Here is a 72,089-nt window from a genome sequence, read left to right as displayed (position 1 = left end):
GCTGTTTAGTCTCCATGTATTTGGGTTCTTTTCAAACTTCCTTTTGTGGTTGAGTTCTAGCTTCAGAGCATTGTGGTCTGAAAATATGCAGGGAAAGATCCCAATCTTTTGATACCGGTTGAGTCCTGATTTAGGACCGAGGATGTGATCTATTCTGGAGAATGTTCCATGTGCACTAGAGAAAAATGTGTATTCTGTTGCTTTGGGATGAAATGTTCTGAATATATCTGTGATGTCCATCTGGTCCAGTGTGTTGTTTAAGGCCTTTATTTCCTTGCTGATCTTTTGCTTGGATGATCTGTCCATTTCAGTGAGGGGAGTGTTAAAGTCCCCTACTATTATTGTATTATTCTTGATGTGTTTCTTTGATTTTGTTATTAATTGGTTTATATAGTTAGCTGCTCCCACGTTGGGGGCATAGATATTTAAAATTGTTAGATCTTCTTGTTGGACAGACCCTTTGAGTATGATATAGTGTCCTTCCTCATCTCTTATTATAGTCTTTGGCTTAAAATCTAATTGATCTGATATAAGGATTGCCACCCCAGCCTTCTTCTGATGTCCATTAGCATGGTACATTGATTTCCACCCCCTCACTTTAAATCTGGAGGAGTCTTTGGGACTAAAATGAGTTTCTTGAAGGCAGCATATTGATGGGTTTTATTTTTTTATCCATTCTGATACCCTGTGTCTTTTGATTGGGGCATGTAGCCCATTAACAGTCAGGGTGACTATTGAGAGGTATGAATTTAGTGCCGTTGTATTGCCTGTAAGGTGACTGTTACTGTATATTGTCTCTGTTTCTTTCAATCTACTAACTTTAGGGTCTCTCTTTGCTTAGAGGACCCCTTTCAATATTTCCTGTAGAGCTGGTTTGGTGTTTGCAAATTCTTTCAGTTTTTGTTTGTCCTGGAAGCTTTTTATCTCTCCTTCTATTTTCAATGATAGCCTAGCTGGATATAGTATTCTTGGCTCCATGTTTTTCTAGTTTAATGCTCTGAATATATCATGCCAGTTCTTTCTGGCCTGCCAGGTCTTTGTGGATAGGTCCCGTGCCAATCTAATGTTCTTACCCTTGTATGTTACAGACTTCTTTTCCCGGGCTGCTTTCAGGATTTTCTCTTTGTCGCTAAGACTTGTAAGTTTTACTATCAGGTGACAGGGTATGGACCTATTTTTATTGATTTTGAGGGACGTTCTTTACATGTCCTGGATTTTGATGTTTGTTCCCTTTGCCAAATTAGGGAAATTCTCTACAAAAATTCTCTCCAATATAACTTCTATCCCCCTCTCTCTTTCTTCTTCTTCTGGAATCCCAATTATTCTAATGTTGTGTCGCCTTATGGTGTCACTTATCTCTCCAATTCTCTCCTCGTGCTCCAGTATTTGTCTGTCTCTCTTTTGATCAGCTTCTTTATTCTCTGTCATTTGGTCTTCTATGCCACTAATTCTTTCTTCTGCCTCATTTATCCTAGCAGTAAGAGCTTCCATTTTTTTATTGCACCTGATTAATAGCTTTTTTTTATTACAACTTCGTTAGACTTTAGTTCTTTTATTTCTCCAGAAAGGGCTTTTATCTCTCTGGAGAGGGTTTCTCTAATTTCTTCTATGCCTTTTTTGAGCCTGGCTAGAACCTTGAGAATCATCATTCTGAACTCTAAATCTGTCATATTATCAGTGTCTGTATTGATTAGGTCCCCAGCCTTCGGTACTGCCTCTTGCTCTTTTTTTTGTGGTGAGTTTTTCCGCCTTGTCATTTTGTCCAGATAAGATTTGCTTTCTCCTCCTCTGGAATTCCGATGCTCTCCTTGGTGAGTGAAGGTGGTCTTGGCTGGGTTTCTTGTTGATATTCTGGGGGAGGGGCCTGTTGTAGTGATTCTCAAGTGTCTTTGCCCCAGGCGGAATTGCACTGCCCTTACCAGGGGCCAGGCTAACTAATCCACTTGGGTTTGCTTTCAGGAGCTTTTGTTCCCTGAGCACTTTCCGTTGAGTTCCGGAGGACGGGAAGGAAGATGGCAGCCTCCCAATCTGGCCTGGAGGAGCCAAGAGCTCAGGGTCTGCTCCTCAGTGTGCCCTCAGAGAAAAGCGCCTAACGCCCCCATCTCCCTGGCCTCTGGTCGCGCTTGGAGGAAAGCTGAGCGGCAAATTCTCGATTTCAGCTCAGGTCATGGTAGTGTTGTGAGACTGAGCCACTTAACTCACAGAATTTAGAATCAGAATGAATTTCAGAAGGAAAACCACTGAGAGGGGGAAGAATCTTAAGATGTGGGCCCTGAGATTCCTGGGCTCTTGTGTATACACACAGGTCCCAAATCAACTGATCCTAAGATAGGGAGATTATCTGGGTAATCCTGACCTAATAAGAGGAGTTAAGAGGCTCTTCCTCTTTCTGTCTGATAATACCCATACCCATGTCTAGGGCTGTGCCCTCTGCCCTGTCCCTGTTCCCAAACCTCAGTATAGAACAAGGCAATTTCACAGTTCTTTGTGTCTGACCCAGCTGGGGCCACTTAAAGGACCAGAGACAGTGGAACGGCATGTCCCTCAGGGTGGGACAGCTTCAGATTCCGGTGGCCATCAGTTTTCTTTCTTGGATTCCAAAACTGGGTTTCTGGCAGGACTCCCTATATCCCCCCAAGAACCCTGAGTGTTCTCTTTTCTGTGCTGGTTTTCTTCATTGAGTTTAAGTTTCTACACTGGGATATCTGGTATCTTTTGCTGACAGATCAACTTCCAAGATCCCTACACATGACCTTTATGGCTTTAATCCTATGGAGCAGTTCATTAATCTCTCATTGTAAGAATACCATTAAACTCAGAAGGGCAGGTATCCTTACCTATTAGTGCTTTTTGTTCTTATTAGTGTCAGTTAGCACTCCAACATCATATCAGTCAGAATCAAGAATAAAAAACAAAATCATTTTAATTAAAATATAATTTTAGGGACGCCTGGGTGGCTCAGTTGGTTAAGCCGCTGCCTTTGGCTCAGGTCATGATCCCAGGGTCCCAGGATCAAGTCCCACATTGGAGTCCCCACTAGGTGGGGAGCCTGCTTCTCTGCCTTTGCCTGACACTCTGCCTGCTTGTGCTCTCTCTCTCTCTCTCTCTGACAAATAAATAAATAAATAAATAAAATCTTTAAAAATAAATAAATAAAATAAAATAAACTTTTACATTTGCCAAGGACAAAAAAAAAAAAAAAATCACAGAGCATCAGATCAAATTAAAAGTACCATTCTTAGTTATAATGCTAACAGCCACCAGCTACAAAACAGATTATGTCCTAGACTGAGGTTCAGTTCAGTTTAAGTACTGAAATACACATGCAAGCTCAAGTAAAAGGAGATTAAATTAATCTTATTTATCAAAACCCAAAGTTGTCCCATGCCTGAGAATTTTCAAGGCTTAAAAACAAGATTTTTAGAATGTCACATTACTAATATCCTTAAATTTTCTTAAGGGGTTTGAATTTCAGTTATGTTATTCATCTAAAAAACTTCCTTCAGTTGACTTTTACATGGTACTTGAATTAGATGATACTGAATCGTAGTGACATTTGTAAATATGTACACATAGTTTAGTGTTCTTTCCAAAGTTAGTAACATGCAGATCAGCCCATTGAAAAATCGCTAACTTGCTTTTATCAGCAAATTTTTAAATAACAGCTAATTCAAGAGCAGACCTTCATTTTCTCTGAACAAAAACCACTTGCTTCATTAAGCAATATGTTGACAGCTAATATGATAAATTTAAATAACAAATATGAATTTTATGAGCTCATTAACTGATAACAAAAGATGCAAAAGGGCATACTTTTGAAAAGGGTGATTACCTCATGTACATAATGTTTGTCAAATTTACTTGAAATACACATAATAGAGCATTGATGTTGCATAAATTATCATAGTAATCCACTTTTAATTTCTTTCTTTCTTTCTTTCTTTTTTTGAGAGAGAGAGAGCACAAGAGTGCAAGCTGGGGTTGGAGAAATAGGGGAGTAGGGACAGAGGGAGAGAGAGAATCTTAGACTCCACACAGAGCCTCATGTGGGGCTGTATCTCACAACTCTGAGGATAAAGACCTCAGTCAAAATCAAGAGTCAGACACTTAACCTACAAAGCCACCCAGGCACCCCTAGTTTCTATTATGATACTGCTGGTGACTACACTTCTCAAAAACAAAACAAAACTGAGCAGCAGATGAAGAATGGAAAAAATAGGTAAAGCAAATTGATGCTAAATGTATGGCCAAAGTATTCAAAGAAAATTTAATGCTAAAATAAACATGATAGGAATAAAGCATATACAGTAGTAACTCCTCCAGTGAAATCCAGACGACCTATTTTGCAGAGGTTTTACTCTGTTTCTCTACTACTTCTAGAATAAATTCCTCCGCTCGCAATATACAAACACTTTGCCTCCCAATAGGATTTCAGCAAAAGTTGTGCACAGTGTTTAATAACAGGGAAAGTTCTCGTTCCTGAGGCACCATCAACCCAGTAATAGATGAAGATACTCCAAACAAAATGTTTCACTTGTCAACATCCTCCTACTGGCTTTCTTACTTCTCTTTACCACCACTGACAAAATGTTGCTGGCACAGAGTATTCCCTGTGGTTCCTCAGTGAGGGGCCCAATCATTCAGTAGTTAATGTGTGGTAAAATTCTTACAGAAGATGATTTCATTTCTGTAATAATGCATGATACCAATCTCTGCATACATCTTCGCAATCTCAACAAGGCCAAGTAGGGGCGGGGTCTAAAGCTGCCCTTGCCTCAAGATACTTCCTTTACGGGGTGCCTTCTGTCCAGTGATGTCCCAGTGCACAATGGTGTTTAAGACTGATGCTGGGTCTCCTGGAGATGACATGAAAAGAGAAACTGATGCCAGTAAGGTGTTCCTCCAGATACCATCCAGCAGAATCTGACCACAGCAGGAGAGCAAAGTCCCAAAGAAAAAGAAACCCCTGAGAAGCACAGACCAGCTTCCTTGGGAAGAGTGAGACCCGCCAGGCATGTCAGACGGAGTTCCTCAAACAGTCCACCAAGAACACCTGCTCCAGAAGATTTCCATTTTTTCTTCTGGAGGGCACTCTGCCTGCCCTCCAGAAGAAAAACGTTGTCTTATAGGGCTACCCAGAAACCCCAAATGAGGATCAACCTGCATGCCACTCGACTTTACCCCAATTATACATCATTGCGCCTTTAGACAGAGATCACAAGTAGGCAGAGAAGCAGGCAGAGAGAGGTGAGGAAGCAGGCTCCCCATTGAGCAGAGAGCCTGATGTGGGGCTCAATCCCAGGACCCCGAGATCATGACCTGAGCCGAAGGCTGAGGCTTTAACCCACTGATCCACCCAGGTGCCCCAGAAGATTTCCATTTTAAAAAGTAAATCTAAATCCCTGAAAACAAGGCTATAGGACAGGAATCTATAATGGGTCAGTGCAAATGGCTTCTCCTGAGAACTGTTTGGTTCATCATGGCACTTACCATCTTGAATCTTCTATTGCAAATGTGTTACTATTAGATAACTTTAAGGGAAGTCCTTTTTTCATGATTCATTTTGTCTTCCCCATAATGCCTAACACAGTCTATTCCATGCAACACACGCTTGTTAATTTTTTAAGTAAGCTAACAAAGGACTCTCAATTTCTTAAGAATCCAAAGTCCAAATATAGACCATCATCATTGCCCCTTTAGGTCTACTCATCCAGATCCTAAGGTATTTTTAGTCAATTAGAAATAACCCCCCGTTAGGGCATACTAGGGTAGGAGGTGCCTTTCCCAGCACAGTCTCCTTATCAACCTCCAAGCAGAACATATTCTCTGTGACTCCTAATGTTTACTCAAAACAATGGAATTGAAATACCTATGGATTTTAGAGGTTTGGTAGAAAAAATTATTAAAAGAGCAGGAAAGAAATAGCATCACACATTTCAAGATAGCACATACGAAATAAACAATGCATGAAAAAGAGTATTTTCTTCTCTTTAGGTCTTGGAGAAGACATGTGGGGGGTGTTTTGGTTGGTGGGTAGCCAGGGAGGGCTCCTCAAGGTCTGGCAATTCAGCTGGAAGGAACATTCCCATCCCCTGGACCCCCTACACCGGCTAGAACTCTGCTCTAGGTTGCCCACCTGAGAAGGGACACTGAGATGTGTAGAATGACAAAGACTAGAAAGCAAACGAGTCTGGGGAACAGCCACACAACCACTGCCATCTAAATGATTCCCCGTCCTCCCTTATTCCACATTTTAACATCTCTGTCCCTGGTAAGGTCTCGTATTCCTTTTCCGAAGTAAATATGGGAGAACCCATATATGAATACAGCACAGAAATAATGTATTCTGTAGGAGATAAGCAGCTCACTTTTAAACTGTTTGACAATTCCTTTCTTCACACTTACTATTTTCTTGAAAAACTGGTGTTTTAAAGATTTATTTATTTGAGGGAAAGCAAGCAAGCACAGGGGAAGGAGTGGGGCGGGGGGTGGAGAATCCCAAGCAGACTCCCCACTGCGTATGGAGCCCAATGTGGGACTCGACCTCATGACCCCGAGATCACGACCTGAGCCAAACAAAGGCAGACACTTAATTGACAAGCCACCCAGGTGCCCCCAAACTGTCTTCTTGATTAACAGTCACAATCCTCTCTCATGAGAAAAAGTCTGCAGTTGCTGTCACTGATCGAGATTTCCTACAGATATAAATTTCTCCTTAGAAACAAAGAAATTTTTTTTCTGCAAATTCATTTGCTTGAAATACACCTTTGTTCTAACAACTACTCCCTCTTACCCCGCTGAACCAGGTCAACCTGCATCTAGGTCCCTTAGGACATCCAAGACTTTGAACAAACCCTCCCTATTCTTCTCAAGTCAGAATGACTTCAACCCAGGGTAGAGTCTCTCTTGCTGAATCATAAAGCTGTCCTCGACATAATTTAGGAGCCATCTGATAGCTGTATTTGTAACCCGACAGATGTCTAGGTAGTTAAAGCCCTCTGGAGGATGGTGCCATGCAGTTTGGAACTCTTTGAAAGTGGCCCGGTGTTTGTCATTGTTGCTACCACTCGGCCCCTAGGGACCCTGACAGATGCAGCAGATGCCCACTGGAGCTTCTTCTGTCTTGTTCATTCTTTACATCCTCTCCTAACACCCAATAATTTTTTTATTAACCAAAGTCCCTTGGCAATACCAGTTGAAACGACATCTTGCATAGAATTCCTTCTAAAGAGGTCAAAAGAATTCATGCGTGAGGCATTGTCAGTATGTTCCGAAGACACAAAAAAGGATATTGCTTCATTACAGTGAACCAGAATTTTGAGGATTCAGAGGGAAAATAGCACTATCACAGTCTAACTGTTAAAACTTAACACTATGTGATATTATGTTTGTACTAATGTGGGCTTTTATGTATGCCATTTCATTGCTCAAAATGAGAATTTATAGGAAAACGCCATTTAGCTTTGTAGCAGGGGCAACTGAAGTTTGCTGCTCCTCCAAATTCTTCATGAATTCTCCTCCACGTGCTCTTGCTTACACGTATGCCTCTGGTGCCCCGGGGGCTGTCAGTCATCCACTCAGAACACGGCATCCTGTCTTACCTCACTCCAAAACCCTCTCTTCCACTCTGTTCCTCATTGCCACTACACGCACCTGCCCACCCACTGCCCTCTCCAAGAGACACTCCCCAGAAATGCTGTGCAATTAAAACAAGGGCACAGATCAGATACCAAGAGCCCTATGCCAAATTCTGTGGCAGGACATTTTAGCCAATAATTTACTTGTGATGTGATTTGTACTTGTTGATTGGCCAAGATGAAACACTCCATCCAGAAATTACAATTTTTGAGTGAAATGAGAACCAGACAATACATTAACTATAACAGAAGGGTAAAAATTATTATAGGATCATAAAACCAACTATAGGAGTATCAACCTTTCAGAGAGGCCCAAAGTCCTTGGCTACCTTCAGTCACAGAACAAACACAATCTTTAGGATGAGAAGAGATGTGTTTCCTCCCACTGAGTAGTTGACAGACCCGGTTTATTTTGAGCTATTTTTCACATACACCCAGGAGATTTTCAAATTCATAGGTCATGTTCCCATGTAAACAAGCATCTAATTCAGCTGTTTAAGTGCAAAAACAACCTCAAAATAAGTAGTGCATATTAAATAGTATATTTGTCTCTGATCTCTAACTTACACTATAGTATATTTGTCTCTGATCTCTAACTTACACTAAACAGATTTTGAGATTTGGTAGATTTTTAGGACGCTTCTCCTCCATTGTTTCCTAACTCTCTCTGGCACTAAAATGCAGCCTTCCAGGAAAGGACTGTGCTGCGGTAGTGACGGTCTTTCACTCCTGCATCTCTGGGATCTAGAATAAGGCCTGGCATGTAGCAGATGCACAGCATGTTCCAGAGCCTTCCAATGAAGACCTTGAGGACACGATGCTGAGTGAAATGATACACACAAAGAAAGACAAACATTGCGTGGTCTCACTTACAAGTGGAATCTTAAACAAAACCAAAAACAAAAGCCAAACTCACAAAAACAGAGTAAAAAAGTGGTTGCCAGAAGATGAATAGATAAAGAAGATGTGGTATATATACACAATGGAATACTATGCAGCGATCAAAAGAAATGAAATCTTGCCATTTGCGGTGACGTGGCTGGAACTAGAGGGTATCACGCTTAGCGAAATAAGTCAAGCAGAGAAAGACAACTATCATATGATCTCCGTGACATGAGGAAGTGGAGATGCAATGTGGGGGCTTGGGGGGTAGGAAAAGAATCAATGAAACAAGATGGGATTGGGAGGGAGACAAACCATAAGTGACTCTTAATCTCACAAAACAAACTGAGGGTTGCTGGGGGGAGGGGGTTGGGAGAAGGGGGGTGGGATTATGGACATTGGGGAGGGTATGTGCTTTGGTGAGTGCTGTGAAGTGTGTAAACCTGGCGATTCACAAACCTGTGCCCCTGGGGCTAATAACACATTATATGTTTATTAAAAAAAAATTTAAAAATTTTTAAAAAATGCATTTTTCAAAAAAAAAAAAAAGTGGTTGCCAGAGCTGGTGGCAACTGGGAGGAGTCAGTAAAAGGAGACACAATTTCAGCTGCAAGTGGAATAAAGTCTGAAGGTCTAATGTGAAACATGTGTTACTGAGTAACACTGAGAGTGTTACTCTCAGTGAGTAACACTCTGTCATGTAATTAAAACTTGCTATGAGAGTATAACTTAAATGTTCTCTCTCTTGCTCTCTCTTTCTCTCTCTCTCTCTCTCTCACACACACACACACACACAGAAATTACAAATTTACTGTGAAGGGGGTTGGAAAGGCTCTGCTATTGTGAATGCTTGCTGTAGAATCTAATGGGAATTGCAAATATGTACGTACAGGTATTTGTAAATAGATTTTTTATCTTCTCATTTGATCAGATAAAATTCTTCCTCTTTATTTTTTTTTTATTTTATTGGGGCTATCATAGATATTTAACATAGGAAAATGTGTGGACTGAACTGACCTGTCCCTCCTAAGCCAGAAAACAGAAACAGCCAAGCATTACTTTCACCATGGGGGGGGGGTTCTTTCCTTGTTTTCTTGAATGGCTTTACACATGGACACCAAAAGGAACAAGGGGATCCACTAAAAATTATGCCATCCAGATCCTGGACTATAGTTCCTCCAAATGCCTGATGAAGAAAAAAACTACAAAGCTCGTGCCATGTATTTCTGGGCATTCCTCTTTACAGAGTTTTGTGTGATCCTTAAAACCACAATTTATGGTGGAATGTTAAAAATACATTTTTTTAATGGTATTTTTTCCAGTCTCCCAGACTTAGATGCACTATCGTTCTTACCAGGAGCTACCTTCCTTCCCTAACTCCTTCAGCACGGTTTCTAAATGTTAATCCTGTGTCTCATCATATGAATTTATACAATAAAGTAAGTTCAATAATATTAGGCCTCTATTTTGACCATGTCACTGCAGATGCAGTTGCTTTTTCTGAACCCAACTAAGGGAGGGTGAGTAGCCCCTGATGCTCAGAGCTTTGGGTCTTTGTACTCCAAGATACTTAGAGTACCTGCATTTCCAACACCCTCGCAAATAACACTGTTGAGAGAGAATTTCACACAATAGAACTTTTTTTCTTAGAATAGTCCAAATATTAAACTAATGAGAGTTAAATTCTCTTTCTTATGCCTTTGCAGGTTTTTGCCCACATTTTACATCAGGCAGCGGGACCCCAGGTGTGAGAAAAGGGGTGATTTCAAAGTCATTTTCCAGAGAGCTTCAAGTACCATCCCCGTCTTCTGCGGCGAAAAAGCTAGTGAAGAGGTATCACTCTTAGCGATGCTTTTTAGTTATAAATGTACATAAACCAAGATCAAAAGATTTATCACACTGCCCGCATGCTGCCTGGAATTTCTCCTTTCTCAAAAGCCTTTATGGCCACACTGAACACAAAGCCCTTTCCTATTTGTCTACCTGCAAATGCCTACTCAACCTTTCTAGGCTCAACAAGGCTTAGAAAACCCTATGGGCTGTTCCTGACCCGATTAGGGTCCAGGTAAACTTACCCACTCTTGTCTTGTATAGTACCTCCACTATGCCCCACACAGACCTTGATGAGAACATGGTAATACTCCAACAGATGCTGAGATTTTTTAAGGAAAAGGACCATCCTTGCATACACAAAGCGGAGCATCGTTTGAGCACATGATATATTTTCATTAAGTATTTGTTGAAAGAATCAGTAAATGGGTAACTCATGAAATTCAAATGATCCACCCACTTATCCAGTCCTCCAAAGACCTTCCTGAATCACTGGAAATGAGCCTAGAGAGCTCAGCGCAGTGCCCTTTCAATCTGCCAGTATCTTTTGGGATACTTGAACTGAAAACAGTAGAAACAAACTCTGGCCAAAAGTAAAAAAGCATACTAACTGGTAGGATAGGTCTAACTAAGAGAACCAAAGGAAGGCTGAAAAACTCTAGGATTCAGCAAATGTCAAACAAAGTCAAAGAGCTCTTGGGGTACATACTGGAAACCACCGTCAGGGTGAATAAGCTCCCCCAGTTTTCAGACCTTGTCATCCCACTCAAAATTTGAAATTCCAGAAGAACACCTGTCTTGGCCTGATTTGGAGCAGACAGCAATCCTCTACAAGGGAGAGTCAGTCAACTTTCTTGGCCGTGCCATCTGCGTTTTTATGATGGGGGAAGGATTTGCAGCAAAAGAAAAACTAGTCTGCTGTTATGAAAAGGCAGCAAAATAGATACTGGGCAAGAAAAAAATAGATGTCCTCTACGCTAATCATCTGGGCACGGGCCCTAGCCAGCTTTGACTGGCATCCTCTATCTTTATCTTTGCTCTGATAGAACTTATTGCTCATTCTTTCATTCAACAAAATCATATTAGGAAGCTGCTATGCCAGGAAACACTCAAGCAGCAAGGATATAGCAATGAATAAATCTGACACCTCCCCCTGCTCTCATATATCTTACATTAAAATCAAAGGAGACAGACAATAAACAAATATGCAATACGCCATGAGCCAATTAGTGAAATGGAGAAAAATGAGTCAGAAAAAGTAAATACTGCAGGTGCTGAGGGATGGATGTAATTGCCACTTCATAAAGGACGCTCAGGGAAGGAAGGCTTCTCCTATAAGGGGACATTTGAGCAAGAACCTCCAAGAACAGATGGTAAGCCACGCTGGTATCTGGGGAAACGGGAGGAGGAACATTTTAGGGAGAAATGGGGATATTATTGGGAATGTAAATTAAGGGTAAAGAGACCAGTGTACCCAAAATGGGGCAAGGAAACATTGTAGCAGAAGAACCACAGGGGTAAATAGCAAGACACATTATACATTTATAACCATAATAACGATAATAATTATAATTATAATCCTATTATAACCATTAATATACTACAATTATGCATATTATCTATAATTACAGTTTTATTAATAGATAACACTCATTTTTGATGACCTTGGTACAATACATTGATTTTATTTTGAATGAGATGGGATTTTTTTGGAGGTTTCTGAAACACATCTAATTTATATTTTAAAATGGTCCCCTTGATTTTTGTGGGCAAAACAGACAATGTGGGCAAGAAGAGAAACATGGAACCTTGTTATGTTGCTGTTATAATCCTGGTTAGTTATAATTTTTCCTTGGATTAGACTGAAGGATGTAAAGACAGATTCTGAGTGTGTTTGGGGGTGGGGTAGCACCAGCACAACGAGCGGTGAGTTACGGACTATGTGCACTAGGAAGGAAAGTATTGAGCCTGATCAAATGCAATGATGGAGTTTGTATTTATCGGACAAGAGAAGAATATGTAAGGTGGGCAGAAATTCGATGGCACAGTGTAAGCAGGTAGCAGGAATGCAGGTGTAGACATGCTAATTTATACGTACCTGTTGTAAATCCAAGGAAAGATGTCCAGCTCGAGTCAGATGTGGATGTTCATTTGGGAGGAAGATCGGACCTAAGAATATAAATTTAGAAATCATGTAGGTAAAGATTGTTTTTAGACATATTTTCATTTCTGTCTTTTGTTAACAATCAGTTATTTCATCCAGTCCTAGGCTTTAAAAACTAAGCGCGTGGCACTCCGATTTTAGAGGTTAAGAACCTGAGTAGGACCCATCAGAGGTGGTGAAGAGATAGGGCCAAAATTGTCACAAATTAAGACAGGGATGTTCCCGAAGTCAAATGATACAAGAAAGACTGAAAACTAGTGAGAACATACATATGGTCCAGCCACTGTGAAAACAGTTTGGCACTTTTAAAAATACTTTAGAAAAATTACAATTCTGAAATTCTACTCCTAGGTATCTACCCAAGAAATTAAAATCTGTGTTCACACAAAGACATAGGCACAAATGTTCGCCACAGCATTATACAGAATAGTCCAAAGAGGGAACAAAGTGCCATCAGCTAATGAGCTAATGAACACAACGTGGTCTATGCGACCATCGATGACTACATGGCAGTAATAAAGGGAAAAAAAAAAAAGAAGACATCCTATAGCATGGATGAACCGCTAACCCTATAGTAAATGAAAACTACTAACTGAAAGAAACAAGACAATAAAACCACATATTCTATGACTCCATGATATGAAATGTTGAAAGAAAGAAAGAAAGAAAACAAAGGAAAGAAAAAGAAAAGAAAGAAAAATTGAAAGGAAAGGAGAGGAGAGGAGAAGAAACGCGGGCAGGGGAGGGAGAAGAAGAAGAAGAAGAGAAGAGAAAAAGAAGAAAGCAAAGAAAGGCAGGCAAGTGCCCACAGAACGCTTCGTGGCTGCTGGGATCTAGCGGCTGGGATGGAGAACACGCGCTAAAAGGCACGATCACTGAATTGTACACTTAAAATGATTGTGGTTTACTGCATGCAGATAATACCTCAATCAAGTTGTTAAGAGAAAAAAAAAGTAATCCATCAAGTCGGATGACCTTAGGATTTTGTCACCCGGAGTTACAACTGCAATTGACAAGAGCTGCTCGTGCGGTCTAGTGGGGCCCCGGAAAGACAGTGGGAGGACAAGCATGGAACACTGAAATCATACTTCAATTCATCCAATTATTAGATAAAGATGGTTTCCCTATAACTGCTTAACAAAAGCTGAAGAAAATAAAGTTAGCAGTATCCACGGTCTCCCAATTTTTCACACACAATATTCAACAATTAACCTAAAATCACCAGGCATGCCAAGATGCAGTACCAGGGAAAAATGACCTATCAGAAACAGACTCAGGGTCTGGAGTTAAGGACATTTACTTCTACTTAAAATAGTGGTGATTAATATCATCAGAAAAATAAATGAAATCATGAATTCTGGTCATCTGGAATTTTATAAATTCCAGAGAACTAAAGATAGTGGGAATTATAGAATTGATTAAAAACTGAAATTAATAATTCACGTATTGTGTTAAATGGTAGATTAAACACACAGAGAATTAATAATGGTCAGCAGTCAATATCCAGATCCTTCAACATGAGGGGGAAAAAATATGGGAAATAAAGAAAATGTTGAGTTCTACTGGACTTGATAAAATGCTGTAACGTCTATGTATCTACTGGAATCCTAAGCAGAAGAGAGAAACAGGACAAAGGCGTTCTTTAAAAAGATCACTGAAGATAAACATGGAATCTCTCAGATTTAGGACTACCAGGGGGAAAAAAAAGGAAAAAAAAAAAAAAGAAATTCTCACCAAGAAATATTATAGCAAAACTGCTCTAATCTGAAGAAAAAGAAAATAATCTAAAGAATTCAGAGGGAAAGCAGCATATTGCCTCAAAAAAACCAAAAACAACAACAACAAAAAAACCACCAATGAGGTTTATAGCTGATTTCTTAACAGAAATTATAGAAACCAGATTTCAATGAAATGACATATTCAATTTCTGGAAGTAAATACTTGCCTACCAAAAAAAGGTATGTCAAGCAAAACTATTTGACAAAATAAGGGGAAAAAATTTTTAAACAAAGAACAATCACACAGCAGCACCAGACACCTCTTAAATGAAACACTGTCCACCAGTTTCCAGATGAATGCAAAAGGAAGCACCGAACTTTCAGAATGAATACAGAGCACTGCATGAGCAATGATAAAAGGAACTACGTGGATGAACCTAAATAAATATTGATGGTGTAACACAAAAAATGAAAATAGTAATGATGAATTCTAAATAAACATAAAATTTAAATATATAACAAACACTTAAGGCATATTTATTTGTCCAGGAATGGCAAGAGGTCACGTTTCTATTATGTAAGGCAAGGCTGAATGATGTAATCTGCAGGGTAGCCACTGAAATGACAAAGGAACAGCTCTTTACTCCCTCCGTCTGTTCGAGCTGACGTGACAAGATAATACTGCAGCCTGGGAGCCTCAAACAACAGAAATTTGTTTTCTCACAGTTCTAGAGGCTGGAAGCTCAACACCAAGGCTGGGCAGGGCTGGTGTCTGATGAGAACCGTCTACCTGTTTTGCAATAAGCTGTGTTCCTGCTGTGTCCTCAGAGAAAAGGTTCTGGTGTCTCTTTCTCTTCTTATGAGGACACTGATCCTATCAAAGTAAGTCCCCCTTTATGCCCTCAACTTACCTTAACTACCTCCTTAAAGTCTTTATCTCCAAACAGTCATGTTGGGGGTTAGGACTTCAATATTAAATTTTAACCAAGGGACATGACTGAGTCATTACAATTACTGAAGAAGATTAAATGGATTAAAAATATTTTATTACTGGGGGAGGAGTCAAGATGGCGGAGAAGTAGCAGGCTGAGACTGCTTCAGCTAGCCGGAGATCAGCTAGATAGCTTATCTAAAGATTGCAAACACCTGAAAATCCATCGGCAGATCGAAGAGAAGAAGAACAGCAATTCTGGAAACAGAAAAACAACCACTTTCTGAAAGGTAGGACCGGCGGAGAAGTGAATCCAAAGCGACGGGAAGATAGACCCCGGGGGGAGGGGCCGGCTCCCGGCAAGCGGCGGAGCAACGGCGCCAAAATCGGGACTTTTAAAAGTCTGTTCCGCTGAGGGACATCGCTCCAGAGGCTAAACCGGGGCGAAGCCCACGCGGGGTCAGCGTGGCCTCAGGTCCCGCAGGGTCACAGAAGGATCGGGGGTGTCTGAGTGTCGCAGAGCTTGCGGGTATTGGAACGGGAAAGCCGGCTACAGAGACAGAGCCGACAGTAAGCTCGCGGCTCGGGGTTACCTTGAACCGGTCGCAGGCTCGGTGAGCTCGGAGCGCGGCCGGAGGTCAGGCAGACGGGAGTGACTGGGCGCTATTCTCTGAGGGCGCACTGAGGAGTGGGGCCCTGGGCTCTCAGCTCCTCCGGGCCGGAGACCAGGAGGCCGCCATTTGTATTCCCGTCCTCCGGAACTCTACAAAAGCACTCAGGGAACAAAAGCTCCTGAAAGCAAACCCGAGGGGATTACTCACCCCGGCCCCTGCTAAGGGCGGTGCAATTCCGCCTGGGGCAAAGACACTTGAGAATCACTACAACAGGCCCCTCCCCGAGAAGATCCACAATAAATCCAGCCAAGACCAAGTTCACCTACCAAGGAGTGCGGTTTCAATACCAAGGAGAGCAGCAGAATTCCAGAGGAGGAGAAAGCAAAGCACGGAACTCATGGCTTTTTCCATGTGATTTTTTTTTAGTCTTGCAGTTAATTTAATTTTTTTCTTTTTCATTTTTTGTTTTTTTTTTTTTTTTTTCCTCGCCTTCGGGTAAATTTTTTTTTTTTAACTGTTACCTTTTTCTTTTTTAACGATTTTTTACTAGTTTATCTAATATATTTTTTCTTTTTTACATTTTTCTTAGGTGTTTTCCTTTTTTTTAATTCTTTTCTTTTCTTTTTTTTTTTTCTTTTTTCTTTTTTTTTCTTTCTTCCTTTTTGAACCTCTTTTTATCCCCTTTCTCCCCCCTCACGATTTTGGATCTCTTCTAATTTGGTTAAAGCATTTTTTCCTGGGGTTGTTGCCACCCTTTTAGTATTTTACTTGCCCCTTCATATACTCTTATCTGGACAAAATGACAAGACGGAAAAATTCAACACAAAAAAAAGAACAAGAGGCAGTACCGAAGGCTAGGGACCTAATCAATACAGACATTGGTAATATGTCAGATCTAGAGTTCAGAATGACAATTCTCAAGGTTCTAGCCGGGCTCGAAAAAGGCATGGAAGATATTAGAGAAACCCTCTCGAGAGATATAAAGCCCTTTCTGGAGAAATAAAAGAACTAAAATCTAACCAAGTTGAAATCAAAAAAGATATTAATGAGGTGCAATAAAAAATGGAGGCTCTCACTGCTAGGATAAATGAGGCAGAAGAAAGAATTAGTGATATAGAAGACCAAATGACAGAGAATAAAGAAGCTGAGCAAAAGAGGGACAAACAGCTACTGGACCACGAGGGGAGAATTCGAGAGATAAGTGACACCATAAGACGAAACAACATTAGAATAATTGGGATTCCAGAAGAAGAAGAAAGAGAGAGGGGAGCAGAAGGTATACTGGAGAGAATTATTGGGGAGAATTTCCCCAATATGGCAAAGGGAACGAGCATCAAAATTCAGGAGGTTCAGAGAACACCCCTCCAAATCACTAAGAATAGGCCCACACCCCGTCACCTAATAGTAAAATTTACAAGTCTCAGTGACAAAGAGAAAATCCTGAAAGCAGCCCGGGAAAAGAAGTCTGTAACATACAATGGTAAAAATATTAGATTGGCAGCTGACTTATCCACAGAGACCTGGCAGGCCAGAAAGAGCTGGCATGATATTTTCAGAGCACTAAACGAGAAAAACATGCAGCCAAGAATACTATATCCAGCTAGGCTATCATTGAAAATAGAAGGAGAGATTAAAAGCTTCCAGGACAAACAAAAACTGAAAGAATTTGCAAATACCAAACCAGCTCTACAGGAAATATTGAAAGGGGTCCTCTAAGCAAAGAGAGAGCCTACAAGTGGTAGATCAGAAAGGAACAGAGACCATATACAGTAACAGTCACCTTACAGGCAATACAATGGCACTAAATTCATATCTCTCAATAGTTACCCTGAATGTTAATGGCCTAATGCCCCTGTCAAAAGACACAGGGTATCAGAATGGATAAAAAAACAAAACCCATCTATATGTTGCCTCCAAGAAACTCATTTTAAGCCCGAAGACACCTCCAGATTTAAAGTGAGGGGGTGGAAAAGAATTTACCATGCTAATGGACATCAGAAGAAAGCAGGAGTGGCAATCCTTATATCAGATCAATTAGATTTTAAGCCAAAGACTATAATAAGAGATGAGGAAGGACACTATATCATACTCAAAGGGTCTGTCCAACAAGAAGATTTAACAATTTTAAATATCTATGCCCCCAACGTGGGAGCAGCCAACTATATAAACCAATTAATAACAAAATCAAAGAAACACATCAACAATAATACAATAATAGTAGGGGACTTTAACACTCCCCTCACTGAAATGGACAGATCATCCAAGCAAAAGATCAGCAAGGAAATAAAGGCCTTCAACGACACACTGGACCAGATGGACATCACAGATATATTCAGAATATTTCATCCCAAAGCAACAGAATACACATTCTTCTCTAGTGCACATGGAACATTCTCCAGAATAGATCACATCCTCGGTCCTAAATCAGGACTCAACCGGTATCAAAAGATTGGGATCATTCCCTGCATATTTTCAGACCACAATGCTCTAAAGCTAGAACTCAACCACAAAAGGAAGTTTGGAAAGAACCCAAATACATGGAGACTAAACAGCATCCTTCTAAAGAATGAATGGGTCAACCAGGAAATTAAAGAAGAATTGAAAAAAATCATGGAAACAAATGATAATGAAAATACAACGGTTCAAAATCTGTGGGACACAACAAAGGCAGTCCTGAGAGGAAAATATATAGCGGTACAAGCCTTTCTCAAGAAACAAGAAAGGTCTCAGGTACACAACCTAACCCTACACCTAAAGGAGCTGGAGAAAGAACAAGAAAGAAACCCTAAGCCCAGCAGGAGGAGAGAAATCATAAAGATCAGAGCAGAAATCAATGAAATAGAAACCAAAAAAACAATAGAACAAATCAACGAAACTAAGAGCTGGTTCTTTGAAAGAATTAATAAAATTGATAAACCCCTGGCCCGACTTATCAAAAAGAAAAGAGAAAGGACCCAAATAAATAAAATCATGAATGAAAGAAGAGAGATCACAACTAACACCAAAGAAATACAAACTATTATAAGAACATACCATGAGCAACTCTACGCCAATAAATTTGACAATCTGGAAGAAATGGATGCATTCCTAAAAACATATAAACTACCACAACTGAACCAGGAAGAAATAGAAAGCCTGAACAGACCCATAACCAGTAAGGAGATTGAAACAGTCATTAAAAATCTCCAAACAAACAAAAGCCCAGGGCCAGACGGCTTCCCGGGGGAATTCTACCAAACATTTAAAGAAGAACTAATTCCTATTCTCCTGAAACTGTTCCAAAAAATAGAAATGGAAGGAAAACTTGCAAACTCATTTTATGAGGCCAGCATGGCCTTGATCTCAAAACCAGACAAGGATCCCACCAAAAAAGAGAGCTATAGACCAATATCCTTGATGAACACAGATGCGAAAATACTCAACAAAATACTAGCCAATAGGATTCAACAGTACATTAAAAGGATTATTCACCACGACCAAGTGGGATTTATTCCAGGGCTGCAAGGTTGGTTCAACATCCGCAAATCAGTCAATGTGATACAACACATCAATAAAAGAAAGAACAAGAACCATATGATACTCTCAATAGATGCTGAAAAAGCATTTGACAAAGTACAGCATCCCTTCCTGATCAAAACTCTTCAAAGTGTAGGGATAGAGGGCACATACCTCAATATCATCAAAGCCATCTATGAAAAACCCACCGCAAATATCATTCTCAATGGAGAAAAACTGAAAGCTTTTCCGCTAAGGTCAGGAACACGGCAGGGATGTCCATTATCACCACTGCTATTCAACATAGTACTAGAGGTCCTAGCCTTAGCAATCAGACAACAAAAGGAAATTAAAGGCATCCAAATCGGCAAAGAAGAAGTCAAATTATCACTCTTCGCAGATGATATGATACTATATGTGGAAAACCCAAAAGACTCCACTCCAAAACTGCTAGAACTTATACAGGAATTCAGTAAAGTGTCAGGATATAAAATCAATGCACAGAAATCAGTTGCATTTCTCTACACCAACAGCAAGACAGAAGAAAGAGAAATTAAGGAGTCCATCCCATTTACAATTGCACCCAAAACCATAAGATACCTAGGAATAAACCTAACCAAAGAGACACAGAATCTATACTTAGAAAACTATAAAGTACTCATGAAAGAAATTGAGGAAGACACAAAGAAATGGAAAAATGTTCCATGCTCCTGGATTGGAAGAATAAATATTGTGAAAATGTCTATGCTACCTAAAGCAATCTACACATTTAATGCAATTCCTATCAAAGTACCATCCATCTTTTTCAAAGAAATGGAACAAATAATGCTAAAATTTATATGGAACCAGAAAAGACCTCGAATAGCCAAAGGGATATTGAAAAAGAAAGCCAACGTTGGTGGCATCACAATTCCGGACTTCAAGCTCTATTACAAAGCTGTCGTCATCAAGACAGCATGGTACTGGCACAAAAACAGACACATAGATCAATGGAACAGAATAGAGAGCCCAGAAATAGACCCTCAACTCTACGGTCAACTAATCTTCGACAAAGCAGGAAAGAATGTCCAATGGAAAAAAGACAGCCTCTTCAATAAATGGTGCTGGGAAAATTGGACAGCCACAAGCATAAAAATGAAATTGGACCATTTCCTTACACCACACACAAAAATAGACTCAAAATGGATGAAGGACCTCAATGTGCGAAAGGAATCCATCAAAATCCTTGAGGAGAACACAGGCAGCAACCTCTTCGACCTCTGCCACAGCAACATCTTTCTAGGAACAACGCAAAAGGCAAGGGAAGCAAGGGCAAAAATGAACTATTGGGATTTCATCAAGATCAAAAGCTTTTGCACAGCAAAGGAAACCGTTAACAAAATCAAAAGACAACTGACAGAATGGGAGAAGATATTTGCAAATGACATATCAGATAAAGGACTAGTGTCCAGAATCTATAAAGAACTTAGCAAACTCAACACCCAAAGAACAAATAATCCAATCAAGAAATGGGCAGAGGACATGAACAGACATTTCTGCAAAGAAGACATCCAGATGGCCAACAGACACATGAAAAAGTGCTCCATATCACTCGGCATCAGGGAAATACAAATCAAAACCACAATGAGATATCACCTCACACCAGTCAGAATGGCTAAAATCAACAAGTCAGGAAATGACAGATGCTGGCGAGGATGCGGAGAAAGGGGAACCCTCCTACACTGTTGGTGGGAATGCAAGCTGGTGCAGCCACTCTGGAAAACAGCATGGAGGTTCCTCAAAATGTTGAAAATAGAACTGCCCTATGACCCAGCAATTGCACTATTGGGTATTTACCCTAAGGATACAAACGTAGGGATCCAAAGGGGCACAAGCACCCGAATGTTTATAGCAGCAATGTCCACAATAGCCAAACTATGGAAAGAACCTAGATGTCCATCAACAGATGAATGGATCAAGAAGATGTGGTATATATACACAATGGAATACTATGCAGCCATCAAAAGAAATGAAATCTTGCCATTTGCGACAACATGGATGGAACTAGAGCGTATCATGCTTAGCGAAATAAGTCAAGCAGAGAAAGACAACTATCATATGATCTCCCTGATATGAGGAAGTGGTGATGCAACATGGGGGCTTAAGTGGGTAGGAGAAGAATAAATGAAACAAGATGGGATTGGGAGGGAGACAAACCATAAGTGACTTTTAATCTCACAAAACAAACTGAGGGTTGCTGGGGGGAGGGGGTTTGGGAGAAGGGGGTGGGATTATGGACATTGGGGAGGGTATGTGCTTTGGTGAGTGCTGTGAAGTGTGTAAACCTGGTGATTCACAGACCTGTACCCCTGGGGATAGAGTATTATGCCTCCATCAGAAAGGATGAATACCCAACTTTTGTAGCAACATGGACGGGACTGGAAGAGATTATGCTGAGTGAAATAAGTCAAGCAGAGAGAGTCAATTATCATATGGTTTCACTTATTTGTGGAGCATAACAAATAGCATGGAGGACATGGGGACTTAGAGTGGAGAAGGGAGTTGGGGGAAATTGGAAGGGGAGGTGAACCATGAGAGACTATGGACTCTGAAAAACAATCTGAGGGTTTTGAAGGGACGGGGGGTGGGAGGTTGGGGTACCAGGTGGTGGGTATTATAGAGGGCACGGATTGCATGGAGCACGGGGTGTGGTGCAAAAATAATGAATACTGTTATGCTGGAAATAAAAAATTAAAAATAAAAAAAAAATATTTTATTACTCCCAAAGAAGAAAAAAGAGAAGAACAAAAATATAGAAAGATTTGGTAAATAGAAAAATAATAGAATGACATTAGAAATTGAAATATATCACTCAAAATAAACCTAATCTCTCTATTCTAATTAAAAGACAAAGATTAAAAGAATTTTAGAAACAAATCCCAACTATGCTGAAAATACATAATTTAAAAGGATACAGAAAATTAAAAACAGGATGGAAATTTAGATCATAAAACAATAATTTAAAAAAATGATGGTATAGAAGATTGACCATACTGACCTCAAAACATTAAGAAGAGAACTACCCTATGATCCAGGAACCACACGACTGGGTATTGGCCAAAAAAACCCCACACACTAATTCAAAGGGATACATGCACCCCAATGTTTGTAGTAAACATTCTACTCTGGCTCCATCCATATCATTGCAAATGTCAAGGTTTCATTCTTTTTATGGCCGAGTCACATTCGATTGTGTGTAGTATCTTCTTTATCTATACATCAGGCGATGGGGACTTGGTCTGCTTTCATAACATAATAATGTAGATTTGACATATATAAAGTGAAATTTAAAATCTGCAATTTTTTTGTATATACATCTCACAGTGACTGATAGAACAGGTGACAGTCAGTAAGGTACCAGATAACTTGAAACACATAATAAATCTGTCTCAAGCAACATATAAAACACAGCCTCTAATAGCTACGTATACATGTGTCTTGGATGCACAGAAAAACATTAACTGGAAGTGCCGTTATGTAGGAACTAAAAGCAGATTCACAAAATGTCAAAGGCCTCTCGTGATACAAGGCGTGCTCTTTAATCAAGTGAAATTAGAAAATATATAAAAAGGGTATGTGCTTTAGTGAGTGCTGTAAAGTGTGTAAACCTGGAGATTCACAGACCTGTACCCCTGGGGATAAAAATATATGTTTATAAAAAATTAAAAATTTAAAAAGTAACTTAAAACATCTCAAGTATTTTGAAATATAGAAACGCACATTACGAAAACAACTGTTGTCAAAGAAGCCACGTAAATGGGAAGGTGAAAACACTAGGAAATGGTCATGACAGTGAGTCCTGCTGTGGGATGCAAGGAAAGCTACAGATTGGGAGTGAATGTATGCCCGGAAACCTGAGTGACGAAAGACCGAAGACCAATGCGAAAGAACCAACCCAAACAGGCAGAAGGTAGGAAATAATAAAGAGCGAGGTGTAATGACATAGACGAGAGAGAGTTGAGGAAGGCTTTATGCTCAGTGATTGATTTCTGAAAAACTAATTGATAAAATAACCTCTTAGTAAGAGCGGTAAGAATAAAAATGGAACATACAAAGTACCAACACCAGAAATGAAGACAAACACTCCCGGTACATGATAACCTTTTGTGAAAACATTTAGGAACAACTCTTTGTTGATAAGTAAAACATATGGGGGAAATTGACAACCACTATTTTAGAAGAACACAAATAACCAAACATTAGATGCTCTAACGAGGGGCACCTGGGTGGCTCAGTCATTAAGCATCTGCCTGCAGCTCAGGTTATGATCCCAGCTTCCCGGGATCGAGCCCCATATTGGGCTCTCTGCTAGGCAGGGAACCTGCTTCTCCCTCACCCACTCTCCCGCTTGTGTTCCCTCTCTCACTGTGTCTCTCTCTGTCGAATAAATAAAATCTTTGAAAAAAATAGAAAAATAATAAAAGTTCTCCAGTGAAATATTTTCTGTGTATTAAAAAGTGACAAACGTCTCAAAAAAAAAAAAAAAAACTATACAAAAAAGGTCTTCATCAGTGAATTCTTCCAAAGCTTCACAGAAGAAATAAAGCCAAATATTTACAGACCAAAAAGAAGGAATAATTCTGACTGTTAATTTGTTATGGGGTCAGAAAATCTTACTATTAATATCCCAAGAGAAGATTTCTTTCATAAACATTAGCAAATGTCCTCAACTGAATTAACAATTAAATCATTAACAATAAAATCAGGAGACACATTGTAATACAATGCATATCTGCTTCTGGGAAGAATGGAGTGGATTATGGCAAATCCAACGTCAGTATAAAATCATATAATATATGCCCCTATTTAAAGGCATAAGAGAAATACTGAAAAATGAGATCTACAAGCCTTTAGATCCTCACTCATATTACATAGTCCTATTTTTTGGGGATATCTGCCAGCTTCAGGTGCACAGCAAAAGGTATGAATCCAAAGCCACTGTTGCAGACTTGAGAAACCAGTTGAGGCTCTGGCCATCTTCCAGGGCTAGAAAGATCAACATGAACGTGCTGCAGGGACTGGAGAAGCACGGTTCCTTCCTCGGGTATGTAGTTTGATGTCTACTGTCTTTTGAAGCTGCATGGGAGGAAGGCTAAATTGGCAAGGAGTCAGCCTCTGACAAGCAAGGAGGCTTTTCCAGCTTCTATAATTTGGAGCCCACAAATATTCAAGCTCAGGAGAGAACCTACAAGTACACCAGGCTTCAGCTCGAGGGGGATCCCTGCCTGTGAGGACATAGCAGGGAGAGTCAGAAACAGGCCCCCCTTACCAAAATGGCAGCCCCCCCCCCTTAGGTCCAGCTCCTCATTTTGATCCATTCTCTCTCCCTGGCAGAGGAGAGCGCAAATCCTGCAGGGATCCTCTACATTATTTACAAAACCTTTCTCATTCAATAAAAATGAGTAAGCATGCCTAGAGAAAAGGGCATGACACCACCCAGACAACAAAAATGATGATGTAAGTAGATCCATATATCATGCAAATATCGAACTTAAAAGACATGATGAATATGTCAGCTGGAGGAAAAAATGAAACTTTGGAGCATCTCACAAGAAAATTAGTTGAAAAAGTTGGTCCTTGGGAAATACAAAACAAGTATAAGACCTGGCAAACATCAAGCAGGAACGATTTCAAAGAAAAGTGGGAAAAACCCAAAATACAATATCAGAAATGAAAAGAGTATGACTCAAAGTAATAGAAACATGAAAAATAGGGTAATTATATCATGAACAACTTTACACTTAGAATTTTGAAAAGTAACTTGAAATAACTAGATTCCATAAAAAGCTCCACTTAGGAAGGAAGACATCAAAATAGAAAATTTGGTTGGTTATAACATCTAAAAAGGAATTTGTAGTTACAAATATTTTCAAAAACAAAACTCTGGGCTCAGGTATCTTCACCAGTAAATTCTTCTACTGAGGAAATAATGTCAACCTAACCAAATTTGCTCAGTTAACTTGACAGAAAAAATTACTTCCCCACATTTTTCAAGGTCATTTGATTGTCACATAGTCACTTTGATAGCTGCAGATGACGCATTTGATAAAATTCAAAACCCAGTCTGGCTGAAAAAATGATCACACAAGGAATAAAAGACAATTTAATCTGTTAAAAGGACAATTTAATCTCTTAAAAAATACCCACAGAAATACCCAAAGAACACACCATTCTCGATCATAAATTACAGCAAATTTATGCGTGTTCTGTGCCTCCAACTTTCTGTAGAACAAGGATAGCAATGCATGCAGGTTAAGGAGGATTATATACGTGCTCACAAAGATGCATTATATGCACGTATTTGTGAAGCACTTTTAAGTAGAAAGATCTCCACAATTGTTCATTATTATTATTATTATTATTATTATATGAGCTTAATAAAATTGATGTTACTTGTCAATTAATTGCATACGACAGTTGAGATGGAAAAGGAAGCAAACATTAGCCCCGCGGCTTCAAATCTGGGTGATTTTTAAGTTGTGTGTGAAGAATTGTGAGGAACTGGTAGACAAAGCAGCTGGCCCCTGATAGTGTCACAGGCAGGGATGGGAGGCTGGGGACTCCTGGGTGAGCAGTGAGGGACAGCTCGTGCCGACAGCAACAGCAGTAGACAGAGGTGTGTCATATTCGTGATTCACATCCCTGGGTCACTAACGATGGGATTTTTTTTCATATAAATGGATTACTCAGAATCGGGATCATCTTGTGATGTTAAGGCCAGGAACTGTCTTGCCATGGTCTCAGATATATAATCACACACTTCTCTGTCCTCAAGAGCTATAAGGGACCAAACCTAGGCTGGGTTGAAGAATCACGATAATTTACTCTCCTAAGCAGGGATGGGTTTTCCTTTCCTCGCCTTACTGGGGATTTAATTTATTGTCTTATAGACACAGTAGCACAGAATTTGAAAATGGCTTTGTAGAGCCTTTATCTTCCTCTGCCCTGACCTAGGAATTTACTTTATAAAGAGTCCTACTAGGTAGAATTCTAAAGAGTCAGTTATAAGTATGTTTTAGGACGTTTATCATAGTCTTCTCATATCAGATGATAATCTAATTGTTTTTAAACTCCTGAAGCCATGTAAATATTATCTTTGCAAGTTCTTTAAAAAAGGAGAAATGCATTACTTTAAAAGAATTGCTTAATAGTCACATCACAGAATTGTGAGTACATTGTTGAGTAATAACTACTCCCCATAATATGCTGACAAAGACAGCCATAAGATGGACAGTAAATTCTATTTTACAGAAAACGGTTAGCTGCTACAGTTGATTGGGAGAATACGAAGTAACAAGGAACTTAAAGACACTGCTTTTGAAGGTGGATTATCCTAAACCAGTATACAGAAAAATTTACCGAGAACATTTTGATTTTGTACTTAGCGCAAAAAAATAGGAAGGGGTTTCTGGTAAAATTTAGCTCAAAGTGATGGCTGTCTTGGAAAAATGGGACCTTCAGGTTTCATGGTTGTGGAACTAAAATTATAAACAGGAGGAAGTACAAGAGAGCAACAATTTCAAATGATTACTCTAGTTCCAAACTCCTCTATCTGGAGACCCACGATCTTACGTGGGGAACACGAACTCCAGCTGACCTCCAGCTCTGCCATTTCTTTCCCATCACCTGAGCCCGTTCCCTCCACACGGGCAGACAGTTCTCCGGGGTCCCTTGCATGGCTGTGATGCTGTGTAACGTGACAGACTGAGGGTCCTGTGCCCCACGCCATCATTTTGGAAATGCCTGCTTAGTGAAGGCCCAGACCTTCTCTCCATCAGAGAGAAGAGGGAGCATGGCTACCGCCTACGGTAAGAGCTCTGGCTTCCTGAGCTCACGGTGTCCCTCCTGTAACAGCCCATCATGCCACCTGGCCCCTGTGTATCACCTGGTCGGAAGCAGGGCTTGGGGAGCTGGCCCCAAAACGAGGCTCCTTTGCCTATCGCTGTTGCTGTGGGCATGAGTCTACCCCTTACTGCTGGCCCAGGGGTCCCCAGCTTCCCATTCATGTGCAGGGCTTGCTGTCACTCTAGAACTTCCTCCCAGTTCTTCCCAAACCACAACTTCAAAACCACCCAGATGTGAAACCTCAGAGTTCATGTCTGCTTGCTTTTCCAACTCAACACTCATATGCAATTACGACAAGTGGTATCAATTTTTTAAGCCCATATAGTAATAATAATATTAATTACATTTATGGAGATCTTTCTCTAAGTGCCTTACAAATAGATGCATAGATGCATGTGTGTGTGTGAATATATCATCTTCATAAACCTGCATGCATTGCTATCCTTTTCTACAGGAAGTTGGAGGCACAGAAAGAACACATAACCTTTCCCAAACCACCAAACCCATAACTAACTGCCAGACCCAAGAGTCCAGAACATCCCCCTGTTCCCTCCACCTGAGCTCTCAGTCACTCTGCTATGTATCTCTGTAGTTAATTTCCTCCTTTGTCCCCCTCTTTCTTCTTTGCTGTAGTTTCTAAGCTCCTGGGGGGCCAAAGACCTCATAGTCTAACTTCATAGTCCAATTATAAAAAACTGATCTCTTTAGACAGTCCAAGAAAAAGTAAAAGGGAGGTGAGGATAAGAAGGGATTTGTCCTAGTTTCAAGCATCCAGGAAAGATTTCTAGAGAATAAAACACCAATCTGAGTGAAATCGTATCATTGAAAATTCAGCCCCGAATCTCAGCTAAGCTCTCGACCCCATGGAGAAAGTCTTCTTTCTGAGAAAGCTCTTCATGCCACCAGAAGTCAGTGGACTTCCAGACTTCACGACCCACTCCCAGACCCCACTGACCACTCCGCTCACTAGGTAAACACGTCGATGACTTCATTAAGATGACAGGGTACCACTCCCAAAAATAAGAAGCTAAAAATAAAGATCCTTAAAGAAGTTAGTCTGAAAAGGCTACATATTGTGACTCCAAATCTATGCCATTCTGACAAAGGCCAAACTTTGGAGGCAATAAAGAGAGCGTGGCTGCTGGGGGGGGACGGGGTAGGGAGGATGAACAGGTGGGGCACAGAGAACACTTGGGGCCATGAAAACCGTGATGCATGACGCTCTGATGATGGAAGCACGTCATTATGCATGTGTCCAACCCACTGGGCGTGCCACCAACAGTGAGCCCTAACACAAGCCATGGACTCTGGGTGATGATGTGTTGTGTAGGTCCATCAGCTGTGGCAAACGTACAGCTATAATAAAGGATGTCGGTCGTTGGCGGGGGGCGGGGGGAGGTGCTGTGCATGTGTTGGGGGCAGGGGTATATGGAAAATCTCTGTACCTTCCCCTCAATCCTATTCATCTAAACCTGCTCTAAATAATGGGATTAAAAATAAATAAATTTTTAAAGATACCTTGTGGCCCCTGCATCCCTACAAACAGACATCCATGATTACTCAGGACTCCAAGTACAGAGCTTCTCTCCCTTTCCTCTCTTCACCTATTTGAGTTCCCACTCCTTCACCGTCACTACACTTGTACTTGATTCCATTGTTTACAAATACTTATTTCATCAATTAATTCCCCTTAATTTTGTATCTTTAAATGTTCCTTTCCCATCTGTTCCTTCCCTTTCCCTATAAAATTTTCAATTGTTTACCACTTATTTTTAAAGACCTACTATGAGCTTCAACAGCTAAGCTTCTAGAAAGAAGCATCACACCACTGTCTTCACACTGTAACCTCCAATTCTTCCGTGTAGCCCATCATTTGCCACACTAGTTTTCTGAAGTCATTCTCTGAAATTGTCAATCTCTGATAGTGATTAATCACTATCAGTATTCCTGCTCCTTTTAGCACTGAAATCCAGTCTCCCCTTCGAGACTTTCTCTTGGTTTGGTTTCCACTGCACATTCACTTGTAATATTCCTCCTAAATTTGTGATAATTCCTTCTCATGCTCCTTCAAGGTCAGGTTAGCTGCTGCTTGCCTCTCAAATAGTGAAGTTGATCTAGATTATTTTCTGAACATTCTTCTCTTGGTACTCAAGGATCTCCCCCCAGGCAATCTTAACCAGACCCATTTTCCAGTACCTACAGATCAGGTACTGAATTTGACAGTGGCTTCCTAGAATCCTGAGTTAAGAATGATTCTACAATTAACCATGGGTTTAGAGAGAAGGACTATGAGTGACTGACTAGTGACATCTTCCATGGACACAGAAGATGCAAAGGCTGTGTAGACCCACATTTGCCATTCTGTGCATATATGCTGATAACTGCTGAATTCTTTTCTTCTATTCAGATGCATGCATCTATCTGGGACTTGGACAATGCTATGTAGACTTATCAAAAGACTACACACACAGTTTGCTAGAGCATCAAATGCCAAGTCTGAAGATAAACAAAATATTTTGCTTGCATGACTGACACAGGCTGTAAGTCAGAAAGTCTAAATTTATCACCTTCTGCCAAATCTCTTCTTCCTCATATCTTCCTTATTATGAATTGTGCCACTCAAAGTCAGGGCCACCATGCAGACAGCTGCATAGGTTGGATTCTTCAAACTCCAGGGGCTACTACTCACATAACAGACCATGTTTGTGGACCCCCTAGACTTGTGTGGTGCAGTAAACCTGTCAATTCCCTAACAATCCAAGCCAAAAATCTAGGTTCCACCACGTCCTGAAGTCCAGTAGATCAATACAGCCTCCCACTCCAACCCTCTTGCCAAACCGCCTTATCTTCATGCGCACTCCCAGTGCTTTGGTCACATGGTTGTCTTCTAGTGTAAGCCTTTGCCAAAATCTGTCTCCATTCATGGTCCCTTCTAATCAGTCCATCTGTACACTACATTAGGCAGAGTCAAGTGTTTGAAACACACTGGTTATGACATTTCATATTTAAAACACCAAAACCTCCACGTCAACCTGCAGCATGAAACCCAAAATCCCCCAGCCCGGTGCTCTGTCTTCCAAAATCACAGCCTGCCTCCCTCTCCATCCGAATCCAAGGCAAATCCTTGACAGCAGCATCCCTGCCTCACACCTCACACCCTCTGCTCCCACCTTGGCAAGAAAGCACAGGACTCCTCACACCTGTTTGTTCACCTCATGGCTTCTCATGTCTTATTTTCTCTCTCAATTCTCCCAGTCTCATTATCCACAAAATACATGCCGTCCGCTGTTCTGTGGTCAGCGTTTCCATTACTCCTTCCTGCTCTGCCTTGCTTCTCTCTTCCTACCGTGTGAATGTCTAACCATATTATTCACTATCGATGTCCACATCTCTCTTCCCTTCCAGGCTAATAGTTCCCTGAGACTGAGGAAAGGGAATGGTCTGTAGTCCTATCCTATGCAGCTAACACAATAACGGGTACCCAGTGGGCCTCGATAAATGCTGTTGAATGCATCAATAGAGGCTTTAAAGATCACCAACCTCTTGTTTCTACAGTTTTCAAGTATGCTCATGAAATAATATGAGCAGAGAAAAAGTAGATTATGAATATTAAAATGACAGATACAGGATGGAAAAATATACGTCAAGAATGCTTAAATTTTTCAAAGAACACAAAAACAAGTGGAGATTAGTCTTGATGAATATAATCTTTATCTCTTTCTCGTAAAATACATCTCACTGAGAATGCCAACATAGGAGATTACTGACCACTCATGAAATCTTGCTTTCATTCCAAGTTCAATCCTTTTTCTAATTTCAAAATGGGTTTTGGAAAAATCTCGTTGTTAATGAAATGCAATATTTCATAAACTGTGCTTTGAATGGATGATTTTTTTAAATAATAATAAAGGGTTTAGATATTTAGCAAATAAAAATATAGGATAAACAGTCTAATTTTAATATCAGATGAACAATGATTTTTTTTAAGTCTAAGTATGTGTCATGCAATATATAGGACATACCTATAATAAAAAATCCATTGTTTATATACAATTCAAATTTAAATGGTGGTTCTCTATTTTATCTAGCAATACTCCTTTAATATGAAGTTACAGAAAGTTAAGAAGTCACAAAACTCCCAGTACTATGTCAGCCTGTCTTTAAATATAGATATAGCTGTAGACAGAGATACAGATACAGATAGAAATTCTATGCAAATTCTTCCTTTCTTATGCCATAAAATTATAATATTCCCAGACATCCTTTCTTCTTGATAAATAAAAAAGAATAATGATACCGAAATATTATTCAGTTTAAGCCAGGACCATACTTTCTTGATTTGCGGATGGTCTGTATTCTGGGAAGCCGTGCCCCAGTATTCTAATTATTTATCATAAAGGTCATTCCACTGTGTTAACATTCACACTGAAGCATGACCCTGAATAATCACAGGGCAATTTCTTCCAAATAGATTCTCTTTCTGTACATCCTATCCTAAATTCATGTAGCTCTTTTTGGACTAATTAGTCTAATGAGATATTCAACATAGGGATCCAAATAGTTTTCATAACCATATTCTAATTTAATGATGGAGAAGATGATGCCTCACTTAATCGTCTAATCACAAGGAAAATGACATAAACAGTTTACCCTCTTTCATTCCCCATAGATGTCTAGGAGCTCAGTAGACCCTGAAATGCCCAGGACTAGACTGAATTTCTTCTACTGGTAGTTATAAACACATGTTTGAAGCCAAAAGGTAAGTCACCAAGAACATAAAGTAAGAAAACAGATGCCGTAAGAATTGATCCACTCTCTTAATAGGTGAAGTAGCAGACATGGATAAAATTTACATGACATCAATATAAATAAACAGGAAAAAATAGTCTAATAAAAGATTCTAAAACAAAAGGGGAAGAGAACATAGCTCAGGAAGGGGCAGCTAAATAGTTTCACTGCAGAAACCAAACATTTCAGAAGGGCATACTTTCTACTTCCAAGAGAAAGCAAAATTTTTATTGAAAATGATCTATGAAATGTTAAATTGTTAGAGCACAGACTCAAGGAAATATGGCTAAGGGACAGACACAAATTAAAGGTGAGTCAGATGAAATAAAAAATGGTTTGTACTTAATAGAAGAAAAAGTTTGATCGTAGAAATTGAGCCAGCATTAGAATAGTAATGAACAGAAGAAACACTGCAGAAAATTGAATTAGGGTAGTAGATGACAAGCTGGAAAAACTTCCTGGTTTTCAAGACCGGAAAAAGAGTTAAACGTTATCTGAAAGAAAATGTGGGTATAACTGACATGACATTGCCTCTAAGTTGTGTTACTTGAAAAACATAGAGTAGCATCAAAACGCATATTTGCCATATGGAAAGCAGCATTATTTTTTTTTATTTTTTTATTTTTTAAGCAAAAACTATACGTAAAAGAATTCAACATCTAGATTCCATCAGGTGAAAATTTAACTCTTAAAGGCAAAGGAAAGAATCTCACAGACATGAAATGAAAAAAATTAATGAGTCAGAAAGAAAACTTCGACTGAACTAAAATTTCTTCTCCCCAACATCAGATATCCTTCCAGAATCATGAATAGAAAAGTTTATGACTTACAATTCTATATTCAGAAATTAATTCAATAAAAATTTTATTGAGGGTCAATGTTGTACCAAAAATTGAGCTAAAGTAATTGCGATCATGTCTAGAGTCAAGAGGAAGGCTGAAAAACAAACTTTTCACATTCCTTTGTCAGTGGCCTCCAGAAGCACCGTAGGCTACCCCGCACCAAACCGTGCCAAGGAACCCCAAGAAGAGAAGGTACAAGAGTACCCTAACTAGAAAACAATTAACCAGACACATGTCTACTTATTGCTCCTTGTCACTGGGGCAGAGGCTGTTTTCAGTTGTTTGTAAACTTTCCACTATCAATGCGGTGGGTATACGACAGTGAGAATGCGCTGTTCTTGGACTTGCTCTGGGAGGGGACGGACTTTGCATACCGGCCATTGGTCAGCACCCCTCTACGAACCTGAGACAAAGCCACACCTGACTGTCATCATCTAAATCACAGACACAACCATAAACAGGTTCGGCGAAGTCTTGCCATTAAGTTCAACGACCAAAGGATTGATGAGTAGCAAAAATATCATGGCAACTTACATTTTTCTGAATAATTTTTAACAGTTGTAAAATTATGCAAATACCGTGACTATATTGACATGTCATATATCTATATGCATATTTAAATCTAGTCAGCAAACAGTGTTAGCATTAGTGTCAGGTGTACCATAAAGTGATCCAGCACTTTCCTGCGTCGTCTGGTGCTCCTCACAAGGGCATTCTCGGGCCTGTCCCCTGCGGCCCCCGTGCGCTCTATCCTCCTCCCGTCTGGGGACATCAGTTTGCTCTCCACAGTGAGGAGTCTGTTTCTTGCTTTGTGTCTCTTTGTTTCCGTTGCTTTTTTTTTTCTTCCTTAAATTCCACATATGAGTAAAATCATACAGTGTTTGTCTTTCTCTGACTGACTTCACTCAGCACTACACTCTTTAGTTCCAGCTACGGCATTGCAAATAGCAAGATTTCATTCTTTTTTATGGCTGAATAATATCCCGTTGTGCGTGTGCATTGGTGTGCCCGTGTGCGTATGCACGTGCCTGTGTGTGAATGTTTGTTCTAATTCTCTGAAAAATACTGCTGGTATTTTGATGGGGTTGAATGAGTAGATTGCTTTGGGTCCTATAGACAGTTTAACAGTATTTGTTCCTCCGATCCATGAGCAGCATGGAATGTCTTTCCAATTTTTTGTGTCGACTTCCATCTCTTTCATCGGTGTTTTACAGTTCTCAAAGTACAAGTCTTCCTCCTCTTTGGCTAGGTTTATTACTAGGTATCTTATTGATTTTGGTGCAATTCTAAGGGTTTGATTTCTTAATTTCTCTTTCTGCTGCTTCATTGTTGATGAATAGAAATTCAACAGATTTCTGTACACTGGTGTCATATCCTGTGACTTTACTGAGATCATTCATCAACAGGTAAGATACATTATCCAAAATAAGAATACTCATCTAAGATTTCAGTATCATCACTAAAAACTGGTACTAGTTTAAAATAAATAAGGGTAACAATTTCCTTGTATTTAATGAGAGTGTCAGTAGAGTTTGTTTTATTTCTGATACTGACATTACCAAACACAGTCTCAAAAATGTTTTTGAAATTGGTAAGTATAACTGAAGTTCGTATAAAAAATAGTAGGCTCGTCTGCTCAGGCTACGAGAACAAAGTACTGTACACGGGGTGGCTTCAATAACAAAAATTCATCTTCTTGTGGCTCTGAAGATTAGAAAATCCAACATCAGGGTTCTGCCAACTCAGTTTCGGGGGAGGACGCCCTCTTGGTTTACAGAGGCTGCCTTCCCTCTGTGTCCTGACATGGCCGCTCAGTGCAGACTCAGAGAGAAAGTGTGCCTTCCACAGTGTGTCTTCTTACAGGGACACTAAACCTTTCAGATCAGGGCCCTACCCTTTTAACCTCATTTAACCTCAATTATTTCCTTACTCCAAATATAGCCACACTGGCATGGGGGGAGTGGGTTAGGGCTTCAACCTGTGAATTTGAGACACAAAACTCAGCCCACTACAAATGGAATATATAGCCTTTATATTATAGGCAGAGGAAATGCATAGTGATGAGATATGACAAAAGGAACGAAGGAGAGAATAACAAAGTCCCGAATGATGACAGAAGTAAAATAAGACTATCAGGCTAACACTATGGACAAAACAGGAAAAATTTCTCTTTCAAGAGGAAGACTCTCAGATTGAATTATTTACTTTCCACAATAAGTGAATACCACCACCAAAATGAAACACATGACAAAAGCTAACACAAAACATCCATAAGTTATGTTAAGTCATGATAACTTCAAGAAGAGAAGGATTGCCGTGTTAATAAGAACAAGACAGAATTTAAAGTCAAAATAAAATTAAAGGGGGATTTCCTAAGAGAGGGTATAATCCACCATGAAGATGGAACAGAAACAGGTATCCTCCAAGAATACACCGTAGAGATAAAAAACACAAATACTGGCTTTTTCACAAAAGGAGAAACTGATAGTATAAAGGGAAACATCATGTATTCTTTCACGCAGCTGCATTTAGAGCAAGAAAATACAGAAAATCTGTGCTGAATGCGTTTGCATAATATCAGATTATCTGCCATAACAAATAGAAAGATTTTTTACTTGCAGCATTCAAGAAAGACAAATGGAAATGTATTTGAACTAAGAAGAGAGCTCAGTGGGATACACAGGTTGCAAAATATTATTTTAAAAAATCAATAGCTTCCCTTTACACCAGAAATAATAATCAGGAAAACATATTGAAAAACATCCTGTTCACAAAAAAAAATAATGGACAAATACTGCCAAGAAAATCAGCTTTAAAATACATGCTTGATTGTATCAAGAAAACTAGAGAACCATAGACAAGGGCCTAGAAGATGGTTTAAATAAATGAAGAATCAATCCCTACGTGGCAAGAAATCAATAGGATAAATCTGTCAATTCTTCCCAAATTAATTTATAAATTTTAAGTTATTGCTCTTACAGAATTGAATTGGATTGATAAGGCTGTCAAAACAAAATACCATACACTGAGGGGCTTACACTGCAGAAATCTGTTTTCTCCTACTTGTAAAGGATGGACATCCAAAGTACCGGTATCGGCGGGTATGGCTGGTCCTGAGGTCATCTTCTTGGCTTGCGAATAGCTGTGGTCCCACTGTATCCTCTCCTGGTCCTTCCTCCGAGCTTTCTGTGTCCTAATCTTTTCTTCTCCTCAGGAAGACAGAAGCTAGACAGGATGAGGCCCACCGTAGTGACCTCATTTAACCTCATGTACCTCCTGAAGGGTCTATCTCCATGTGGAGTTACTGGGGGTGAGGGCTTCAGCACAGGAATTTGGGGGGAACATTTTCAGCCCATAGCAAGAGCACAGCAGGGGCCTCACGCGTCACCAGTCCCCATGTCCTGTGCCTGCTTCCTGTGCCACTCCTGTGAACGCGGCACCAGATTCTGCTCCAACAGGAGATGGGAGGAAGTGCTGTGCTCTGCATCCCAATGGCCCCAGGTGTCGGTCCCCACCCGGTCTACTGTGACGCGGGAGGACTTTGGTTTATATGACAGCATCATAAAAGGAAAGCGGCCAGGAGCTCTGACTAAGGAGGTGGAGAGCCCTGCACCCACCTGTCTGCTCAGGCTGTGCAAAAACAGGAAACAAACCAGCCCTTCTGTGAGGTCAGTGGGGTTTCCTCTTGCACGCCAGTGAGCGTGAAGACTAATGCTGGATGGCGTGCCCATAGGGCGCCATGGACTCTGGAGCACTGCCCTCACTTGAGAACTCAAACGCTGTCATTCTTAGTTGTATCTGCCATTGAGCATTTCAGTATTACACTGAAAAAGGGTGTTAATCTAACCGTAGTTAAAATATTAAACCCTCTAATCTTATTACTCACAAAACAACGCTATAGACTAAATTCTTATATTGAAACCTAACTCCCGGGGCGCCTAGGTGGCTCAGTGGGTTGAAGCCTCTGCCTTTGGCTCAGGTCATGATCCCAGAGTCCTGGGATCGAGCCCCACATCGGGCTCTCTGCTCAGCAGAGAGCCTGCTTCCTCCTCTCTCTCTGCCTGCCTCTCTGCCTACTTGTGATCTCTGTCTGTCAAATAAATAAATAAACAAAAATCTTTAAAAAAAAAAATAAAAAAAAAAAAAAACCTAACTCCCAGTGTGCGTTTATCAGGAGTGGGGGCCTCTGGGCAAGGATCAGATCGCTGGGTGCAGTCTTCAAGCGTGGGGTTAGTGCCGCATAGAAGGGACCCCCAGAGAGCTCGCTCACCCCTCCTGCCATGGGAAGACACAGCGAGAAGACGGCCTCCAGTGAAATGACACGAAGAAAGGCCTTGGGCTCGGACTTCCCAGTCTCCAGAACTGTGAGAAATAAATGTCTCTTATAGAATCCACCTAGTCTATGGTGCTTTTATCACGGCAGACGGATAGGAGCAGACGAACACAACCTACTTGACGCGACGATCAATGTTATCGCAGAAAACGACAGCCCCTCTGAAGGGGAGGAGGGATTCTAGAGACTCCCCAGTGATGCCATGAAAGGACACTATGTCTGCCCTGCGTGTACAAAGAAGCCTTTAAATACAGTCCAAAGTGTAAAGTGATATCAAAATGCATTAGTCCTGACATGTGGCCACAGGTCCCCCAAGAAACCCTCTACTGACGAGGAAATCACGACTGGATACAAAAATCACCACCTTGCAAAACTCCAGGCCACCGCAGGTAGAGGAGCTCCGCAGTGCTACAATGGACATATGGTAGAGCCCATTATTCTGCCAACTTCTGCTCTAATTCAATCTAAAATTATCCTCCAACGGAAAAGCAAAGGACTTGAAAACTTTTTCAGTGCTTTTAAAGGTAGACATCCAAGGACACAGAGACCCCTGAGCAGACACGGAGACTCGCAGCCAAGCTGTGGCACGCACCGTGTGTCTAGAGGAGAAGCGCTTTCCACAAGCATAATGGTGAGAAAGTTTACAGTGCCTGTTGATGAAAGCGCCTCCTTTAATTAGTATTGACGAAGGTTAAAATTTAGCCCTTGAACACGAGCATAGGCAAAACAGGAAAATTTTTGGAAGAAGTCATGAAAATCCTTATAAAAAGCAAGAACCCTTCCAAAACAGATGGGCATAAGGCAAGAACAGTGCGGTAAGCAAAGATTGGGCCAAAAAATACGCACCAAAAAAAAAGATTTCTTCTTGATGCAGTTAGTTGAGATTTTTGTAGTTGCTCTAATAAGACTGTAATGGAAATGATGTACAATACCCATCCATGCACACAGGCACACACACGGTGACCATTTCCTGAACAGCATGATGTTTTCATCCACTTGGTATAACTTCAGATATCCCGCTTCTCTCCCAAACATGTCACACCTGGAGTGTGTTTTAACTAGTCGCAGCTCTGGCCGGTAGTGTAGCTCTAAACCTCACACATCCTTGAAACCTTAGCAGCTCGAAAATATTTACAAAATGTCACTTGAACACTCAATATTTCAAAGATGAGTAATGTGCTCCTGAAATTATCCTACAGATGTAAGCTGCAGATGATCTGGCAGTGCTTTGTCATTGGCAAGGAGATGGTGTATGCTTTTGATTTCCTTTATGAATTCATCATCTAATATGGAAACGACATGCCTGAAATTAATATTAGGAAGAGCAATAGACTGAAATCATTCACACTAACCAAAGGAGTTTTCTGAAACTCTCACTAGAACTTGTATTTGTTTCTAGTAAGACATAGCATTCCTATCTTATTTTGTCCTCCCCAACAATCAGAAAAAAAAAAAATGTAGCAAAGTCAAGATAAAACCCTGTACCTTAAGGTCCACATGGAGCTGGCATGAGTAGTAGACAAGTGGGCAGCGATCTCATGCTATGAGCAGAGAGAAGTGGCTTGAGGTTGAAGACCACTCACTGCCAGAGTGCAGGGGTTCGTTCAGACAATGGGACTGTCACTCTGTCCAAGAGACCTAATGCAGAAAAATCTGAAACAAAGAGCAATTAGGAAACAATCCAAATAGCTGCCTTCTCTCTACCATCAGGAAGGGGTTAAAGTACAACACCAGTGGTGCACTGAGAACTAAGTGAAGGGACAGGACCACAGTGGAGAGGAGCCGGTCATTCCTGCAATGACTGTGGGGACATGAGACAGACTGGGTACCCTGAGCAGTGAGCGGGGTCCGATTACACTTGTGACAGAAAAACAGTGCAAGTATGTATCAAAGAGTCAACAGTGCCAGCAGATGCCAACAGAGTCAACAGCTCCCCAGTATGGGGAGCGAGAGCTGGAGAAGAAGGAAGCCATGGCGTTCCATAAGGCCTGCCAGGATCCCGAGGACAGCTGCTGAGAGCTCACGGGAAGCACCAGCTGGCCGAACCCAGAACTGATGGGAACTCAGGTAGAGTTCACTGGGGGCAGTGATGGAAACCAGGGGTTTCTCTCTCATTGTCTCAGGCCATTAATTTCATCAGCCACATCTTGTAGACAAGAAAACATGAATTTCACTTAGAGAAATAAACGACTCAACTGTGTCTTTGGTGCACTGATGTTTGTTCTTCATGGTGATCCCAGTGAGTGAGTGGATGTGCCCTCTGGGGAAGGGGAAGTGGAGAGCCTACCCCAGGCCACGTGCCCCTTCCTCCATGCGGCCCCTTCCCACCCAGTCAGTGCGCTTAACATCCACAGGTGAGGAAGCCTCCATAGAGAAGGAGAGAAGGACTCATGAGTTGCATGAACTCACATTACTAACATGATAGAAAAATCGACTCAACAGTCCTTCTGAACCCTTGGAAATAATCATTCATGATTGAAGACTGGCATAGGTGAAAATAATTACAGATAAAGGCTTATGATGTAAATCTGTGGGTAAAAATAATTTAAAAGTAAGCTGTATACTTTAAAAGTATATTAGAGAATTATGTTTAGAGAAAAGGAATCCATAGAAACAGGCAAGTACAGGCTGCCAAATTATAAGATAGTTATGAGGATTAATTAGCCTGTATTAGTAAGCTTTCCTGCAGAGAGAAACCTTTGAGATCTCTGCCCCTATCCCAGGACCGCACCTCTTATGACTGGAGGTAAACACAGCTACACACTGGAAGGCCCTGGAAATACTGGGCGGACACGCTGCATCCCATGACTACTCCTACTCTGTGGGTCCAAGCGAGTCTCCATGGGTAATTCTCAAGTCTACAGGAAGCCCAAGAGGAATAAAAATTAAATACCCCTTCAAGGGAAAGGGGACATGAGAAAAAGTGAAAATAATAATGAAGCCTATTAAAAAAATTATCTGTAAAATCTAGGAAACACAGATAATAAAAACTATTCCTTACCAGACAGTATAATAGTGTCTAAAAGAAACAAGGCGGCACTGATGATGAGATAAACAGATCAGTGAAATAAGATGGAAAACCCCACATCAGACGCACATAGAAAACTGCAGTAAATAATGAGGACAGTTCACATCAGCAGGGAAAAAATGTCAATAATGTGAAGACAACAAGAAAGACATTTGTGGGAAAATGTCCATCTCCAACTGACCTCCAAGAAATAGCCAGTGGGACAGATTTTTAAACTTGATAAATGAGACAAAAAGTACCAAAAGGGGGGAAATAAAGTTGTTTATATTCTTGGAGAGCAACCATTTCTGATTAAGGCATACAATTCAGATGTTATCAAAGTGAAAATTGACAAATCTAACTACAAAAATAATTTCTGCATGATTTAAAAAACTCAGGTAGAAAGACAAGAAACAAATAAGGAAAAGTATTTCCAATATTACCATAAAGGAAAGGTTAGTCTTCTTAGTTTATAATGATCTAAGCATTGATAAGAAAAAACCCAAAAGAAATTGGACAAAAATGTAAAGCTGAGAAGACATTTTACAGAGAAAGAAATTCAAATATATCTTAAATAAAAGGTAATAATTCTCAACAATAAAATCACAGTGATTCCAATGAGATAGGCTTTACCTGTCTTCCTGCAAATTTCAAATAATTGAGAGCATTCTGTATTGACAGAAACAGGAGCTAATAGGTGTGTTCATGTATTGCTCCAGGAAGGGCAAGTAAGTTCAACCTAGAGTACTGGCAGTGTTTATCAACATTTACAATTCAAATATCCTGTAACTAACAATTCTACTGTTCGCAATGGTGAATAGAGAGACTCACACATGTATGAAACAATCAATGTATGTACAAAGAGAGTTACTCTATCTTTCCCCATTAGCACCTCAGGGCAAAGGGTTATCCCCACTATCCATTCATGACAGGCTTTCATCACTGGTCCATAAGCGACACTTTAATTATTGCTTTTTCACATAATGTAAAACATATTTACAAATACTCCATTTTGGGTGCCTAAGTGGCTCAGCTGGTTAAGGGTCCAACTCCTGATTTTGGCTCAGGGCCCTGCATCAGCCTCCACACTGGGCATGGAACCTGGTTGGGATTCCCTCTCTCCCTCTCCTTGTGCCCCTCACCGCTGCTCATGTGCACGCTCTCTCTCTAAAACAAAACAAAACAAACCCCACCAAACAAAACAAACAAAACAAAATAAAGGCTATGACCTTGAAGAGGATATGCCACCCCTCCCCACACCCCAGTTAAGCATTGTCCTGAAACCATATTCATTGTTACTTTATTTTTCGGAGAGTTTAACTGCATCTGTACACATTTCTGAAAAGTACTATACAAATGTAACACATATATATCATATGGGTGATATACAGATGTGTGTTATATGCATCATATCATATATATCATATATGTAGGTGGTTTGGACGTTGACCATATATATATGTGCTGGGACTCATTTTTCCACTTAATTTTTTTACTAAAAATCATCCATGGAGTTCACTGCCCTGTAATCAGTTTGAGATACAACCTGATAATATTCCATTATAAAACATACAATTTATTCATTCATTTTCCTGTGGATGCACAATTGGGTTGTTGCCAGGTGTTTGCTTTTATAAACAGTGTTGCTACAAATACTCTTGTTCATATCTCTTGAAGAACATGTTTAAGGTCTTCCCTTTGGTGGGATTGCTGGGACATGAGTTCAGTCAATATTTAACTTCAGGAGTTAACACTAATGTGTTTTCTAAAGAAGCTAGGACAACTGAGATGATCACCAGTAATGTCTAATAGATTCCATGGATTCAAACCTGCTACAAAACTTGATAGTGTCAAGTTTTTCATTTTAGAGAATTTTTAATTTTTGGACATAAAATTGTAACTCACTCTTTAATTGTATTTTCCTGATTACTAGTGATGTTGAAAATCATTTTATGTTTTAGTGGACAAAATATGTGTTGTTCAATCAAATGCCTGTTTATCTTTTGCCAAGTTTTTTTTCTTATGAAATTATTTTTCTTATTGTTTTGTAAAAATTCTGCATATATTCTTGATAGGTCTTTTCAATTGTGTTTGTGAAAATCTTGTGTTTTGTACTCATTTATATCTTTTTATTTTTTATATCTTTTTACTTAAAAATATCTGTTGATGAACAAGAGAGCTTATTGTCATAGTCATTTATCATTTTTTCTTTCATAATCAAAGCACTTGGTATCTTATTTAAGCAACTTGTTCACTCCAAGGTCCAAAGACTTTCACCTATAATTTAAAAATTTATTTGTATCTAAGATTATATTCATTTGTATCCAAGATCTATAAAGAATTTATATAACTCAACACCCCCCCCAATATAATCAAGTCAAGAAAAGGGCAGAAGATATGAACAGACATTTCTCCAAAGAAAACGTACAAATAACCAACAGATACATGAAAAAATGCACCACATCACTTGGCATCAGGGAAATGCAAATTAAAACCACAATGAGATATCATCTCACACTGGTCAGAATGGCTAAAATGAGTAAGACAGGAAACAACAAATGTTGGTGAGGATGTGGAGAAAGGGGAACCCTCTTACACTCTTGGTTGGTGCAGCCACTGTGTAAAACAGTGTGGAGGTTCCTCAAGATGTTAATAATAGAGCTACCCTACAAGCCAGCAATTGCACTACTGGGTATTTATCCCAAAGATACAGACAGAGTGATCCAAAGGGGCACAAGCACCTCAATGTTCATAGCAGCAATGTCCACAATAGCCAAACTGTGGAAAGAGCCAAGATGACCATCAACAGATGAATGGATGAAGATGTGGTCCAGATATATGATGGGCTGTTACTCAGCCATCAGAAAGGACGAAATCTTACCACTTATATCAATATGAATGGAACTGGACAGTATTATGCTGAGTGAAAAAAGCCAGTCAGAGAGAGACAATTATCATAAGGTTTTAATCATATACGAAATATAAGAAACAGCACAGAAGATCACAGAGGATGGGAGGAATCAGAGAGGGAGACAAACCATAAGAGACCCTTAACTCTAGGAAACAAACTGAGGGTTGCTGGAAGGGAGGTGGGTGAGGAGAAATGGTAACTGGGTGATGATGGGCATTAAGGAGGGCACATGATATGATGAGCACCGGGTGCTACACGCAACTGATGAATCACTGACCTCTACCTGAAACTAATGATGTTGGCTAATTGAATTTAAATAAAAACATAATAAAGAGTTTGTTTTTTAATTCCTTAATTCTTCTGCAGTTAACTCATCAATATATGAGATGGTAATTCAATGTCATTGTCAGAAATATAGCTATTCTCCAGTTCTATGAATCCCACTACCTCTCCTGACTGATCAGACACATGGCATGTGTTGGTCTTCTACAAAAATGCTAGTTTATTGGCCAATTGTCTGATCCTGAGCCAATATCACACATTCATAATAAAGTCTATTAAGACAAGTCTCTTCTTTCTGCCCTTTTTCTTCACAAGTGCCCTACCATCATCTGCCATATCTTTGCTCCATATAAATGTATAATCATCTTGTTGAGTTCCATGGAGGAGGGGGTGGGGTGGGGGGAGCCCATATCATTTTGATTGGATTTGCATTGCATCTGTACATCCATTTGAGAAGAATTAAAATTTGTACATTTTTTAAATGATTTTATTTATTTGTCAGAAAGCAAGCAAGCATAAGCAAGGGGAGCAGCAGAGAGAGGGAAGCAGGCTCACTGTAGGGCAGGGAACCCAATGCAAGACTCAATCCCAGGACCCTGGGATCATGACCTGAGCCAAAGGCAGATGCCTAACTGATGGAACCACCCAGGCATCCCTAATTTTCACATTAAGTCTTATGTATTCACAGGACAAAGAATTAGGCTCACAATATATAAAGAATCACTACAAATTGATTCACCTGTGTATTACTTTAGATCTCTGTAAAATTTTAGGACTTTTACATAGACAATTTACATATCTACTGTCTAGTTTTATTCCTACCTACATGATATCATCAGATGCTATTATAAATTCCCTTGTCTAATTGTATGATTAAATGTTTACTGTGCTTATATTTCTAATCATTATTCCATAGGTTTTCTGGGATTTCCTACATCAACCATCAGAAGTGGGAACCTGGGGGATGGCGGCTAAATCTGGGAAGAGAAAGCTCCTTCAGCAGAAGAAATTCTAGGGGAGGGATTCAGATGCTGGCCGTCAGCAGACAGCACGCCCAGGAGTTGGCACCTGGAGGTATAAGTACCTAAACTCCCGAAAGTGGGTGAGGCTTGGGGTAGCTGCATGCATTTCTTAGTACCCTCCCTGCCCTGACGCTATTCCCCACTGCGGACCAGACACTACACAGTGATGCTGCATCCCCTGAGCAATTCCAGAGGCCCGGCCATCCAAGACTTATGTGGGGATAAGGCCACCAGCTCCTAGGACCCTCCTCAAGGTGCCTCTGTGGCTCCTGCAAAAGTCAGGTGGCTCATGACGGATGAAGGCTGACAGCTATAAATGTAAGCCGGTAGAGCCCATGGCAGCGACTGCGCCACACTTGGGATCATCACCACAGGAGATCGACACAGACTCTGGCACTTGATGTGACAGCTGATAATTTAGTGAAAACCTTCTCAGTAGGAAGAAAACAAAGCAGTTTATCTTCACATAATGGGGAGGGCAAATTCACTGTTTTGCACTCCATCTATGCCAACTCTTACTCACTCTTATAATATAGTTCACAGGGGCCTCATTTATCTTCACATGCTTTTGAACATCACTTTGATCCAGTATTGATTAAATCATTATGCCTGAACCTGGAGAACAACAAGTAGTAAGTACCCTGGTGCCAGAGGGTCCCATTAAGACACAGGGACTTAATCTATTAAAAGAGCTTTAGGGGTCCGGTGCTCTAGGACATATCATAATACTCCCTCTAAGATACAGGGCAAGTCCTTCTATCTCCCAAAGTTTACTACTCAAAAAGAATAGCATTTGGTGGGCCTCTCTGGATTTTCTCTAATAGACTTTATTTTTAGAGCAGTTTTAGGTTTACAAAGAAATTACATGAAGGATAGAGTTCTTATCTGTAAGGTGAGAGCCCACTCTCTTCTCCCCCACAATTTCTTCTATTATTAATGCCTTGCATTAGTGGCATTCACTTGTTACAACTGATAAACCAATATTTACATATTATTAATAACTGAAGTCCGTAGATAAAACTAGGGTTCACTCTTGACGTGGTACATTCTATGTGTTTTGACAGGTGCAAAGTAACTTGTAACTACCATTTCGGTAACATCAAGAATCGTGTCACTGCCCTAAAAATCCCCTGTATGCACCTATGCATCCCCGTTTTCCTCCCCTGGCAATTACGGATTTTTTTATTATTAATTATTTTTATTAACATATAATGTATTATTGTATTATTTGCCGCAGGGGCACAGGTCTGTGAATCGCCAGACTTACACACTTCACAGCACTCACCATAGCACATACGCTCCCCAGTATCCATAACCCAAGCCCCCTTTCCACACATACACCCCCCCCTTTTTTTTTACCATGTACATAGTTTTGCCTTTTGTCACAAAGTTGGAATTACACAGTATGAAGCCTTTTCACAATGGCTTCTTTCACTTAGTAATATGCATTTAGAGTTCCTCTGTGTCTTTTTGTGGCTTGATACCTTCTTTTTTTTTTTTTTTTTTTTTTAAGCACCGAATAATATCTCATTTTCTGGAGGGACCAGAGTTTGTTTATCTTAGTATCCTAAGCTTGACAACTCATTTAGTTTTATTGCTGAATAACATTCCATTGTATGAATGCACATTCACAAGTGTCCTACATATTCCTGACCATTTTTTTCTTTCTTCTTTTTAAAATATTTAATTTATTTATTTGACAGAAGGAGTGAGATAGCGAGAGCAGAAATACCAGCAGGGGGAGTGGGATTGGGAGAGGGAGGAGCAGGCTTCCCACCAGGCAGGGAGCCAAATGTGGGGCTCGATCTCAGGACCCTGGGATCATGACCCGAGCTGAAGGCAGAGGCTTAACAACTGAGCCACCCAGGCACTCTAGTTTTTCTTCTATCTAAATTTTATAATTGTCTTGTTCATTTCCATTTTAAAAAGCAGATATTTTTATGAATTTTCATCCCTACATCAACTCAAGAAAAACTGAGTAACATTTTGCTTGATTCCAATTTGGGGCAATTATGAAAAAAAAAAAAAAAAACCCTGCTAAAAGCACCTGTGTGCAGGTTTTGCGGGGATGTAGGTTTTCAACTAATTTGGGTAAATATTAAAAACACAACTGCCTCTTTGGATTTTGTAGGCAACAGTCATGACACTTGGAAATCCAATCTGACCCATTTATTGAGGGAACTCAGAAAGCTCCATGTTTAAGTTCAGCCAAAGCCAGAGAGAGTTTCTGTAGGTTCAGACTCTGTGCAAGCTCCATGGCCTTAGAGCCCTGTAGATCAGTGGTGGTAAAAATACTGTCTGGCATCTCTGGCAATCCCTGAAAGGAGACTTAGCACATAGAACCTGATGCCCAGACTACAAGACACAGGTGACAACATATCTGCAGCTGTCCATTAGAAGCTGATATGACCAGTGCCACTGAGGCACTGGTTCTTACTGGCCCATCAACCATCCACTGTGAGATGAGTAGCATATTTTGAGCAGAGTCTTTGCAGATCCAGAAGGTATGAGAAAATTAAATGCACGAAATAATGACATGTTCCTGTCAATTCACATGTGGAAGGGTTCTTTAAGAACAACTGATGAAAGAAGAAAGAATGTGTGCCTAGTTCCTACATGGGTCAGTGCATCCTGTGGTTACTATCAGAAAATGAGAAACTGTCGCATTACAGCCACTTCCAGAAGTGGCCTTAAAGGGCAATAGTGAAAATGATGCTTTCAGTGGATTGAGCAGGAAGTGGTGAACTTGGAGATCTACTTTAAATGGAGAAAGAACTGGCTGAGGTATACACTCCAAGGCAGAGGTTACCCAGCGTTTTGTTCAGGAGCAAAACAGAAAAAACAACAGGAAGACTGAACACCTGAAAGTATAGGAGAGAGATTACTAAACCTATAGGACAGGCATAGAATAGGCAGATCCTTGACACTCGTGTTCATGACCACCATGGAGCTTTCCCTACAAACATAGCCATGAACTGCTCTGAGATGCACTTGAAGAACTCCTGGATGGCTGTGCTATTTCCAATGAAGGTGGGAAGGATGACTTCTGTCACAGGTATAAATCTCCCTTCCTAGTGTCCATAGGGCTGAGGCAATGTGTCCGTGAACTTAGTCACCTTTAGTGGTAGATAAAGAACCTATTCATGAGACCGAGACACAAGCTCCCTTTGATAACAGCTAACATAGGGACAAACACTACAGAATATCTAATCCACTATCAGCAATGACAAACAATGAGTCCTTAAAAAGGCACCACGCTCTGAGGAATCAGTGTGTACTTGGCTTCTATGCCTACCATGCTCTAACAAGTGCCACACTCTGAGGACCCCCATGATGCTTTCTCTATTAACATTATATCCCAAACAGTATTATCTCAGACCAAAGAACCCACTGTGCAGTAAAACAGTGAAAGAAAAACTGTAACCTATTCTATGTCCCAACCTAAGTTTCTGATAAAGGCGAACATAAGATGCCACCCATATTACCAAGAGCTAGAATAAATGAGCCAAATAATCAAGAAGTGGAAGAGGCAGTTCAAGATGGCAGCATGGGAAGATCCTAAACTCACACTTTCCCATGGACACAACTCTACAGCTACATATGGGTCTGAAAAAGATCCAACAACAAGCAGAACAGCTTCTCTACAACAACTGATAAAAGGGTCACATCAGGGTAAACAGGAGATACAGAGATAGAGTCTCACTAACACCCCACCCCCAGCAAGGCAAGCCTCACTAGGGAGCAATTTCACAATCTGGAGATTCTCCCTAAGAAATGAGGGGTTTGTGCCTCACATCAAGTACCCCAACCCTAGAGACCTGCACCAGAGACACAAGCCCCCAAAACATCTGGCTTTGAAAATCAACATGGCTTACATTCAGGAGACCCCAAGGACCTAGGGAACTGAGATTCTACTCTGAAAGGGCTCACACAGACTCACTAATCCCAGGACACAGCACAAAAGAAGTTGGAAAAGCACATGAACCATATGCAAAAAAAGATTCATTTGCTGATCTTAAAGCATGCTCTGGAGAGGCAAGGGATTACCAGGACTCCCTCCAGGAATGAAGGTACTGGTAGACACCAATTCTGTGCTCTCCATCTATCTTGCCAGCACTAGCACTGGCATGCTCCACTGGTGTGCCCTGGCCCTATGCTCCCCTCCTGCCTTACTAAAACCAGTGGATACATGTAGTCCACACAGGAGATACCCCTTAGGCATTGGCTCTGGTGAACTGGGGACTTGTACTTCAGGGTCCCATGGGACTGAAACAATAAAAGAGACATTTCCTGGCAGACTACCACCTCCCAGGGCATGAAGGAGAAGGAGGAGGAAAAGGAGAAGGAGGAGAAAACTATGATTTATTTACTTATCCTATAACTTCAGCAATGGGGGGCAGGCTTCAGAATGACCACACATCTAGAGGCTATGGAGGTGCTCTAAGGGAATGTAGGCCAGGTATGCCATCTTTGCATCCCGCCTTTGCTTTGCTACATCTTGTGGGTACCTCCCAGAAAAGAGTTTATATACTAGAGCCCTGATTTTCCCAACTGTCACTCAGGGCACACATTCAGACTGCCCACTCTAGAGGCTAGCAGGGTTTACAAATGTGGCCCCAAAGGACTGTACAGTGGGTACTCTTGAGATACTTCCCCTTGGAGTACAGACAGATTTTGGCAAATACAACAGTTGGAACTTAAAAATAATAAATCAGGCAGTTTAGATAATCACAAAGACTCAAAAGACAACTAAGAATTTGTGTAAGGTTGAATGATAAGGTTAACCTCCTACACATGGACACTTCTTCAAGATACATGAGGACACTCCTTCAAGACTGGGAGAGGTAGATGTTTTGCCTAATGCATACAAACAAACACAGAGTCAAGCAAAATGAGGAAATAGGGGATATTTCCCAAACAACGGGATACTGACAAAACCTCAGAAAAAGACCTTAATGAAGTAGAGATAAGTAACTTACCAGATAAAGAGTTCAAAGTCATGGTCATAAAGATGCTCACCAAAATTGGAAGAATGAATGAATGCAATGAGAATTTCAACAAATAGACAGAAAATAGAAGAAAGTACTTAACAAAAGTCACAGAACTAAAGAATACAATAGCCAAATTTAAAAATACACTATAGGGCTCAATAGCAGACTGCATTTTAAAAATACACTACATGGGTTCAACAGCAGACTACATGAAGTAGAAGAACAAATCAGAGCTGGAAGACAGCAGTGGAACTCACCCAAACAGGGCAGGAAAAAAAAATTTTTAAAGAATTAAAAAAAAAAATAAAGATAGCGTAAAAGTCCTATAGGACAACATCAAATGAAATAACATTCATTATAGGGATTCTAGAAGAAAAGTGAAAGAGGAAGAAAATTTACTTGAAGTAATGCCTGAAAACCTCCCTAATGTAGGAAAGGAAACACACATCCAAGTCCAGGAAGTCCAGAGAGTTCCAAAAAAAATGAACCTAAAGAGATCCATGCCAAGACACATTATAATTAAAGTATTGAAATATAGGGATAAATAATCTTAAAAGTAGCAAGAGAAAAACAACTTGTTATGTATAAAGGAATTCCCCCTAAGACTATGAGCAGACTTTTTTTTTTTTCCAGCTGTCATTTATTTTTGGCTCTCGGGGCAATGTTATATTTTCAATATGAAAAAAAAGCAAGTTCAACACAAAACGGAAATTTGAAATGTAGGACAAGATGAAGCCTGTCCTACAGGGAATAGCAAAAGGAAAAAATGAGATGTTGCCAAAGATGGGAGGGTCTCCTTGGCCCCTTTCTGGAAGAATGATTCAAAAGATTTAGGTGGGGGGCGCCTGGGTGGCTCAGTGGGTTAAAGTCTCTGCCTTCGGCTCAGGCCATGATCCCAGTGTCCTGGGATTGAGCCCCGCATCGGGCTCTCTGCTCTGCGGGGAGCCTGCTTCCTCCTCTCTCTCTGCCTGCCTCTCTGCCTACTTATGATCTCTGTCTGTCAAATAAATAAAATCTTAAAAAAAAAAAAAAGATTTAGGTGGCAGTAAAAACCTTTCTGTATATACAGAGCAGAGCTGGATATTTGCTAAGAAAAGGTGGGATGGGGAGGGTCTTTCTGGAGGCTAGTCCCTCTTCCCCTTCTCCAACCAGGGGAAAAGGAAGGAATCCAACATATGAAGGAGGTTATGTAGGAAAGGGAAGGATCCTGCTTAACAGAGTGGGGCAGACCCCTGCAAAAGAAACAGCTCAGGACACAGCTTGGAAGAAGATGAAAAATAGAGATAATACTGTGAACACCTCTCCTGAAGCTGAGAGGGCCAGGGAAATTCCTGGAAATTAGGTCTCAAGAGCTGGTTATCCCTCTCTAAAACTGCTCTAGACTAGAATACACTACCCCTTCCTTATAGGTACCTCTACTGCTATGAGGTAGCTTGGTTTCCTTTCCCCCAGGCTACCACATGGGCTTAGGATGGTGGCTGTCTACTGGGTTTTAAGCACTTGGTTCTAAATGGGACCTGATGAGACACAGCTTCGTGGAGAATTATCTTAAAAAACAAAGGGAAGTACCAACAGGACAGATGGGAGAAGGGGACACCAAAAGGAAATACAGGGTTACCCAAAATGGTAGAAATCTAGGTTTCCCGGAGTGGAAGAGAGGAGATATTCAACAAACAACAAGTGTTTATTGAGTGCCTATTATGTGCCAGGCACTGTGTTCTAGGACCTGCCCCCTCCACTTCCAAAAAAAGAAAAAAGGAAAAAAAAAGGAGACAGAGGCAGAAAATGTAATTCTGAGGGAAAGTACAGGGGCAGCTGAGGAAGAAGGCTGACGAAATGGAGAAGCCTGAGGTGATAGCACTCTACCATAAGCCTCCTCTTCAGCCTCCTCACAAAAATCTTCCTCCTCTTCTGTGGTGGCATCCTGGTACTGCAGGTACTCAGAGACAAGGTCATTCATGTTGCTCCCAGCTTCAGTGAATTCCATCTTGTCCATGCCCTCACCTGTGTACCAGTGGAGGAAGGCCTGGTGCAGGAACATGGCCATGAACTGCTCTGAGATGCACTTGAAGAACTCCTGGATGGCTGTGCTATTTCCAATGAAGGTGACTGCCATCTTGAAGCCACAAGGTGGGATATTGCAGACTGCTATCTTGACGTTGTTGGGGATCCACTTCACGAAGTAGCTACTATTCTTTTTTGCATGTTGAGCATCTGCTCATCTACCTCCTTCATGGACATTCACCCACGAAGACAGCAGCCACAGTGAGGTAACAGCCATGGCAGGGGTCACAGGCAGCCATCATGTTCTTGGCATCAGAGACCTGCTGGGTGAGTTTAGGCACAGTAAGGGCCTGATACTGCTGGCTTCCACAGCTGGTTAGAGGTGCAAATCCAGAATGAAGAAGTGGAGCTGTGGGAAGGCATGTTGACGGCTAGCTTCTGGAGGTCAGCAATGAGCTGACCAGGGAAGTGGAGACAGGTGGTGACACCACTTGTGGTGGCCGAGATGAAGTGATTCTGGTCTCCATAAGGTGGCATGGTCAGCTTGAGAGTGCAGAAGCAGATGTCATAAAGGGCCTCATTGTCAATGCAATATGTCTCATCTGTGTTCTCTACCAACTGATGGATGGAAAGGGTGACATTATAGGGCTTGGCCACAGTGTCAGACACTTTGGGTGAGGGTACCACACTGAAGGTGTTCATGATGTGGTTGGGATACTCTTCTCAGATCTTGCTGATGAGCAAGATGCCCATTCCAGAGCCTGTGCCCTCACCCAGTGAATGGGTCAGCTGGAAGCCCTGCAGGCAGTCACAGCTCTCGGCCTCCTTCCTCACCACATCCAGGACTGAGTCAACCAGTTCAGCCCCCTCTGTACAGTGGCCCTTGGCCCAGTTGTTTCCTGCCCCAGAGTGACCAAAAAACAAAGTTGTCTGGCCTTAGTATCTGCCCAAAAGGACCTGAGCAAACAGAGTCCATGGTCCCTGGTTCTAGATCCACCAAGATAGCACGAGGAACATATTTGCCATGTGTAGCTTCATTGTAGAATGTGGAGATGTGATCCAGCTGCAGGTCACTGTCACTGTGGTAGCTTCCAGTGGGGTCGATGCTATGTTCATTACCGATTACCTCCCAGAACTTGGCACTGATCTGGTTACCACACTAACTGGCCTGGATGTGCACAATTTCCCTCACTGTTAAAATTCATTTTAATTTTTTACTCACCTCAAGGTGTGTACAGGGCAAGAAAATGATATGGAATTTTTTTTTTTCTCTACTGCTAGTTGCAGGATGGAAGGATGGGATGTGTCCCAGAGGCTGAAGCAGCAAGGTCCGAACACAGCTTCAGGAAGGTTCTGAGCGAGAGTATGAGCAGACCTTTTAGCAGAAGCTTTGCAGGCCCAAAGGGAGTGTCATAATATATTCAAAATACTGAAAGGAAAAAAAAAAAAATAACAAAACACCATCCAATCAAGAACATTCTACCCAACAAGGCTGTCACTCAGAATCAAAGGAGAGATACAGATTGTTCCAGATAACCCAAAGCTTATCAACCTATACCACTCAACTAGTTGTATAAGAAATACTGAAGGACTTCTTTAAGCTGAAATGAAAAGGCACTAATTAGTTACAAGAAAACATTTAAGAGTAAAAAAAAAAGAAGAAAGAAAAATAAAACAAAGAAAGAAAAGAAAAGGAAAGAAAAAATCACTGGTAAAGTTAAATATATAGGAAATGTGGTAAATTAATCATTTATAAACATAGTATGAAGGTTAAAGGACAAAAGTAGTAAATTTAACAAAAACTGTAATGGTTAGGAGATACAGAAAATAAAAAGATGTAAAATATGAAATCAAACAATGTTGGGGGGATAATAATGCAGAGTTTTAGAATGTACCCAAACTTAACTTGCAATCAACTTAAAGTAGACTGTCATATATAGGCAAATACATGCAGGCTTCATAAAATCAAAAAGCAAAAATCCAAAGTAGATAATGAGAAAAGAATCTAAGCATAGTACTAAAGAAAGTCATCAAAATACAACAGAGAGAGCAAGAGAAGAAGAAAGGAACAGAAGAACTACAAAATAGCCAGAAAACAATTTACAAAATGTCAATAAACACATACCTACTAATAACTACTTTAAATATAAATGGACTAAATTCTCTAGCAGAATGGATAAAAAATAATTCATCTGTGTGCTACCTATATGAGACTCACTCCAAATATAAGGGCATACAGACTGAAAGTGAAAGATAGTCCATGCAAATTGAAACAAAAAGAAAGTTGGGGTAGCTATACTCATTAAGAGACAAAATAGACTATAAAACAAAGTCTGGGGATAAAAGACAAAGATGAACGTTACATAATGATAAAGGGGTCAATCCAAAAAGAAGATACAACATTTATAAATATTTATGCACCCAACATAGGAACACCTAAATGTATAAGGCAAATATTAACAGACCTAAAGAGAGAAGCTGATATAATTACAGTATCCATAGAGGATTTTGATACCCCACTGATATCAAAGGACAGATCACATAGACTGAAAAAACACTAAGGAAACATCAGCCTTAAACAACACATTAGACAAGATGGACCTAATAGATAATATATAGAATATTCTATGAAAAGCAAGAGAATACACATCCTTCTCCAGTGCACATGGTAAACATTCTCCAGAACAGATGTCATGTGAGGCCAAAACAAAGCCCTAATAGGCAGCTACATGCAAAACAATGAAACTGGACCATTCTTAATACCTTACACCATACATAAAAATTAACTCAAAATGGATTAAAGTCCTAAATGTGAGACCTAAAGCCATAAAACTCCTAGAAGAAAACATAGGCAGTAAACACTCTGATTGCAGTCTTAGCAATATTTTTTTGGACCAGTCTCCTCAGGCTAGGGCAACGAAATCTAAAATAAATAGACTACAACAAACTAAAAAGCTTTTGCACAGCAAAGGAAGCCATCAACAAAATAAAAAGGCAAACTATAGAACGGGAGAAGACATTTGCAAATCATATATAAGGGGTTAATTTCCAAATCTATAAAGAACTTCCACAACTTAATATCCAAAAACAACAACCTTATTAAAAATTTGGCAGAGGACTTAGACATTTTTCCAAAGAAGACATACAGATGGCCATAAGGCATATGAAATGGTGCTCAACACCACTAATCATAAGGGAAATGCAAATCAAAATCACATTGAAATATTGCCTCACATCTGTCCCATTGGCTATTATCAAAAAGATAAAAAATAACAAGTATTGGCGAGAGTGTGAAGAAAAAGGAACCCTCATGCACTGTTGGCAGGAACACAAGCCAGTGCAGCCATTATGGAAAACAGCATGGAGGTTCCTCAAGAATTTCAAAATAGAATTCCTATACTATCTAGTACTTCCACGTCTGGGTATTTATCTGAAGATAAACAGCACCATTTGAAAGAGATCTATGCAGTCCTATGTTCGATGCAGATGTATTTACAATAGCCAAGATACAAGAACAAATTAAATGTCTCTCTATGGTTGAATGGATAAAGAAAAAGAGAGTGAAGTGTTACTCAGCCATAGTCTTCTGATGCATGGTCAGACTCACTATCTGCTGCCCCACCGGCCCCCTTTCAGCCATCAAAAGAATGAAATCTTGCCATTTGCAACAACATGGACATAGGAGAGGTATTATTATGGTGAGTAAAATTAGTCAGAGAAAGACAAATACCTTGATAACTTCATTAGAGATGGAAGTTAAAAAAACAAATGAAATGTAACAGAAATAGACTTGTGGATACGAGAAAAAACTATTGGTTATCAGAGTGGGGGCAGGGTTGGGAGTGGGTGAAACAGATGAAGGGGACCAAGAGGCAAACTTCTAGCTATAAAATAAGTCTTGGGGACGTAAGGCATAGCACAGAAAATATAGTCAATACCATTGTAATAACTCAGGTGACAGATGGTAACTAGATTTATCATGGGGATCATTTTGTAACATATAAAATATCAAATCATTATGCTGTACACTTTAACAGGATATTGTATGGCATATATACTTCAAGAAAAAAACAATTCCGTTCTTTGAAATGCAGGACAGTGAGAGAGAAGATGAGGGGAAAGAGAATAAGCAGGAGGAAAGGGACAGGTTTTTAATTTTTTTTTTTTTTCAAAACAGGATTGCTTTGGGTTTTATTATAAATCTTTCACACAAGAACATTTGAGGAGGATAGTGATCCAGGAATGCCAGGGACTGAACCAAGCCAAGCGGTCACTTCAGGACACAGGATGTGCCATTGAGACGAGGGACCCCCCACTCCCCTACTTCCAGGGAGCTCGCTCTGTGAGGACCGGCGGAGGGAGATACACGACTGTGCGTGGAGAGTGAGCAGGGGTCGCCTGGCCCGGAAAGGTGGGCGCAGAACCTCACTGAGGGCCACGAGTAAGACCAAGCACAGCACTTGGAGAAATCCAAGTGTCATGAATGCGGGAGGTCGATTCCTGATAGGGACCAAAAGTCGGTCACACTAAGCCCGGAAAGATTGTTAATTGGTACAATTAACTGTAGTAACTGATGAGACAGACACAGGAATTTGGGAAGGATGGACAGAAGTCTCACTGCAAGTCCACGAATTTAATGATGGACAGAAAGAGTCAAGGGATGGGAAGGGCAAGTCAGACAGCTAAGAGGCTAAAAATTCTGCATTTCCACGCAAAGACAGACAGACAAACTGCATGAATGGAGATCAGGCAGAAGGACAGAAACAGAGCAAGAGACAAACTCTGCTGGGTTAAAGGACGGGAAGGCGCCGTCTCAGAGTGGAGGGGTTTTCAGAGCAAACTTGCTCGGACCACCCACCTTGGGGCCACCAGAAGCCTCTTGCCGAGACGCCGACATTTGTGGGTTCCAAGACACTATGTTACAAGTTGAGATATAAGGAAGAGGAGGTTAAACAAATTTGGGCAAAACTACCGCTGTGGAAGCTCGGGACACGGGATGTACTCTGGCTTTCACCGAGTCTGTGATCTTCAAGCACCGGGGAGGCGACCACCGGCCACCCACACGTCTCCATAAGCGCGTGACTCGGCAAGCAGACAGCACGGCTGTCGTCACCGGTCTCCGGCCCCGAGTCCCTGACACCTGCTGCTAGTCCCAGTCCCCTCGTGGAAGGAACGGCTGACTACCCCCATCCATGCCCTGGGCCTGGGGAAAGATCCTCCACTTCGGACTAGGCAGGAATGAGCACCCGCGGCCACTACACGCCACAGGGCCGAATGTGCTGGACCCCACAAATAATGGGCACAGCGTGCCTCAGCGTGTTGCGGCCGACAGGACAGACCGCCGGAGGACTTGTGAGCCACGGACAGTCCTCTCTCACGGTTCTGGAGGCTGCAGGTCCGAGACCGAGGCACGGGCCGATTCAGCATCTGGCGAGAAGCTACGTCCTGGTTCCCAGTCGGCATTTTCTCCCTGTGTCCCCAAACAATGGAAAGGGTGAGGGAACTCTGTGGCATCTTTTTTCTAAGGGCACTGATCTCACTCATGAAGGTGCCCCCGAACTGCCCCCTCCTCATATGATCACGCTGAGGGTTAGGACTCAGGGTAGGAGTCTGAGGAGGACACAATCCACTCGGCGTGTGGCAGGGCATGCGTGGCAAGTGGACAGTGCGGATCCCCCACACTAGGAGCCCTGGAGGTTCTGTCTGCTCTCAGGGGCTGCTGGAGCGACAGCGGAGGATCTGGGCCTCAACCGATACAGTAAATAATTCTGCATTCGACCCAATATTGAGGGTTCACAATACAGTATGTAATGGAGACCTAGGTCCTCCTCAGCAAGGGCTCTTCCGACAGTCACCAGCCCCATGTGGCTACTGAGCCCACAAAATGTAGCTGGACAAAAACACAACAAGCTGTAGGGAGAAAATACACTGGATTTCCATGATATAGTCCCCCCCAAAGTAAAATATCTATAAGTATAGGTTTACATCAATGACCTGCTGAAATGATAGTATATTATGTTAAATAAAATATAGCAATAAAATTAATTTCACCTTTTCCTTTTTTCTTTTCACTAGAAAATTGAAACTTAAATATGTGGCTCCCATTTTAGGTCTTTTCAGCGATGCAGATCTAGATGGTGCTTAATAGCTAATAGATGAGCGATCAATCTTTCAACACTGACTGCGGTCTGACACCTACAGCCATGCTCTCAGACCTAAGCCCCCATGAGATGGTCAGACAGCTGCAGACGGTCTGATTCAGCGGGTCTGGAGGGGCCCAGGCAACTGACCTTGGAGCAGGTGACACAGATACCACTGGGCCAGGGACCTGACGTGGAGAACTGCCATCACAGCACGTCCAGTGGGCTCTACCATCTCGTGTGGCCTGAGAACCGGCTCGAGGAAAAGTTTTTGTTCACACTGGGTAGGACTTCTGGTTGGCCCTCCTAAAATGCAAACCTAACAAGCCTTCCAGGACAGGTCGTTCACGAAGTTATCCTAGGCTCTCACAACCAATGTGAGGAGGCTCGTAAGATGTTGCCCAGTGGTCTGAAAGCCAGCAGCAGGCAAAGTGCTTCCAAAACATCTCCATTCATCTAGAGCAACAGAAAAGAGGGAGGAGGGGTCTGAGCTAGTGCTCAGGTGGCGGGAGCTGCTGTGCAGGGACAGCAAAATCCAAAGGGAAGAAGAAGCGGACAACAGCTTGTTAAAACCTGAACCCTGGAGCTCAGAGCACATCTCGTGCTCTCTGCTGCACCCCGCGGGCAGCCTGGCATACTGTGCGCACGTGGTTCTGGTTGTCAGCAGAGGCTCAGTCGACATCCGGCTCTCCTTCCTTCGTGTTACATTCATAACTTGAGAAGTTATTGCAAAGACAGACTGCCAGGCCCTGGCTTGTCCCTTCTGATGGGAAGTCAGGGAACGGCCGAGCAATAGAAAAAGATTGATTTGTCCCTGGATATTAAGAACAGATCCCCACAAAGTGAGATTTAAGGTCAACCAGACTGGATCAACCGCTAGGGAAGTGCTTGAACAGGGGCCTACAGGGTCTCACAGAAGACACCCTCCTGCCCCCCACTGTTTCAATAGACTTCACCTTGTCTTTATTTTGCATCATTAAAGGGGTTCAGATTTGGAGGCTGTGCTCGTGGCGTTCGAAAGCCCAGCTCTGCCCTACTCGGAGGACACAGAGACAGGCCGTCTGCGTCTCTCACGGGAAAAATGCAGTTGCATTCATTCTTATAGTTTAAGCATAAAATTAGCATTTTTTATTTCATTTACCTCATTAATTCTCAAGGAAATTGTTTCTACAGAGCCCATTCCCAGTTCCCCAAAATTCAGTCACTGGGGCCTGCGGATCTCGACAGGTGCCTCACAGGGATTGTGACACAGACAAACCTCTGCAGACACAGACACATTTGCCCCACACAGGCTCCCAATGTGCCCATGTAAACATGTAATCCTATCACCTGTATTGATGAACATGTAGAATTTTAATCTTACTAGTCTCCTAGGTGATCATAGTTTCCTAGGATTTTAAAACACTATTCTCTAAAGAATACACAAATATAGTCTCAAGTAATCCATACAGAAATAAGCAAAGAAAAATAAAAAGCTCCACTCACCACTCCCCATGCTGCCCTCTCGAGGCAAATTCTGTTACGATTTTGATGTAAATGTTTCCAGAACACCTACTATGTGTTTACACGCGGATCTGTACACCTATAAATCATCTTTCTGTTATGTAAATGAGATTAAGTTCAACACACTGTGTGGAAATCTTTTTTGTTCCTTAAGAAGAACATTTTAATGTTTGAGATGATGTTTTATGTCCGAGAATAGAATGCACGTGGGCTCACGTAGGCACACATGTGTGCATAAGCACCTGGGGAAAGTACTTCACAGGACAGATAGGGCTTTTTTTAAAAGTCATTAACCATTACTATTTAACCAGGTCCTAATGAATAAACATTAACTTTCTCTCCAGTAGTCCTCTATTCCAAGCTACGCTAAAATGAACATTGTGCTAATAAAAAAAAAAAAAGTGAACATTTTTCCAAAATAGAAAACTGAAAATGGAATTGCGTGTGTCTTGATACGGGTATCGGCAGTTGCTCTTCAGAAAGACGGAGCCAACTTCTACACCCAGTATCGACACACCTACATCAATACTGGATGTTAGATTTTTCTGTTTTAAGAGGGTACAGGGAATATGCATAGATCATTTTCTAGGAACACTTTCACCAGACAGTCCGTCTACCCTAGTCACTCCTAACCCTTTCACTGTATTGGTCCCTGTGCTCATACCGCATTATTTCAACAGCAAAGATTTACATTGGGATTTTCTTTTTCAAAGTTTCCTTCCTAGTTTTTTAGTTATTCACTTTTCTCAATAAATTTTAAAAGTGGATTGTGAGGATCCAGAAAAAAAGAATTCTTGGAGTTTTTATTTTATTTATTTTATTTTATTTTTTAGATTTCATTCATTTTCTTGACAGACAAAGATCTCAAGCAGCAGAGAGGCAGGCAGAGAGAGAGAAGGAAGCAGGATCCCTGCTGAGCAGAGAGCCCGGTGTGGGGCTTGATCTCAGGACCCTGAGATCATGACATGAGCCGAAGTGAGAGGCTTCAACCCACTGAGGCACCCAGGCACCCCTCTTGGAGTTTTTATTGGCATCCAGTCAATCTTATAGGACAATTAAAAAAAAAGGATTATAAAGTTAAAATCCTTATTTATTTGGCAACATGATCGGCCTTTCTAATTTTACATGCCTCCTCACATAATTTATCATGTTTATTTCAGTGTAGGGTTGTTTGGGAAGATCACAGCTCTATCATGTAATGCTGTGCAACCTTTAGATAACTTATCCTATCTGTGCCTCATTTTTTTCATCTAGTAAATGAAAAGAATACTAGCTATCAAAATAAGTGCTTGTGTAAAAGTATCAACTTTTCTTTTTCTATTTCTTTACTTAAAAAAAAAAAATTATTGGACAGAGAGAGAGCACAGGTAGGCAGAACAACAGGCAGAGGGAGAAGGAGAAGCAGGATCCCAATGTGGGACTTGATCCCAGGACCCCAAGATCATGACCTAAGCCAAAGGCAGATGCTTAAACCACTGAGTCACCCACATGCCCCCAAAGGGTCAGTTTTTAAAAATAATACCTACACTCCCACTCATTTATAATGTATTTGGGTAAATAGGATTCTTCTCTTAATAAATTTAACAAAGGCTTATCTGTATTATTGCTTCTTTCAAACTATCAGGTTTTTTGTTTCATCGAATATTCAAGAATATCCTTTTGTGGTTTTCTTTTTATTTTTTGCTTTTAACTTTGGTAATTTCTTACCTTGACTTTCCTTAGATTTGTTTTAGTCGTCTTTATCTTGTTGAGGTAAATACTCAGTTCCAACACAAAGATGTCTCTTTCCTAGGAAGGATTTCTGATTGTTTCCAGAGTTGAACTTGAAGAACCCAGGTTTGAATTGCATGGGTCTGTTTATGTGCAGTTTTTTCCTCCAATAAATATAATACAATGCTATAAACATATTTTCTCTTCCTTATGAGTTTACCATTTTCTTTTTACTAGCTTACTTTATTGTAAGAAAATAGTATGTTTTACAGAGAACACACAAATGTGTTAATCGACATTATATCATTAGCAAGGCTTCTAGTCAACAGGAGAGTATTGGTAAAGTTTTGTAGGAGTTAAAAGTTATAGGTATATTTTCACCTGTGCAGGCGTTGTCAGCCCTAACCCCCATCTTGTTCAAGAGTCAAGGTAGATAGTGTACACAGATACACTTTTTAGGGTATGGTATGTTCTACCACCCAAATTTTGGAAAGGAGAACCCTGAGAAGTTACTTAAATTCTCCAAGGTCAGACAAGAAAATAAAGGCAAGGAAAAGACAGGAGTGAAAAGTAGGCATTTAGTTTCAGGGTTTGTGTGCTTTGCCAGCTCAACACCCTGCCTCTGAGTACAACCTGAGAGTTCCACCTCCACAAGTTTCTATGTGAAATTCCACCACTGTTACTCATTTGAAAAAGTACCTTTTTTCTTCCTCTCTAACATAAGTTATTTTTAAGGATTTTGGTTTGTTGTTGTCTGTTAACTCCAAAAAGACAGTTTGGGCATGGTAATGACACTTGGTATTTATTTTTGCCTGTCTTTGTTGTAATGGCTAGGTGCATTGCATTGTTTAAAGTAAATATTGTATATATGATTTTTCCCTTTTAAAAACCTAAGCTTCCCCTTCTTAATACAATATTTTTGGTAAACATTCGCTTGTGTTTAAAATGACTACATATTATGTGTTGAGTTCAAATAGATACCACATGGTTTTATTGAAGTATTCATATGACTGTGTTGTTTGTATACTTGCCCTGCTGATTTTGAGTGAAGATTTGCTTTCATCCTGGGACTATGTCCTTTTTATTTATGTCTTAATTATTTCTGCTGTATGTATTTTAAAGCAATATAAGAAGCTTAATAAAGGCTGTGGCCTCATTTTTGGAGTAGATTAAATAGTTTACCAATATGAAATCTCATTTCCCCAGTTAAGGGCTTTGAGATTTGCCTTTATTTTTTTTTTTTAAATAATACTGTCATATTTATTTTTCCCCTTTGTTTGAATTTGTCTTTTTTTAAATGTCTCATTTCTTTATTTGCAGGGGTGCTCTAACGTTTAGTGTATATTTCTTACACTACAGCTGAGCTTGTAAACCAGTCTCTTTTACTTAGAATTTAACTCATTTACATGTATTTGGTTGTGAATATGAACTGGGATTTTTCTTCGACCTTCGTTCACTCTAAAACCCCTGCAGAAAACACACAGTTTTATAGATTCATCTTCATACCTTTAATCTTTTTTTAAACCTTTTTTTTTTCCTTTTCCCCATAGTCTGAGGCAATTTCCCGGTATTTTCCCAATCACTATTTTTGTCTTCAGTTACAACTTTTTTTTTTTTTTTAAAATAACATGATTAATTTGCAAGACTAATTCTTGTTCTCACATTACTTTTTAATGGTATTATTTTATGGAAGCACAAAAGTCTCACATATCTTTAGAAGTATTCTTTGGAATATTTTTTACTTCTCTTCTGTTCCCTTAATTCTATTGCATCTAGAATCAGTTTATCATTTGTTTGCTTCACTTTGATCCTATTACATAAGACTCTACACAGCATGGTGCATGTGTAAGGTACATCATGGTGGACTGTGGTTAATAACACTACTGCATATTTGGTAGGTGTTAGAAAGTTCTTTTTAAAAGGCCTTAATCACTGGGGCGCCTGGGTGGCTCAGTGGGTTAAGCCGCTGCCTTCGGCTCAGGTCATGATCTCAGGGTCCTAGGATCGAGTCCCACATCGGGCTCTCTGCTCAGCAGGGAGCCTGCTTCCCCCTCTCTCTCTCTGGCTGCCTCTCTGCCTACTTGTGATCTCTATCTGTCAAATAAATAAATAAAATCTTTAAAAAAAAAAAAGGCCTAATCACAAGAAATAAAAACTGTGTAACTATATGCAGGGATGATCACTAACTGAAATTATTGTGGTAATCATTGCACAGGATATAGAAACATTAAATCATTATGTTATATACTTGAATGATGTTAATTATCCAATTAAGAAAGACTTGACTTTCCTTAATAATTTGGTGATCATTGCTTCCCCCTTCATCCCACTTTGAGTATAAAGGCTAAGGACAGATTCTTCCCAGGGCCTGCGTTTTTAGGGGCTAACTTCCTAGAATTGGAATGCTGACTGCCAGTGGACAGACTTCCTTCAGTGGATACAGATGGAAGTCAGTCCCATTTGGGATTCTGAATGACCAAAAGAATGACATCTTTACCCTAGGCTTTGGGGACTGGAATGAATTTTTCTTTTGAGTAGAAATTATATACAGAGTCTCCTTTTTCACTGTTGCATAATATTCTAGGCTTTGGGGACTGGAGTGGATTTTTCTTTTGGGTAGAAATTACATACAGCGTCTCCTTTTTCACTGTTGCATAGTATTCTGTGAAGCTCTCGAGTTATCTCCATGTCTGGTCTCTCAGTTCCCTGAAGCCAGTATATTCGGCATGAAGCAGATGGCTGACTTTACTAGGTTTGTGCACAAGTGCCAGCCCTGTGTGTGGTGTGCACACATGTTGACAGGGAGGGAGAAAAAGCTGAACTCTGGGCCTACTGTCCCATAGTCAGTTATCAATCACCCTGAAGATCATCTTGGGGCAACCTCCTGTTCTTGTTCTGAAAATTTCTCTGGCTTTACTCCTGGGTTACAGCAGCTTTTCAGCTTGTGTTTTGAGCTGTGGTGCTGCAGCACTTATAAATCCCATTCTTTCTAACACAAAACATTTGTTCTCTATTTTCCAAGAACACTTCTTAATTTTGTTATGAGGCTGGCAGCCCTTGTTACTACAGAATAAAGATTTATTATTTGAAATACTAGGTTAAGAAAACACAAGAGAAACAACCTTTAGGCTTTGGGAAATATGAAACTCCAAGAGGTTCAGATCCGTGATGCTGAAGTGTGAATCACAGCATGGAGTAGGTAATCGAAGATATTTGAGAGTGAGAGATAATACCAAAGAACAAGACAAGGGCAGAGTCTCGGAAAGAGAAATTCACAGAGAAAAAGAGGATTGAGGTCCATATAATTTTTTTTTATTTTTTTTATTTTTTATTTTTTGTCAGATAGGCAGATGAAAACCCTAACATAAAAACAGAAAATTAGAGAAATACAGACAGGTCCTCTACAGCTATAAAGACATGTATGTTTTAAAGTACCAACAGAAGAGATTTTTCAAGGGGGAACGCCTGTTAGATAATCATGAATGCCCTGGAACTGTGGTTCTTACGCTCTAACATGCATCCTAATCACCTGGAAAGCTGTCAAGCCACAGACTAACCAGGTACCAGGTGTGACTGCGGCTGCTGGTCTGGGGAGGACAGCCTGTCAAGAGCAGGGGAGAGGGAGGAGGAGAATTCACAGGGCACATGAGATGGAACAAGTTGACAGGCCTAGATCACTGCGTGGGCAGCATCAGCAGAGCAGCCGGCAGGAAGTAGAAGAATAGACAGTAAGAATGCGCAAGGAGCCCAAAGGCAAAAGACAAGAATGAGAGGCAACTGCATTGTCATTGCAAAGACGAAATTCACCTCCAAGCTTAAAGTCCTATAAATTACAGTCCTTGGTTATTCAAAGAAATCCCTTCTCTGTCTCTTTGCAAAAGAATGAAACTCAGTTGAAAGTTGAGAGGCCGGTGACTACCTCATGGAAACAGTGACCTCCAAGGAAATGCTGGGTTTGGAGAAGGTTCTGGGTGGTGGAAGTGGGGAAGGAAGGAAAAGCTTTAGTGAGGACCAGGTCCCTGCTTCTGGTTCCTGGTGGAGATAAACCCAGGTAAAACACAGCTTATTGAGGAACTTAATGTAACAAAATTATTTTTATTAAAGGTAAGATAGCATACAAGAATCATGAAAACTAGTGCAAGAAGTTCCAGATGATTCAGTAATAATAAGAGTAACCAACATAACTGTAGCAAACCAAAAAAAGGTTTTGTGACTTAACCAAAAATAATGAAATTGTTATTTTAAGAAAAGTATCACCAATATTTCATTTGAGGGAAAAACTGGACATGAGTGAATTTATCTGGGCAAATTCAGGCACTCACTGTGTGTGGCCTTTGACAAGTTAAACTTTGACCTTCTGTTACCTTATTTGTAAAATGAGGTTTAATATACCTTATATTCCAGGATTTTAATTATTAAAGATTACATATGTAAGAAATGTCTGGTATAAATTACAGGCTTACTAAGGAGTAGCTACTGCATTATTATTATTATCTCCAGTTTTTTTAAGTTTTTAATATTTATAGCAATTCAGTGCCTGCTTTCCCTCCTCACCTTGCTGAAAGGCTTAAGAGGAAGTCTTTGGTTGTAGGGCTGGTGATGCTCAAGGAGACAGGAAGAAGCCCACCAGAGTTCAGGGGAGCCCATGGGAATGACCAGGGTCCCCAGAACCCACCTTTTTCCTCTTACTCACAGAGTCTCAAGATGCTCATTCAGATGTGTAATCTGCCCTAAATAAAATAACCAAAATAAGTCCGAAGGCAGGTGTTCTCAGGGCGTGAGGAAGACTGTTCAGTCCGTCCTCTGGGCTTATGGAGGCACAAATTCATACACGGGAAGCATGTCTTTCCTTAGAGAGGGCACAGTATGTTCATTTCCTGATTATCGATGGCCATTAACCTTGGACACCAACACACATTAACCCCTTGTTTGGAGCCAACTGCTTCATCCTCATACTAATGAATTCTCAAGCCATCAAGTGGCATTTTTTGAGGAGCTGGAAATTATCTGACCCATGACAGGGAGGGACACTTCTGCACTCCACTCTCTTTTCCTCATGTGATTTACAGAGGAGGAGAGGAGTCCCCTGGCAAAATAATTCAAAGCCTCCATGTGTCTCTGAAGCAAATATCCTCTGGCAGTTATGTTAGGGATCAGAGGACAAACAGCCAAGAGCACTGCCTAGCCTTCTAAAAGCAAATTTCTCCTAAGTAAGGAATGGCAAAGAGGGCTGAGCAATTGGCGGAGGAAAAGCCAAGCCTGAAGTACCACGGCGGCCTTTTGTCAGCCCACACATCAGCACCAGTGGAGCCATGTGCTCTGGGGAGGAAAGACTCTGGAAAAGTGAGGGAGACAATGTTTCATCTTCCTCACTAGCCCCTGGATCCTCTAGAAATTAAGAGCTAGGGAGACACGGGCTTGTATCTTTAAAGAAGTCAGCCACTCATACCGTGAGACAGAGTAGTGGAGGAAAAATCAATTCAAATGGCAGGATTTAACGGAAGGGTCCTGAGCAAGGCAGGTATTCATCAAAATGGGATGACAGACAAACGTAAGAGCATCAGTGCAAAACAGAAGTAAATTTCAAATAGGTTATTCACTGAGAACCAGCCTCAGAGGCAGTTTCGGTCAGTACCAACTTGGTTGTGATGCAGTAACAAGCAGCCCCACATCTCAGTGACTTAAACACTCCGATTCCGTGTTCATCCTGCGTTGGCTGGGGGCCCCCATTCTCCCTCACAACAGAGACAGGTCCACAGAAGTATCAATATCACCATCTGGAATGGCTCCCCTTACAGAGCCTGAGAGAGAGGAGAGCACGAAGAAGCTAAAATCATGTGAATAGCCCCAGGTGCTCTTGGAAATCCTCGAGGACAACACCACACAGGGGCAGACGCCCCAAAGGAACACAAACCATGAAGGAGTAAAATGTGAGTAATTATGGTTACTATGACTCCACTTGCTCTAACAGGTCAGTTCTTACACAACTAGTGGATGAGGGAGTGATATAGTACTAGCTCCAAGACAGGTCCTCATCAACGCACGGTAACTTACGAGGAACCCTAAAATATGGTCTGGGTTACAGCTGTACGTAGCAAAGCTACTGTAGGATGTCTACATAAGAACAGGAGTCTGGCCAGAGAGACAGGAAGTGGAATTCCCAAACACCCCGTTCCCATTCCCAAATCACATCTCTGATTGAATCCCAACCATACCCAGCACCATAAATGGCAGCCCAGTGCCTTCTAAGGCTGCTTACCTTCTATTAAACTACATTCTCATCCATAACATGGGGATGACAATTTTTACCTCATGGAGTTGCTGAGGTGCTTGCAGTCAACCCATATACAGCAACAATATGCAGTTGGTGCCCAATTAGTGTCAGTTCCCACACCTCACTGGTGTCTGGTTTCCTAGCACTCCATCTTGCTAAACTGTGGGCTTCGGATGTTGTCTTCTTCCTCAGAATTTTTTTAAAGATTTTATTTATTTATTTGACAGAAAGAGAGAGATCACAAGTAGGCTGAGCAGCAGGCAGAGGGGTGGAGTTAGGGGTGGGGAGCAGGCTCCCCGCTGAGCACAGAGCCTAATGCAGGCTCTATCCCAGGACGCTGAGATCATGACCTGAGCTGAAGGCAGAGGCTTACCCCACTGAGCCACCCAGGTGCCCTTTTCCTCACAACTTTATGGAATGCCTTAATATTACATTGCTTTGCCCAGCACACTGGCTCTTGGAAATAAATTGTCAGCACCACCTCATTAATAAATAAACTAATCCACAGCTTGGCAAGCAAGAGGACTCTGTGAGCTTTCCATCCAAATGGACTCAAGATGGCTAGGCAGAGGCACAAAATGCCAAAGTCCTGATTGGTTCCCATATAATCCATTGCCAAGGCTCTCAATTCTCAGAGATGGAGCTTTGCTTATTGATGACACTGAAAAATTGTGTGAAAAGAAAATAAAGAGGAACTTAGTTCTGCCTAAGCCTTTCAGCATTTGTTTGCTGCCTTTTTAGATAAGGAAATGTGCAGAACAGTGTGAATGCATCTGGCTAGAGGCCAGGGGATAGCACAGACACTTGGAACGGTGCCCAGAGTGGTATCCAAGGGGCCAGCCTCTGCAGAGGGACAGTTTAGCAGCCACTGGAGAACCAGAAGCTGCTGTCTGGGGTACAGTGGGGCCTTGAAAGTCTGTGGAAAGGCGTCTTTAGACCCTGAATTGCACAAGTCAGAAGTATATAAACATACATATAGAAGTATATGCACACACACTTCTGACAATAAAGACACACACACATTTTCTGACTGTCCATATACACGAATGTGCACGTTTTCCCCAGAAAGAATTCCATTTCTTTCAGCAGATTCTCAGGTTGATCCAGGACTTAGAGCCCAAGAGGAAAACACAAGAAGCGAAAGTAATGGAATTTAAAATCTTCGCAAAAACAGGATGAGTTCTAAAGCCCGTTTTTGTAGAGCAGACTTCCCTGAGTCACCCCCTGGTTAGAGCACGCACCCCTCCTTCACTTGAAACAACTCCAGATACTCCATTCGCTCCCACCAGCCTCTGTTAAAATGTCTGCCCTAAATTTACTTGTTTACAAGTTCCCCTGTAGTCAAACTAAGCTTTTATTTTTCCATCTTTTGTATCTATACTTGTTGTCACTCACCAGATTTGCTGGTTTGAGACCTTCAGGTTTTAGTAGAGAGTTCCTTTTTGGCCCTTGCCAAAGCCCTCTTGAGGCATCTTTGTGGCTCAGAATGAAGGGGCCCAAAGTGGCTCGGGGGACAGAGCCTAAAGGCTTCACCTGCCTGCTCCACCCTGCAGGTGTCCCCTGGCATTTCAAAAGATTGCCATGTCGGGCAGTCAAATTCCCAATTAATTGATTACCTGACATTGCCTGATTGTGCAGAAATTGACTCTTTTTCTACCTTCTGTTTATTCCTCATGAGCATCAACTTTTTAATTCAAATCACTAAGGGATCTTTCTTCCCACATTTCTAATCTTAATCCCGTCCTTGATTTCCTGCTTGACACACACGTCAGTGTAGTGCAACACATTCTCAAGGAGTGGTTTCTGTCAACCCGAGAGACGCTCTGCAACCAGGCATGGCGCCATTCACACCTCAGAAAACCAAAAATGGCCAACCATGAAGGGTTGGTCATCTAGTGAATGTGCTGGCAGGTTCACAAACCTCTAACACAAAGAAGATTGCGAGAGTATCTTAGAGACTGCTCCACGGTTTGGAGAAGAAAGAAAGAACACCCAGTTAAATGCAATCTCAAAAGGCTTCCTGGAAGAGAGGTCACCACCCAGCCTTGGAAAATAGTGGGAAACCCAGAGAACAATGAGTAGCTGCATTAGACTGATGCTTAGGTTTTATTTAGGGACATGGTGGAAACTACAAGGTAGGTTGGAACCATCACATGGAGTTCTTGACACGGAAGGGCTAAGAAACTCACTGCACTTGTTAGATGTGATTCATTTGCTATATCAATAAATAAGTCTTTTATCATTTTCTTCCCCTGCCACCCAACGCCACCTGTGCTAACTCACCATCTCCCCCTCCCCCACTCCACATTTACATGGCTCCTGCCTGAGAAGCTTTACCACTTTCATATGGGGATGCATCTTAAACTCAACATATTCAAGATTAAACACATCTCCCCCCCGACCCCCACCAAACTTGCTCCCTTTTTCATGGGAATGGCAGTTGGTCAGGTTGGAAACAGAAGTACCCCACATCCTTTAAGGGCACCACATCTAATTCATCACTAAATTCTGTTCATTATACCACCTGAGCTCCTGTGAATCCAGCCCCTTCCCTCCAACCTCCGCCAGTGCCTGAGATGAAGACCAGGTCACTTCTCACTAAGATTACCTGCCGGCAGACTCTTGGTGGACCCCTACCCCTCTACCCACATTTCCTTCTCATCATTTTCCACCCAGCTGGCAGAAGAATCTCCCCCAAAATATTAGTTTCACTGTGTCATTTTCCAGGTTAACATCTGTCCAGGACTCGTTACAGCAGTATTGAGGTTCAAGCTTCCTTAAAATGATTCGTGAAGACATCAAGAACAGGCCACTCTGCACCCCTTCATCTCTACTCAGTCTCAGGCTCACACCCACAGCCCTATTCAGGGGGAGATGAGCTCCCTCTGGCCACCTGATCCAGCCAGGATTCCTCCTGCTCCCCCCATTAGCCTGTCGTGCCCTCCCATTCATGCCCTCCCACTCATGCCCCATGCCCACCCCCTTGGGAGATCATAGCCTGGCCACCTCCAACAGGGAACGATTTCCCAAGGGGGTGAACGTGGGGCTAGGCAATCCTCCTATGTGCATTTTCTTAGAGCATCCTCTGTGCTGCTGCTCTGGGAAAGGACCACATCCTGTGTAATTTTTCCCCTTCTGTCCTGCTTCCATTCTATGTTAGACTGTAAGCTTCCTAGGAATGGAGACCATGTCTTCACACTCAAACCCTCCCCTCCCCACTCAGAGCATACGCCAGCCAGTGGCAGACACGTGGTGGTTGGGGTGGAGGTGGGGAGTGGCTCAGTGTATTCCTGGACTCCCCCAGCAGAAAAGTGTGTGGACTGTGGAGTCATCATGGTCTAGGACCTCAGAGACCTTGGCCTGTGCATCCAGATTATCCTGTTTTACAAATACAAAATGAATGAAGGTGATTGAAATGCAACCAAGAATTCTTACGGATGGTTCCTCATAAAAGTAGGAAATGAACTCCCTGGCCTAAAATTCCATCTTAGTATCTAAAGTTTCATTAACCTAGAAAATATTTAATATCAATTCCTCGCTCAACTTAGCAGTAGCCCACTGAATCTTTAATATACACCAGGTTCTGTTTCTGGTACTTTTTCCAAGAGGTTTTTAATCTCTACAACAAGCCCATGAGCAAAGTACCATGATTATTTCCCCATATTACAGACAAGAACACCAAGGAATAGAAAGGGCAGATAACCCCCTACCCCCCCTAACACCACAGGCCTGGAGAGGTGAGTGGGGCTCACACGGAGGAGCATAGGCTCCTCACAGCTGCACTGCAGCAAGGGGGTGGTGTGGGGGTGGGGGGTGGCTCTCCTTTTCCTTCCCGGAGCTCAGGACTTTTTATTACGACTTTCATCCAATATTTCAACCAACACTTCCCTTTTGCATGCTGGAATTCCGACAGTTTTAAGTTCACTTTTCAAATAAAGCCATGTTTGAAAAGACCACATAAGCACTAATACTTGTCATCTGTTTACCAGTGTATCCTAAGCACTACTGGAATCTGCCATAAAATTCTCCACGAGGCTCACAGCAGAGTCCTCTCTTCTCCACATTTCATGTCTTAGACCCCACTGTCTACTCTACATACTCTGATGCAAAAATGGCTGGATTCCTCCTTGCAAATGATAAAATTCTTCCTAAAAATACCAAAGTTAGTCTGCATTTTTTTAATAAGCCCCTGATTTTTTTTGTGATTCAATTATAGATTAAAGCTTATGGATGACCTTCTGAAAAATGGAGAAAGTCTGTCTTAAAATAGAGTAGGGAAAACCCAATTCACAGAGAATAAAAAAGAAAAGTACATTTTGATAAAGATAAATAAACTACTATGGACATGAAAATAATTTAAACTTCTAGGACATGTTCACGTGTTAGTAAGCATTTGATTGACCTTTAAGGGATAACTGAGCAAAAGGGCTGATTTAAAAAAAAAAAAATTGAAAAGTACTGATTGAATGTACAAAGTTTGCTGAAAACATGCTCACTTCCAAACGTGATCACCCTCATGAACCACAATTCCCAAGCTTTCCCAGTCCCCACGATGAGTAGGTCTGCTGCAGGACCCTCTGACTGGGCATCTTTGCACTGTTCCTGAAGTAGAATTAAACACACAGTTCTTACCTTCAAAGCCAGAAGCAGAGAGGTCTTCTCCACAGCGAACTCTTAACAGTGGCTGACTCTCAGGGTTGGTGGGGGAAATTCCAAGAAGTCAAGGAAGTTGAGAACACAAGGACTGGAAAGATCTTGAAGAAAATCTCACCTCGGAGACCCCTGGGGCCCCAGATGGGGGAAATGATCTACCAGAGCATGCACAAACCCAGAACACAAACATTCATCTTCTAACTCTGGATTCAAGGAATTTCTAGCGACTTCACAAAAACACAGAGGGACAGACATCAGAAGTTTTAGCCAGCATTCTAGAGCAGCAACCGTGACCACTCGGACAAGCCTGCTAGGGCTTTAAGTAGATTCGGTCCCAGGAAACGAGCCCCACGCCCAGACCCAGGAGAAGTCAGTTAAGGAGGCAATTAATGTCAGCTGGGTTTTGCACTAATGTCTCCTTCCCAGGCAAGAGCAGAGGTGCTTCACCTGATTTCACAGAAACCCCAACTCACC

General features: G+C 41.1%; 1 pseudogene; it reads right to left on the bottom strand.

The window, feature by feature from the left end:
• Positions 1-12,446: 12,446 nt before the first annotated feature.
• LOC116581827 lies at positions 12,447-52,353 on the bottom strand (annotated as a pseudogene).
• Between the last annotated feature and the right edge of the window lie 19,736 nt (positions 52,354-72,089).

Source organism: Mustela erminea, chromosome 21 (assembly GCF_009829155.1).
Source record: "Mustela erminea isolate mMusErm1 chromosome 21, mMusErm1.Pri, whole genome shotgun sequence".
NCBI lineage: Eukaryota > Metazoa > Chordata > Mammalia > Carnivora > Mustelidae > Mustela > Mustela erminea.
Note: the sequence above shows the minus strand (reverse complement) of the source record. Positions and strands in the feature narration are given on the sequence as shown.